At 35.1% G+C, this 72,089-nt stretch overlaps 1 pseudogene; it reads right to left on the bottom strand.

Moving 5' to 3' along the window:
- Positions 1-15,818: 15,818 nt before the first annotated feature.
- LOC149572473 (choline-phosphate cytidylyltransferase 2-like) lies at positions 15,819-68,683 on the bottom strand (annotated as a pseudogene).
- Between the last annotated feature and the right edge of the window lie 3,406 nt (positions 68,684-72,089).

The raw sequence follows: 72,089 nt of genomic DNA, 5'->3' as shown, positions 1-72,089 counted from the left end.
ACACCTCACAATAGTGCTTTCTCTGATCCTTGGCATCGTCCACATGTACAGCTCTATGGATAGTGTAGTGACACCTCAGCCACCATGCGACAACACTATACTCTAGCTCAAACATGTATATCCCAATTAGTGACTAGTGATTTAGCACCACACACCTAAAAAATAATATTTTTCTGTATGTGACCATATGCCCACACAAGATAGACGTACCATGTCTTGATGGCCATGTCAACAAATACCATACAATCTGTACTGTATGACTCTGCCACATCACTAGGAGGGCTATTTTTTCATTGGTGTCATCATTTTTACTAGCCTAAATTTGATAGCTATTTGACCATCATTTCTAGGCCAAATTGAACTACTACGATGATTATTTGACTATCAAATTTAACGCTATATTTTGCTGATCAGACCCCTCTCTAGATTGATTTTTGATTTGGTAGTCAGACTTTGGGAGGCCATAACTCAGTCATCCAAACTCCCAATTAGATGCAATTTTTTTTTGGCTAGAATTTCCTAAATTGTTTAGTGGTGCAATTCTTTTTTAGTTTTGGTGCATGGATTTGTTAGAAATTGAATCTTTTGGTGACTGTACCTATCCAATCCTATATTTTGCAACTTCAATTGCTCTATATGGGCTCATTTGAACTCAAAAATAGGTTCTATTTTTTTTGAAAGTGCATTATTTTTTGTCTACTTTCTAGATCTACAATCAGATTATAGGTTTCTATGGACAAAAATATCACTTTTAGAATTAGGTCTTTTTATGCATTGTAATGCTTTGATATAACTTGGCAAGTGGCCATTGTATATGCACTAAGTATATAGTGCCAAAAACATCTTCTTCTTCTTTTTTGTGGGGGGGGTGGTTTCTTGATTGAGTGAAAGGGGGGTGTTTCTTGGTGTTGTGTTCCTCTTTTCGTGCTCTTATTTTTTATTTCTTGTATCATGAGAAATTTTGAGTTTCCAAAATTAACACCACATAACTGTACTGCATGTTCCATTAAAATGTGGTGTCAATTAATGAATAATGAAGTTTCTCAATATTTAGATGGTACCCTTCCTAAACTAATAGGTGATCAAGTATCTATAAGTGAAATTAATGCTTGGGAATCAGGAGATAGGAAAGCCCTAGGTGATTTTTTTTGGGGGTTGAAGTCAAAATCCTCTATCAGATCAAGAAGTACAAGACATCCAAGGATGCTTGGGAAGCCCTCAAAAGCTTTTATGGTAAGGTGTCTAAGGAGGATGTTTATAAAATTGAAGATGAGCTTGTCTCCTTAGATCCTAAGACATTTGATTCTATACAAGATTTCATCATTAAGGTGAATGAATTAAGAATGAAGCTTGATGATAGTGGTAGTCCTATTAAAGATGATAGGTTAATATATCTCATTCAGAATAAGCTGCCATTTGAGTACTCCACATTTTTTTCTTCTTACAACACCACAAAGACTACATTAGGGGTTGCCTATCAAAAAGTCATTTTGGATCGTTATGCTCAACTATTGGATGATGAAGAAAAGGAGATGCAATTAATGGGGATTCTCCAATCATCCAAGTCTAAGGCATTGGTGGTGAATAATGAGGGTTCTCAAACTTCAAATAAAGGAAAGGGCAAGAATAAGAAGTGGAAACATAACACACAAGAAGATATAGAAAAGACAATACCACCATCAAATCAACAAGGCAAGTCTTCCTCGAATTCAAACAAGAAGGGGGACACTAATAAGGAGAAGAAAAAGTGTGCCTATTGCAAGAATTTGGGTCATGATGAACATGAGTGTTATCATAAAAAGATTGATGAGTTGATGACCATCATGAAGAAACACAATGTTCCACTGCCTAATGCTTATAAGGAGAAAGGATCTTCATCTTTAGATTCAAAGGGAAAAGGGCAAGCACTTATGGCAAACTCAAGTTCTTCAACAAAATTCTTGACTCGGGTGCCTCATATCATATGGGTTCTTCAGAGGAGACTTTTCTTCATTGAAGTAGTCTAAGGTACCACACATCTTTATAGGAGATGATACAAAAATGGAAGATGAAGGGAAAGGACATGTGGAGATGGAAAATGGAGAATTCAAAGATGTTCTCTATGTTCCTAACCTTAGCTCTAATCTCCTCTCAATCTACCAAATCATTGACTATGGAGATGGCGATAAAGTTGAGTTCCTTCTAGATTCAGCAATGGTGCACACTCTCAAAAATGATTCATTGGTTGCGGTGCAAAAAGTTAACCATAACACAAGGTTGTATTCTTTCTCCCACTTTGTGCCCGAGTCTCCTTCACATGCCTTGTTGACTAATCTCATTCAAAAAGGAAATTATGGCATGAGTGGTATGACCATCTTGCCTTCCATCCACTATCTTCATCAACTTTGCTCAAACAATATGATCAAAGGTGTACCTACAATCAACTTTTCACAAGGTGAATGTTCAACATGTTCAGTGGATATGCATCTATAGGAGAAGTTTGATAAAGGGAAGTCTTCAAGAGCACTAGTTTTTCTTCAGTTGATTCACATGTTACTAGTAGGTCCTTATGTAGTGACATCCGCCAACCAGGGTCACTACATACTCTCTTTCATTGATGACTTTTCATGCTACACATGGGTCTACTTTCTTGATCATAAGAATGAACTCTTGGATAAATTTCTAGCCTTCAAGAGTCATGTTGAAAAGCAATCAAGGAAAGCCATCAAAGTTCTTCAGATGGACAATGAAAGTAGATATGTGAACACAAGACTTAAAGACTTTTGTAAACTTGAGGGTATCAATCTTCAGAATCCACCAGCATTTAGTCTGCACAAGATAGATGTTGCAGCACTAAGGATATAAACTCTTAAGTCAATGGCAAGTTGCATGATACAAGCCAAGTCTCTAGATCCTATATTTGAAGTTAAAGCTATAAGCAATGCCAACCACATACTTATAAATAGGTCTCCTCATAATGCCTTAGATGGAAAGACTCCTTTTGAGGCATGGTATGGTAGAAAACTAGTTGTGAAACACTTCAGAGTCTTCGGTTGTCCAAAATGGGCAAACATATCTTCTAGGGGATGCAAGCACTACCATCAAGGCCTTATACTTTCATTGGATATTAAGACAGTGTTAAGGCATACAAACTTATGGATCCTAAGACACATGAGATTTTCATAGAGAGGAATGTTCACTTTGAGAAAAGTTCACCCAACTTATCCTCTAATCCTCTCCACACTTCATACATTGTGGAAATTGATAGTGACACCAATGATAATGATTCAATAGATTTAGATATATGGGATCCTATTGATAGTTACAGTTCACGGTCACATTATTAGCACATTCCACATGCATATATAGCCACAATGATAGGTCCAACACAACAAGGTACACCTAGTCTTCTAGCTCCAATATCGATGGATGAATTCTTGACAGATATTTCAGGTTTGTTTTTGGAGTCACACATAGCAGATTTGGGAGACATCATTGATGATATACATCTTCTCTTTGATGAAGGAGATCCTTCTTCAGTTTTTGCAAGGGCTCACTCTAACCCTCATGTCCATTTTCTACATGATCGATCTTCACAGGTTGATATGATTGTGGATTCTTATGTACAACTATTGCAGGAGGTCTCTTTATCATTTGAGGAGATAGTTGATTCTTTGGGATAGGTTCTACATCCATCCTTGCTAGATCTGACATTGTTCTTTTTAGTAGCATTGGAAAGGGTGACTGTTAGTATTGAAATAGGGACAATTGAGCATGTTTTAGAGGCATCATTGATCATCGAGATTCTTTCTACACATAGGGGAAGCATCTCACCTGTACCTCTACCATTGTTTCTTCCAAAGGGAAGGAACATTATTTAGTAGTCCTAGATAAGTTTCTACATTGGAGCAGTCATCACTGATTGACACTCTACATTTTGGGGGTGGGACTACCTTGTCTCCTTTCTTCTTCTTCTCTCTTGTGGGGGAGACCTTTTCCTCCTTTGGGATTGTGTTCTTCTCATACTTCTCTTCTGTATATACTTGATGTACATTGTAATGGGGGGGTCTTGATAATTTCATCCATCCATGCGTCTTGTTTTTCATCTCTCTTTTTTTTTTGGGGGGGGGGGGATTTTCCCATGAGGTCGTCCCTCTTTCTCCACTTTATGAGAGATTGCATTGTACTTTTGTACATGGGTACCTAACATGGCCTAGCAGCCAAGATTCATTATGCATTTCATCCTAGCTTTCATAAGCTTAAGTGCATTCCCCTAAGTTGCACTTAAGGGGGGGCATTGGTGTAAATAAATATTTACTTATTACACTTTACTTAAGTTTACTTAGGTCAATACATTATTTTATTATTTATTAGGTTTGACGCCTAGGAGTTTGCATACTCTTAGGAGTTGTCATGTTGAGAACACTAGAGTTTGCATAATTAACTAAGTTTTCATGTAGACAACACAATTATTTGCACTCTTAATTAAGCACATGGTGTCTACAAAATTATTTTTCATGCTACAAATTTGTAGGCTTATCCTCTCATCATTGCACTTATTCCTGTGTTCAATGGAGGATAATCCACTTATGGTGGACATGTGCTTGGTTGTAAGACTTATCAGTATGTTGATTCCTAGGCATTCTAGAAGCATTACAGAGGCCTTTATCTAGGTACTCCTAGTGTACTTTCATAATGAATTGAATATCATATTATTATTCTGATCATACTCTTTTGGTCTACTATTGTGCTTGTGCTTGAGTTCCTTGGTCTTGGGTAAATTTTACCCTAAGGAAAATTCTTACAGCAGGAAACGAGCAAGTACATAGTTCAATCTTGAATTGTGATTCATCTTGTATCCTATGTTCTTATTGATTACTCTCACATTTGTCTTCTTAATTAAGTCGATCCTCATATTTTTTCCATCTAATTTGGTCCTTAGATTTGTCTATACATCTTCTTTACATTCTTTTCATTAACAGGGTTTCTTCCCTCATTTCACAAACTAGTTAATTTATGAATCATATTGTTGTCAATCATGATAGTTACCTCTCCTACCTAAAAAAATTCCTTCATAGATGTGACTCAGAATAATTATGTTCCATTCATGGTTGTCAAAATCTATGATGAACATATGGTTCATAATATTCAGTTCTTTTAAATGTGTGAACTCTTATTTCAATGATCTCAATGCTAATGGGGGTACTATAGAGGATGAGGAGATTATAAAAAGGGAAGCCATGGATTTTTTCAGTAATTTATTGCAAGGTGATCCCAATCTAGACAAGGAGAAGCAAAATATGTTTTTGGACTATATTGCAAACTATATATCAGATGAACAAAATAAATTCCTCACTTCTATTCTGTCCAATGAAGAAATTACCAAGGTTTTTTTGTCCTTTGATAGATACAAGGCACTAGGGTTAGATGGATTTCCTTTCCTATTTTCCCATAAGTATTGGTGTATCATTAGTGAAGATGTTTGTAATGGGGTTAAGGAGTTATTTGGTTCTAGGAAAATTCTCAATGAATTGAATGATACCTTCCTTGCTTTGATTTCAAAAAAGTTGGGTGCTAATAGCATGGACCAGTTTTGACCAATCAGTCTTTGTAATTCTTTTTATAAAGTTATATCTAAAGTGTTAACTCTCAAAATTTTATCTCTTCTACCTAATTTAATATCCAAGAAGTAGAAAGGTTTTTTTCCTAATAGATAGATCTTGGATTCTATTATCTCAGTGCATGAAAATATTCACTCTCTCACCTTATCCAAGAAAGAGGGGTTCCTCCTTAAAATTGATCTATCCAAAGCTTATGATAGGGTGGACTGGGATTTTTTGCAAAGAGGGCTAGAACATTTTGGTTTTAATAAGAGATTTAGGGAACTAGTCCTTATGTTGGTTTCTTCTGCTACTTTCTTGGTGCTGGCGAAAGGTTCACCAACTCCTTTTTTCTAGGCTTCTCATGGTTTGAGGTAGGGGGATCTGCTTCCACCTATCCTCTTCATTCTAATGGTTTAATGTTTGGGAAGATGTGTGGAAAAAATGGTGAATGTGGGGGATTTTGTTGGTCTCAAACCCTCATCTAAAGAGCTGATTTGTTCTCATTAGCAACTTGTGGATGATTCTATAGTGATGGGAGAAGCTTCAGTTAGAAATGTTAGAAACATAAAGAATGTCCTGGAGGATTATGGGCAAGCTTTTGGTAAAATTATTAACTAGAACAAAAGTGTGATATATTTCATTAATGTTAATGATATTAGACATAATAAAATTTAAAGAATTATTGGTTATGAGATTGGCACCTTACAAGGTTCTTATTTCAGATTACCCCTTTGTATTAACCCACCTGAGATCTTTTGGAGTTCACTGATTGATAAAATTAATTTGAAGTTAGTAGGGTGGAAAGGTTCCCTCCTTAGTTAGGTTGGTAAGATTATTGTCCTCAAATCCATATTACAGAATGTTTCGCTATATGCCTTGAGTGTTTTTAAGATCCCTAGAAATTTTTTGCTGGCAATTGAAAAAATTTAAAAGCTTTTCTTATGGATGGCTGTGAAAAAAAATTAAAGACTACCCCTGATTGCTTGGGAGAAAGTTTGCATGCCTTTTAATAAAGGTGGCCTTGGCCTAAGAAGAGTTACCACTATGAATGATTCTTTGCTTGCCAAATTGTTATGGAGATGGCATAAAGAGGAAGGTGAATGGCATGATATTTGGAATGATAAATACAATAGGGAGAATCAATATCTTAATCACTTTCTTAACAATCAGACTTTTCAAGGGGGTTCAATGATTTGGAGATATGCTAAAAAAATAAACAAATTATTAAGAAAGGGGTCAGATGGAAGGTGGGAAATGGGAGGATTGTTCTTTTTTGGGATGATATTTGGATTCTTGATCACCCACTCAGTATTGATCAAAGGTGGAATGGTTTTATGAAGCAGTGTAAGAATCTCTTCGAGATTTTTGTAGAATACTATTGGGAGAAGAATAATTGGTTGGACTTCAAGAGAGTGGATAGAAACCTGAATGATCTCAACAAGATTCTGAATGTTGTCTTTTTAAGCCATGAGGAGGATGCTCTAATATGGAAATATAATCCTAATAGATTTTTTTGTGTCCTTGGTGTATGCTAATGCTTTTGAAGAGCATCATGAGCCTTGTTGGGTTAAAGCTTGGTTTAAAGGTATGACTCCCAAAGTTAACATTTTTTTTGGATTCTTCTATAGGAATTTTTTTGACAATGGATAACTTATTGAAGAGAGGGTTCAACATAGTTAATAGATGTTATCCCTATAAGAATGTTACTGAATCGGTTAACCATATGACTATTCATTGTTCTTATACTAGAAGGTTATGGGAAAAGGTCTGTTCTTTGTTGAATATTACTTGTGTTTTTCTTGCTACAATTCAAGATTTTTTCAATGGTTGGAAGTCACCCTCTACTAACACCTTGGTTATGAGATTGTGAGATTTTATTCTCCCATTTCTTTGCTAGGGCATATGGAAGGAATGTATGATATGGTGTTTAGGGGTGTTGAATCTAATCTAGATCAAGTATTCGGTAAGATTAAGAATATGGTGATTGAGAATATCAGATCCTATGGAAAAGGACACTAACCTCAGAATGATTGGAAAGAATTAGTGTTTTAGAATTGGAATTTAAATCGTATAAGTTTAGTGCAAATTGGTCCTAACCTTAGGGATCTAGCTAGATGGGATTGTCCCCTAGTGGACTAGTATAAGATAAATTTTGATGGGGCCTCGAAGGGTAACCTAGGAATTGCTGGCTATGGTATCATCATTAGGAATACAAATGGGGATAGAGTGGGTTGAATGGCCATTCCTATTGGAGTTCAAACTAACTATGTGGCAGAAGCTAGTGCGGCCCTCTATGGTCTTAACTATGCAAAAAGTTTGAATTTGAATAAGATATGGCTTGAGGGAGACTCCCTTAATATAATTAATTGTCTTAATAAAGTTACCAATTCTTCTTGGACTATTAATAATATTATAGGTAAAGCCATAGATCTTATCAAATCCTTTGAAATTTGTGTTGTCACTCACAATTATAGAAAAATGAATCAAGTTGATGACTGGGAAGATAATTTGGCATGCAAGAGTGATAAGAAGTTAATTTGGAACCATAATAATATCATACTGATTGAGGGGTGTTTGTTGATCGAGCATGTCAAAGCTAGAAGTAAGAAAAAGAGTTTCATTAATGATGAATATGCCAAGAAGGAGTAATTATTATATGGGCAAAATTGGGAAGTGGTAGACTATTATGAGAAGGACAATGTGTTAATCAATACCACATGGATTGTGGGTCTTTTTTCTCACAAATTTCTTTGGCTATGATATCAACTAAAAATTTTTGTTGCAGAGGGCGTTTCTGAGAAGAGAGAAACTTCATCTTAGAGACAAGAAGATGGGAGGAAGGAAAAAAAAGGATTGAACTACCAAGTTGCAAAGAGTGGAGGAAGAAGAGAGAAATTTGGGACATACCGGAGCAAGGGAATTTTATTGGTTTTATGGAAAAATTGAAAGGAAGCAACCCTGCCATTACCCAACATTTCATAAAGACTTGGAAAGACGGGAGTGTTTTGGTGGGAAATCAAAGGATGGAGGTTCTAAAAATATCATAGCTGAAGCTATGAGGCTGGATATGGAGGGTATTAATTTCTATCAGGACAGGAAGCTCTCAGATCAGGCAATTGATGAGTTTGCAGATTCAGCTAAGGATCACAATAGACAAGTGAAAGTAGGTAATTCCTACTTTAGCCCCACTTCTATTTTGCATCCTTGGAGATTTGTTATGTTTGTGGTTATTGAGTATCTTACTTTAGATGGGCACTTCACTAAGATATACGGTTACCATTTCATGTTAGTCAACCATTTTAGGCATGGGGTTAGGATAAATTTTCCTTTTTACCTTAGACAATCTCTGGGTAATTCTATTCTCGCCTTTCAAAATGATCATGAGGGAGATCACACCTACCATGAGGGGTTAATGGTTTTAATAATGAACCTACTAAAGTCAAAAAAGTGGATAGGCCTAGGCAGAGTAAGAAATCACTTGATTATGAGACTGAGGACAGTTATTCTGAGGAGGATATTGATAAGGATATTGAGGATGAGGTGGATAAGGTTGATTTAAAGAAGAAAAAGAAAGGTGATCTGGGAAGCTCTTCCAAAAAGAAAAGGAAGGGAAAGGAGAGTGAGTCAGAACAAGATAGTGATTACGAGGAAGAGCAGGAAAGGGTTTTCATAAGAAAGGAACCGTAGGAAAGGTTTCAGGAAATAGGGGAAAGAATGTGGAAAGGGATTATGTCCCCTTTGATGATGAACCCTTAATTAAGAGGATGGAAAGAAAAAGAAAAAAGGCATTTTCTCAACATGCAAGTCATGACAATGACCTCAAGGAGGTGGACCTAGATAGAAACAAATAGGGGGAGCAGGAAGATTACTTGTAATGTAATAGGGAAGATGATGAACAGGGGTTACTAAAGGGAATCATGGGTAACCTAGGGTCAATTATGAAGGATATTGGTACCCTCAAACAATAAATTTAGGATATTTCAAAGGACTTTGATCAGCTCAACAAGACAACAAGGGGGGAGCGAACATTGGGTCAGCACATTGGTAGGCTCTGTGAGGTTATTGGCAATGCATAAGAGGTAAAAAAACTTAATGAAGTGTGTGCCAACAATTGAAACCAAAAATAGGAACCTTGATCAGTTAAGCAAAGATATTCAAAAAAGGATGGATAGTCTAGATGCTAGAGTGAGTAACATGGAAAAAATAGTCAAGAAATTGGCAGATCAAAATTGCATTATTTTGAAGACTGTGGCTGATAATTTATATACCTTGCTGAACAAGATGGAACAGAGTGAAAGCCAAGACTCCCTTGTTGTAAATGAGGACCAGGGCCTGAGCAAGTGCACAAGGGCCAATTCCAAGAAGATGGAAGGAGTGGAAGCAAAAAAGTTGGATGAAATGAAAGCTTTCGCGAAAAATATGAACATTTTGGCAGGCCAAGCTACAGACCTATTGAAGACCCTATAGTTGTCCTTTTGCTTTTATTTTTTTGTCTTTTAGTGCATAGCTATACTTTAGCCTCCTATTTTTATGTTTTTTTGTATATTCTTTGAGGCCTTTTGTTATCTAAACTTTTATTTTTGTATTTCTTTGATACTTTGTAAAGGTAAAGGTCTTTATGTACATCAATGTCTCCAATTCTTTCAAACTTACAATGGATATATGACCTGATATCCTCTACATGAAGAACATTTTCCATAACTTGTGAAAATGATCCTAAGGGATAATCCATTTGGGAAATGAATGGATGCTTCTTGAATACATATCTTGGCCTCTCACTTACATCACAAATAGTAGGATTCACCATTTTAACTGATTCAAATACTTTGCAAACTTCATAAATTACCTAAATTTTGCAAACTGAGGAACTTTTAACTTTGCAATTTGAATGCTTCAAATTCACCTTCAATTTGTTGTCAATTCGCTCACAAATACTCCTTAACTCTTCCCATGATTCAATAATACTCAAAATCTTGTTATCATCCTTTAAATCTTTCAAATCAAACTTTGCATTGATTGTGCACTACAATTCATGAAATTGCTACTCTATTAAGCAATAAACTTATTTGACATTGTTCTCCTTCATTTCATTGCCAAATGACTTGTGCTCTTAACCAGAACTTCCTTATGGCCTTTATTACCTTCTATCAAATTCACAACTCTCAACTTGACTTCTAACTTCTATTCCAACTTTCTAATGCTATGTCTTTGATAAAAGGTACTTAATTTGAATTACACACTATAGTTGATCTCATTCTTCTTTCAGGTGCATCAAAAAATTGTTCTTCCAAAATTGTATATGAATGTTTTGTATCATTTTATTTCACAAATACTTCCTTGAATTATTCATCATACTCTTTGAGTGCTTCCTTCTTACTATTATTTTTGCCATTGTGATTTCTTCTATCATTTCTATTATTGGTCCTTCTATAATTAGGATTCCTATTGAAATTCCTTCCATCCATTCTGAAAATTCTTGTTATGTGTCCAAAGTTGTTGCATAATTGATATACAAGTGAATTGGTTCTATTTTGACTATCAAGTGCTCTGGAATTCCTTACAACATATCCAAGATTGTTACATTTGTAACATACAATCTAGTTCCTTTCTCCATTAGGTCTTTCTCCATCATTGGATCTACTTTGTGATCTCCTTCTTTTATTACTTGTAGGGTTAGTATCCCTAAACATTCTACTATTTTAATTACCACTGTCAAACTTAAGTTTCTCATAATCTATTGCTTTATGTCCCAAACTATGACAATTATAACAATAGAAATTAGTGATAGGTATTAAAGACTTAACTATGCAATCTCTCTTTATATGACCAACTTCATTGTAAAATATCTACCTTTGTATTCATGTCTAGCCTCCTTAGGTAATCTTGTTTTCTTAGGTTCATCATTTTTCTTAGATAGATCAACTTGCTCAACTTCTTTAGACAAGTCTGTAGATATGCTTGATTCAATCGTACTCTGACCAGTTTCTTTAGGCTTAGGGGCTTCAACAACTGGATCTAGTTCCTTTCCAACCTCAATTTTCTTGTCTTATCATAAGAGAATCTCTAGAAAAATAATTGTTGATCAATTTTCTCACTACTAGAATAAAGCTTCTCTAACTATTGTTTAGCTTGTGTTAATTCTCCTTTCACAATGGTATTGTACTTTTCTAATTCTGCATGCTCTGTTCTTATAAAATCTAATTCAGATGTTACTTGAGTCAAATGGGATCTTAGGTTTGCATTCTCATATTTCAAATCTAGTCAATCTTATTGTCATACTTCTTAAGACTCAACTTAAGTTCAACATTTTTCAACTCATGTTTCAAGATCTCATTTTCTTTCTTGAGGGTTCCTATTTCATCATTATTACTAATCTTCTCTTGTGATTCCTTCCTAGATTTTAGACGATCAATTTTGTCTTTCAGTTTACCAATGTAATCTTTTGCATCTTCATACTAATCTTTTAGGCAGTCTGATTCTTCTATAAGAAAATCAATTCACTCAAGGGTTTCTTCAAGATTTATCTTTAACTATTATATATTCATAGGGATCTTACTCAAGCTATTAATCCTCTTTTGAGTAACTAGGCTTTGATACCAATTGTTGGAAATAGATAATAATAAGAGGAGGGGGCGGGGGGTGGACGGTGAATCAGTATTCTACAAACTTTTTCCCACAACTAGATATTATTGATTACTTTGCAATAAGCATATGAAAGTAAACCAATAATAGTGAACCATAGATATTGTTGGTGTTTGAAAATGTTGGAGGGTTTTCAATTATCCCACTGAGAAATTGACATATCTAGGAGCAGCTAACTCCCATTTTCAACATGCCATTTTTGACAACAGGCCAACTATAAGGCATGACCCTTCTTCTACTTCAAGCTCTACTAAACCTAGGCAGGTAGACCTTAGATTCAAATGATACCGTACCAGTGCAAAAACATATCCCTAAATCTATTAAGTAGATTTTACCCTTATTTCTCCTAATGACTCATGAAATGACATAGATCTACAGTAGCTAAATGCAAAGCTATGAATCTCATAAGCTGAGTGAGGGTTAAACATTTGATTAATAATGTTGAATTCAACAAACCCTCAGATATGCAATAGTAAGACTTTAATGATCCTGTAGTTGATCAGTGCCTAATCCTTTGGGCAAATCTATGAGTCAAATACATACATATGGAGATCTGATACTTATGTATATATTCAGATAAATGATTTATCTATTTACCTTGTAAATAAACATGGGTGCTCAATCCAAACCTCATTCTTACATAATATCCTTCTCAATGAACCTGCAACCCTGATGATTCCCTGAAGAATTTACATAACTCCTTGAGTCATAAGCAACAACAAAACAACATACAACCTTAAGGGACTACGATTATGACCTAAGCTCTTTGTTCAAAAATCATAAAACATTGAAAATTCACTGAGATTGGAGATGAGAATCAGAATGAAACTACTAAAATTCTTCTGCTCTTTGTATTAATTTCCTTGAAACAATACAATGAAATGCATGAAATGAAAACATGAAAACACCTAACAGATCTGAACTATCTGTATATTCCTTCCTACTGTTGTTCATACAAGAAGAATTTGCTGAAGAATGTGGTTTCATAGTATGGGAACACATCAAAACTAGATCCAAAACCTTGTATCTTTGTAGTGACTGGTTTTTCTCCAAAGACTAGAACCAATTGGTTTCTCAGTGACAAAAACTAGAACCTATACAATGAGAAAGAAAAGGAATGATATAAAGGAAGGAATTCTCGGATTGAATTTACAAATGACATCTATCCACTCAGAATTCCTTCTCAAGAAGATCAAAAGCCTCTCTCTACCTTCTCTCTGTAACTGAAAATCAAATCTCCATGATTATGGCTCTTAGAAGTATAAAGAATATCACATATTTGGTAGAAAATATAACTGATTCTTGGTGCCGCATTTGAACTCAAAATAAAAAGTGAAAAATCAGTTATATGATCTTTAGAAGCCAAGAAAACATCACAGAATTTATTTTCTTCGCTTTCACATCTCACCAAGCCTTAATAACTGCCCTCTAACCAATTCTGATGCTCCATGATCAAATCTGCTCATTCCACTGAGAAAGCCCTAGGGATCAAAAAATGGCTTATAACTCGAACCAATGAGCACCTATGCACAAACTGACTTCATATTTAGAAAATTTAGATCTTCTCGGTTCTGATAGTATATTGGAGTGGATATCTAGCCTTCCGAAAATGCCTTAAATCACAGTTTGAAAAAATGTCCCCCCTTGCTATTGAACCTTGCTCTACAACTCATTTTTCAAAAATTTAAATTTTTTCTAAAGTATCAACTTTAGAAAATAACTTTTTCAGTTAAAATTTATTGATGTGCACCTTTTTTGAAAATATATTAAAAATTTTACATTTTCAAACATCCTATATTTTTTTGACCTTATATGGCCCCTCGGGTCAAACCAGATTTGACTAGGCTGCCACGTGGTAGTGCTCAATTGGTCCACCTCATTACTCAGTCAACATCTGCACATCTCTGCCATGTGGCAATCTCACATTGGCTACTCGATCTTGCGCCACATGTCACTCACCCACTTTTCTGCATTACTTAATGGGCATGCATCTTTGAAATGCGGGTGTGCGCTGGCTGTTGGATCGTGACACATGTCACGATCTGAGTGCTTCCCACCTAGACTTGCTGGCAAGTGCCACCTCATCATGTGTAGGACCCATCCCACATTCTTACAATCTTCAATTGGCAAGCATTTCTGTTTTGCGAGCATGCGCCAGCCCTTAGATCATGACACGTGGTGACATCTGGATATAGCCCACCACATCAGCTCACTTCAATCTTTGTTTTAAATTTAACTTTGGTTTCCTCCTACTGACATCATCGTGGACCCCCACACATGGCCTTTTCAAAAGGCTGTGTCTTTATGAGACAATGTTGTTTACTTGGAATCATATTTAAAGACACAAAATATCCACCACACGGCGAATATGGGACAAATATGTTGAACAGTTCTACTCTTCTTATTTAGTCGCGTAGGATTTTTTATGGCTATTTCCTTCAATGTTGCTTTGATGTTGCCTCCTCTTTCTATGCACTATGTGCTTTAAAAGTCTATTGCTTTGTTCTTGCGTAGACTTCTGTTTACATGTGCAGGCTTCATTGCTCAGACGTGGGTGTTCATTCCCCCTTTTTTTTACCTGCAAGTTTCTAATTTCACATGCTCCCTCTTATTTTTTGGCTTCCTTTACTTGCGAATTGCCCTTTTAAAATGCGAGTGTAGCTTCTTCCAAGCTCTTTTTCTTAATTGGCATCCCTATTTTTCTACCCGCTACCTTCTCCTTGCTATGGCTTACATTCATGGCGCTAGGTCTTCTTTATAAGTTGCGCACTGGGTCTGGTATTCTCTTTGACATGCGCTAACTTCTTTTTATGCATTGATTATTTTTCTTTTTTTCTTTTGTTGCTCCTGGGTATTACTTCTTCCTCACTTTCTTTTCACAGAAGCTCCCTTCATTGGCGTTGACTGGGCTACTTCATCCTTTATTTGGCATGATTGTGGTCTCGATTGCTAACATCTCTGCTATGCGTGGGCAGTTTGCTCTTTCATGTTCTCAATGTCTTGAACTGGACTGCCTTCTTGATCGGCCCCTGCTCTATGCTGCATCTCTGGCCTGTCATGTGGGCGACTCTCCTATCAAACATTTGATCACCAGATTCTTGACTGGAGTCAGATCTGGTCTTCTTCCTACCTTTCGATGAAAAGTTACATGACTGCAATGCAATTCTCCAGTTCCTAGACAGTAACCATCTCTCAGCAATATAAGGCTTCCATAAAATGTGAGAGGATAGAGCTGAGGTGAGCACTTTTTCAGTGAGCACGTGGCGAATGCATCTCAGAGCTGCTGCCATTATCTTTAAACCCTTCACAAACAAGAGGCATACATTAATGTTCAATCGGCATACTCTGTCCTTCCATGTGGGGTCTTAAGCTCCTTTATCTGATGTGTGGGGATAGGAGCCTCTTCAATCAGCTTCCTCTCTGTTTTGAATGCATAGATCTTTTAAACTAGTGGCTCGTGTGCTTGGACGTGGGTCTTTGCTACTCCCATGGCGTGGATGTCTTCTTCATTTGACTTTGCCTTTGGCTGTGGCTTCACTTTTTATTTTCTTGAAAAGCCTCCCAGATATGAGCTGCTCCCTTTTAACTTTCCTGCTATAATTTTCTTATACTCATGTTAACTTTCAAAGTTTTTTAAAATCAGAACTAACTCCAAGATATTCCCTTGTATAACCATGTGCAAAAATTACGCATCACATATTGGTTGTAGTCTTTCAGTATCCTCATTATGATGTCTGATGTTGAGATGCCTTCAGTTCATTTTGTTTCCTTGAACTTTCTAATCAATTTCACATGTGCATAAACATCGTTGCCAAACCCACTTGTATTTGTATAGCTTAAAATATGGAATCACAAATTATAATGTTGTATAACAACCTTCTCTGGAACTTACACAAGATTGGAAATTGCATCATGAGCTACATAATCAATTTGGTACTTTTCAATGAACTCTTGAGTGATCACCCATGGTGCATCAGGCACTACTTCATCAACTCATCTGCAATGGCGAAGACCTTTGTAGTGCTTAGTCTCTGTCATGATAGTCTTCCCTTTGTACATATGAGTCAATGCACCACTGCAGCAACCCACAAGTAGATATGTATTTGGGAACAATTTCTTGACCTATCCCAATGATTGCACATGACCAAAATGAAAAGGATCCCAGATTCCATAGTGAATTAATGGATTTCAAGTCATTTAAAAATAAATTTAAATCATCAGACATCTTTCTTATATAGAAACTTGATCAAATTAATCCACCTTTATTGATCAATCAAAAGCCCAGATTTCTAAAATCTCAACAACTACACATTGGGTCCAAATCCTCTTTTTGTCAAATAGTAACACTCTTGTGACTTCAAATAAGTCCATCATTTTGAAGCAATTAGTTGGACCCCAAAGTGGGTCCAGCTAAAAAAAATTTCGTTTCTAAATGACTGAACTACAAAACTGACCCATTCATCATCCAACACTGAATTGAAACAAATTCGAATACTGAATAATCAAATAAAACTCATTCTAACTCTCTTTTGCAAACTATCAAATTTGTGTCAGGAGGTCCTTTGACTAGCCTTAAAAATTGATCCAAACACCTGACCAAGCCCTGAAATCTGACCCACTGATTCTCTCTTTTGCATATTCTTACCCTGTCAAATCTCATCTCATGATAGATCCAAAGTCAAAAGATATTTGCTGTCAAAGTGACCCTATCAGAACTGCCTGCAAGAAAACATGTCCGAAAATAATGAACTGGGTTCGGATTCGGCTTTGAAAATAGGGCAAATGAGCAGATGGGGAAATGAAAACTGGAGCATTGGTCCTCTGTCATGAGGAGAGTATAGATCTACGATTTGGGCTCATGAAGAATAACAGGACGCAGATGGTGATCAGTCAAAATGCTGAATAGAAAGAAAGACAAGAAATTGATTTTTGCAAATGGAATTGACTTGGAAAAGTGTGCAAATGGATTCGTCATGACTTGCAAACTGGCACACTTAAAGTATTTTCAAAGGAGAATGTAGGGGTACAATCCATTTGATCTTACCAATCACAGATCTCAAGTTACGATGTCATGAATAGGGGTACTGACAAATCTGCAAATGCTGACACTAGTGGAAAATTAGAAATTGCATTTGAAATTGCATTTGAAAACTGATCAAACAAATTTGTCAAGAGCTGAAACTTGAAACATAACAAGTTTATAATGTCTACAATGCAACACAAAAGGAATTTTAGCATTCAGGTCAACTGGTCAAAAGTTATAACTCATCAAACAGGGCTTCCCAGAATTAGGTGCAAAGTGCAAAAGCATGAAAATAGTAACTGACCAACTTTAAGGGATTCAAAACCTAATCAAATGGACTTGAAACAACTCGAAATCTAGAACATAGGTTCTTAGGTATGGACACTAGATACTCCGAAAGTGGTGGGTCATGATACATTTTTGGATGCTAGATATTCACTTGCAAACAAGGCCTCTTGTTGCTATTTGACACTTAGGTGAAAATGTAGATTTAGACTAGCTCAAAACGAGACTTCACAAAATAGCTCAGAATGTCAGTTTATCATTATGGAACATGTGGACATGCTAGATAGAAGGTGTTAGAAACATTAAACTCCTCATGGATTTCAAAGGTACAACCAGGTACAATCACATCAAAAGCATTTATAGGGCTCAATTTCTCAAAATTTTCAAATTGTGACTGAAAATGGACCATGCAATTTTCAGTCCCAATAGATATAACCATACATAAAGAGAACTCATAATACCATTATTTGTTAACTAGAGAAACATTTGCCAAGGAAAAACCTCAGTGGGGATATAGTACCCACAAAATGATCCACTAAACAAAAAAACTGTGTTAAGGATATTGACCTTGTTAGGAGTCTATGAATTGCATATAGTGTCTCGGTCCTTATTAGAGGACTAAGCCCAATTAAAAGCCCCAACCCTGTTAAGAGTTTCTTCAACCTTGTTAGGATTTGGTATTACAATTACAACTACATGCAAGTAGAGCCCACTTCCCTAACATGCAATTATACAATATAGTGCCTTTATACAAAAGGAGATCATAGCTACAAAAACCTCTTTATCGTTGATTACCTTAATTTACATAGCTTGATTGACATTAGAACTTGTATCACATATCTCTCATATAACTTCCTATTTCATATACATAGTTTGCATATACGTCATGTACTTTGCATTCTTAGATATATCACACATTACACACATACTTTACTTTGGATAAAGTAAATCTTTACTTATACCATTTCCTTTCACAAAAATCTTGTCTAGTTAGCTTGATGTAAACACACACTACATTGATTTAGGCTAAAAATATAGGATGCCATCTCTACAAACATAAGTAATAATTTCGTAACTGAGATAATTCTTTAGCACTTTATACCTCTTTTTTTGTTGTACTTTGTTCTACTATGCATACTACCTTTAATGATATTTAGCTTGTAACTTTGTTTGTACTATTTGTACTGACTTGCGAACTTAGGTACCCCATTGTGACACTTTGATATACATTCCCTTAACTTCACACATGCAAAATATCTTTGTATCCTTCACTATACCAAAAACATTTTTTGTGCTACCAATGAAACTATTTAATACAGACAATTTCCTAACTCTAACTATAGAATCTTCAATAGTGTATTTTGTCATTACATCCTGAAATATATGTTGCCATAAATGACAACCATAGCTCATCTTACCTAGCCATATTTCCAACAAGGTATTTCAAATAAAAAGTTAGATATGAATACTTATTATCAAATCTCTCATGAAATGAATGTACTAAGGCACAAATGACCACATAAAAGGCCAACTAATGAACCCTACAACAACAATGAATCAATCATGTGGATATAGTAATAGGAATTGTGTAGGGCATGTAGATAGTAGATCAATACTCCTAGAAATCCCCTACTTACACAAGTTTCCCTTAATCAATAAAAAACAACTTTTCCCTTTGACCATCCCATCCATTTAGGCTTGCTCATTAGTTTTGAACTTCATTCTAAGCCTCCCTAATGGTTAACTTGATCTTGCAAGTGTTGGAGGCTCCTTCTACGGTGTACTAGACTTCTTCATAACCATTTCTCAAAAGCCATACATTTTGTTTCTATATGATCCCCTCAAACTTATGCAAATCCTCTATTAGGCCTAGTAGCCCTTAATTAACCCTGCTAATGTACTAAATTGGGATTTATGCAAAAAAATTCCTCAAGAAGGCTCCAAACAAACTCTAATGGAATACCCTTTTCCAATGTCTTTGAGATTCTTATGGTCTTGGGTTTTCAAATTCTACTAGATTCCATAACCCTATTTTTAAGGGTTTTCTAGGGTTTAATGTACTTTTAGACTAGTTTGTAACAAAATCTCTCTTACTCTTGCCCCAGGGATCTTCGAAACTTGTCCTTTAACATGAAGTGACTCCATTCAATGCTCTACCATGCCACAACACCCATTCAATCCAAATAGCTCTTCCCTTGCAAGAATACCTCTTTCCTTGGCTCAATTTCTAGTCGAGTATACCATTGTCTTGCCTAGAGCTTCTAAGGGCTTGGCCCATCACTTCTTACTCCATCTTTTTGCTAAGTCTTCCCAGTGCAAGCTAGCAAGAAGACTATTTAGCAATACATTTATTATACACACCAATGGATTAATTAAAACTTCAAACCAAAAAAAAAAACTCGGTGAAAAAAAGAGTAGAAATTGTGTTGCAAAGAAAAACACTAGTTGAAATCACATAGAAACCATAAACTCAAACTTTCATTCCATCTAGCATTAACTTGTTAATCTGTTGTAGGATGTCGTAGGATTGAAAAATTATGAATTGTACAAAAATGACTTCTAGGGCCTTACATAATCATTCCATACCTAACTCAACCAACTTTAATTCATTGGTAACCCCCTATTTTACAACTTTTACAAGGAAACTTGCACTTTTTGCAAAATTGTTAATATGCAATTTTTGTGAAATTGAAAATTTTGCATTTGTGCATCATAGACATGGTAGGTCTTTACCTTATGCCCACAAAACATACATGGAAGGTATTTAGGCCATAATTATACCATTTCCATGTCTTCCTACCCCACTATTCTTATTTGTCCCTCTAAAACCACTTTTGCACTTTTGCTCCTAATTGACAACAAATGTATCATTACAACTAATTTTCTCATCTCATGAATTACATTAGTGTTTGGTGTTTCACATGCATGACTCATGACTCCTTATTCCTATATATTAGTTCTTATGTCTTATCCAAACTCCTAGACTTTATTTCTTTCTTAGTGACCTAACCTAGGTGCTCTCGCACCATACTCCTCCCATGAGATAAAAAGTCCTCCTAGGACTTTAAGAGGGAATGAGAGAAAATTCAATACCTTTATTCTTGAAATCTCCTTCTACACCCCAAGTGGCCTCACTATCTAGTTTTCCCTCCCACTTTATAAGATGCTTCATGTAGGTCTTGTTCCTAGTCAGCTTGTGCACTTTAGAACTCAATAGTTTTTTAGCTTGCCACTTGTTTGTAGATGGCTTGGGTAGGGTTTCTACAATGTATTTTAGGTCTCCATCCTCTATTGGAGCGGAAGATGGAGTGTGGCCCTCGTATGCTACTATATCTACAACATTAAAAGTAGCAAAGATGCCAATATCTACTAGTAGATCAACTTGGTAGGCCCACCTTTATCATTCGTAGTTTGTGCGATTCTCCCTTGGACAACTTATGCTTGTTAAGATGGACCATGACATAGTCCCCAATTTCCAATTGGACATCCCTCATCTTGGCATCTACCCTTTCCTTCATGTTTGTTGTATTCTGCTCCAAGCTTTGTTTGACGATGTCATGAACCTCTTTCATGGAAAGAGAAAAGTCTTCAGCCACTCCACTAACATTTGCACATGCCTTCATATCCCTTAGCTCAAGAATACCTCTAGGATGCACTCCATAATCCACTTCAAAAGGACTCTTCTCAGTGGATCTATTGATAGTATCATTGTAAGAATACTCTTCTTGTCCAATAATGTGGTCCCAACTTTGACCATACTCTTTGGTCAAAAACCTTAAGAGGTTCCGCAAGCTCTTATTAACCACCTCTATCTACCCATCTATTTAAGGATGGTGTGTAGACCCAAATGAAAGGTTGGTACCCAATTTTGCCATGGAGTCTTCCAAAAATTACTCATAAATTTAGTGTCCCTACCAGAAACAATGCTAAGAGTAAAACCATGTATCCTTACCACTTCTCTAAAAAATAGATTAACAATAGCACATGCATGATGTGTGGTCTTACATGGCAAAAAATGAGCCATTTTGCTGAATCTATCCACAATGACATAGACATTCTCATAGCCTCACTTTGTCTTAGGTAGCCCCACCACAAAATCCATGCTCAAACATTCCCAAGGCCTTTGAGGAATGGGCAATGGTTGGTATAACCTTGCATTGGTGGAAACTCCCTTGGCTTTCTGAAAAACAATCCAAGATTCCATATATTTCTTCACATCCATGCTTAATGTAGGACAATAATAAAACCTTTGGACCAGATCTACAATTTTATGGACTCCAAAATTCCCACTCAAAGCACTATTATTCTTCTCTTGTATGAGATTTTCTCTAATAAAGCCCCTTAGAACATATAGTTGATTGCCTTTGAACAAGAGGTCTTCCTATAACGTAAAATCAAAGTATTCCTGATGAAAATGGTTAGAATAATCAATACGCGCCTTATGAGGTTTTTCAAATTCTAGATCATCAAGATACATATCCTTGAAGTTCTCAATCCCCACACTCCTAATCTACACTTCTTGTACAGTTAGCAACCTACAACTGAGTGCATTTGTAATGTTGTTTGCAATTCCTTTTTTATGTTTTATGGTGAAGGTATATGCTTGAATGTACTCCACCGACTTCATGTTCTTGTGACTCAACTTGTCTTGGGAATTGAGGAAACTTATGGACTAATTATCAGAATACACCACAAATTCTTTAGGCGATAGATAATGCCTCCATTTCCTTAAGGCTTCGACAAAGGCTTACAAATCAAGGTCATAGGAAGAATAATTTATCTTGGCTTCATTCAATTTTTCGCTATGAAATGCAACTATCTTACCCTCCTGGCTAAGTACTACTCCAATGGCAAGGTTATTGGCATCACACTCAATAGTGAATAACTTCTCAAAGCTAGGTGGGACTAAAATAGGCTAGGTGGAAATCTGATGTTTCAACTCGTCAAAGTTCCTAGTGGCTTCATCAGTCCATTTAAACTTGGCTCTAATCCCACCTTTTATAGTCTTTAGAAATGGTGCACAAATATGGCTAAAATGCTTGATGAAATTCCTATAGAATTGTGCTAAGTCATGGAAGCTCCTTATCTCTGATGCAGACTTGGGTGTTGGGAAACTAAGTATAGCCTTCACCTTGCTAGGATCCATCTAGAGTTGTCCTTGTGAGATGAAAAAACCTAAGTAGACCAACTCCTCCTTCATAAAATCACACTTTTCCAAGTTGATGGTGAGTTGAGCATCATACAACTCAAAACTAGACTTGAATGCCTTAAATGTTCTTCCTTGGTACCAATGAAAAACAAGATATCATCAAGGTAAATTAGAACAAACTTACCCAAGTAATCATAAAATACTTCATTCATGAGCCTCATGAATGTGGAGGGGCATTTGACAAACCAATGGGCATCACTATCCATTCATATAACCCTTCAATAGTCTTAAAATTTGTCTTCCACTCATCTCCCTCCTTAATCTTGATTTGATGATACCCACTCTTCAAGTCAATTTTGGTGAAGTTCTTTGCATTGCCCAAATAATCAAGTAAGTATTCAATTCTTAGGATTGGGAAGCTATACCTAATTGTTGTCTTCTTGATTTCTCTTGAATCCATACACATCCTCCAAGTACGCCCCTTCTTTGGGACCAAAATAGTTGGTATTGCAAATAGGCTTACACTTTTCCTTATCAAGTCATGGTCTAACAACCCCTGGACTTGCTTGGCTATCTCCTAATGTTGGCTTGGTGTCATCTTATATGATGCCTTATTAGGGAATTCTTCTCTAGGGATGAAGTTTATTTGATGTTTGATAGCTCTCTTAGGTGGTAATGTGTGCTCTCCATCACCTATAATGTCATCAAATTGATTTGACAATTCCTACAGTTCCTTAGGTAATTGTGATCTAATTATTCATTTTTCATTTTGGGGCTTGACAAAAATGGCATACCCTATGCCTTTTTCTTCCTTTATGATGTTAAGGAACTTCTCACCTACCATGAGTCCATTAAGTGTTAGAGTAATTAATTGTTTTCACTTATTAATTAAATCACTTTGATTTAATTAATTAAGTTTCCTATTACTCTAGTTTTCTTAACCTATCTTGTAGGTGAATATAATTAATATTTTATTAATTATAATGTGCAACCCTAGCTTTTTTAGGCTTTAGGTTACCCTTTTTGGGTTTCGATCTCCTTTTATAAGGATTGATCTCTTTGTATTTTTCATTATGAAGAATCAATTGAATAATATTTTTTTTCTTCGTCTGAGTTTTTCAAATCGAACCCTTGCCTCTTCTTGTCTTTTTCTTTTTCATGACAAGTTTTCTACATGCAGGTTTTCTTGGGCTTCATGGATTTGTTGTGCACTTTTTCTAAAATCCTACATGGTATCAGAGCCAAATCTACTATAGCTTGTTCGATGTTTCTAGGAAAAGGGAGAACAAGGGTTTGGTGGATCAGATCTAGTGTTTTTTTAGATTTTTCTAAGCAAATAAGGGGATCACCAATTTTTGGAGTAGATGGAGGCCAAACGGACATCATAGATGGATCCAGAAGGTGTCAAAATCCCCATTTTGATATGAAATTTGTCTGATTTGAACAACGTTGATCTGGGAGGCAAAAATATTTTGTCATACAGGGTCGTATGACCTATGCACACACTCTGAGGCCACTCTGAGGCAAATTTTTTTTAAAAATATCAGCTTTTAGCCATGGCGGTTAGAAAACTGTGTTGGAACCACTAGCGATTACCGCTGGTGGTCACTGCGAGCGATTATCGATGGGGGTCTGCTAGTGGCCCGTAGTGGCTCCACCAGTGGTTGCCACCACGGCCCCACTATAGCTTCACCCAAGGCGGCCCTCCACCAACCCACCACCCCGGCTACCGCTCCGCCGGCGGCGTGGCAGTGGTTGATTTTTTTATTAAAAAAATAATTTTTTCATGCATTCTAGAGGCCTTGGAGGTTTTTTTCCATAACTTGAGCATATAGACGTATTTTTTTTATCCAAAAAATGTATTGGAAAGTTGGTTCCGAGACGAAAATGTTGGTACAGGTGTTTTTGGGTTTTGGTGCAGTTTGGTTGCCTATTTTGGTAGTCAAAGTTGGATGTTCTGTTTTGCACTCCAGGAGGCATATCTTGAGCATCCAATCTTCGATTTTGGACTTCTTTATATCACTGGAAATCTCTTTCTGTGCTCTTTTCAGTGATGCTAGTTGTTGTTCTAGATTCTACTCTAGGCACATTTTATTCAACCTTTTGGGTTTTTGCATGCTGGTGGATATCCTGGCTGTTTCAGGTTTGGGGATCAATTTTGTTGCTTCAGATGCTTTGTTTTGGGCTGTACCTTATGTTGTATCAGCCTTATGCTTTTTTTGACCATTGTTGATATTCATTGTAAGCATCTTTATGCAAACGAACTGAGATAAAGTGCCATTCTCGTGTTTCAGGATTCTTTTCATCATTATGGTTTGTTGTACTTACACTATTTTATAAAGTGCCATGGGGGGGGATAGTTGATTTCCATTTAGGCCCTCTTTCTTTGTCAAGTGAGTGTCCCTTCCATGACATTAGCCTCATGATGTGTCGGTGACACATGCCTTTATAGGTGTCTGTACGTCACTCTCGATGTGTTTAGTTCCTGTATTATAGGAGATTTTTGGCCCACCTTTTCAATTTCTTATCACCTCACCCTGTCTGCATTAAGGGGGTGTTATATTGTTGGTTCTAATGCTTCCTTGGTTCGATGGTTCATTAGTGTGAGCTATGTATCTAGTACCTGATCCTACATACTAGGTGATTGTAGTGGCTAGCTACCTATGCATTTCAGTGAGATGGATCAGCTACCATATAGACACACTCGGTTCGTGCCTTCTATTTCCATGGAGGTTCTTCATATCAGCACCTTTTGATAGAGTTTTATGGCTTTTCATGCTTCAGTGGTTCTCTTCATGATCTCTCCTTGTTCCTATCTTCTAGAACATTCTTTTCTATCTCTTTTTGGAGTAGGGTTTTTCCCCTGTGGTTTTCTCTATTTCTCAATTTATAGAGATTTCCTTGTATTGGGTACTTGATCAGGCCTTGTTGCTAAGACCCATTTTTTTGCTTTCATAGTTGTGCTAGGTTAGCTTACCTCCTGAGCTTCGCTTGAGGGGGGGTGTTCGAGTAATTAGTTGTTTTCACTTATTAATTAAATCACTTTGATTTAATTAATTAAGTTGCCTATTACTCTAGTTTTCTTAAACTATCTTGTAGGTGCATATAATTAATATTTTATTAATTATAATATGTAATCTTAGCTTTTTTAGGCTTTAGGTTACCCTTTTCGGGTTTCAATCTCCTTTTATAAGGATTGATCTCTTTGTATTTTTCATTATGAAGAATCTTTTGAATAATTTATTTTTTCTTAATCTAAGTTTTTCAGATCAAACCCTTGCCTCTTCTTGTCTTTTTCTTCTCCATGATAGGTTTTCTACATGCAAGTTTTCTTGGGCTTCGTGGATTTGTTGTGCACTTTTGCTCAAATCCTACATTAAGTTCCATCATTGTGTTTCTCTCCCCTTCTAACAAAGATTGAATGGTGTAGGACTCTTCACCTTTCTTGAATTTGTATACATTCTTCCTACCATCATATTGTGCCTCTCTATCATATTGCCATGGTCTCCCTAAAAGGAGATGGCATACATCCATGGGTAGTATATCACAAAGCACTCTATTATTATACCTTCCAATATTGAAGTCTACCCATGCTTTTTCTTTCACCTCTACATGTTGACCCTTATTTAGCCATGTGACCCTATAAGAATTATTATGAGGAAGCTTTTAAGTTTCAACTTGTCTACTGCTTCTTCTAACACCAATTTATCATTAGAACAAGAGTCAATGATAGCCTTACATTCCTTGTTTTGTACCTTGCATTTGACCCTATACAGGGCTCTCCATTGATTTAGCTCCTCCTTCATGGGCTTCTTGATGAGTGTCCTCCTAAACATCATATTCTCTCATTCTTTTGAATCAAGTGGGAGATCTATTGGCTTTTTGTTTCTATCATCTTCTTGAGCATAAGCAACCTTCCTTTCACCTGATGAAGAAGCCTTCTCTAGACACCTATAAGACATATGTTCTAGTTGGTTGTAGTTATAACATTTCATGGTGCCAAAGTATGAAGGTCCTCTTCCTTGACTGTTACTTCTACCCCTAAAACTATTATTACCCTTGCCTCTTTGGTTGAATCCTCCTCTTGGATTGTTTGAACCACTTGTCTTATTTGGTTTACTATCCCCTTGGGGTCTATGCTTGGCCTCTTCCACCATCAAAGTTCCCTCTCTACCTTTTCCTCTACTTCTATTGCTGAAGTCTTGCTTCTTCTTCAAATTTTTCTCAACCTTAAGTGATAACTAATAACACTTTTGTACTATGTTAGTAGTCCACAATTGAATCTTCTCTTGAATATTCCACCTTAAGCAATTGAAATACCTTTCTATCTTGATGCTTTTAGCTTCTTGCACCTTGGATCTAAGGCATATCTTTTGGAATTCTTAAGTATAGCTTGCCACATCATTATCTCTTTGCTTGAGACTCTACCTTTTGGTATGCATTTGTACTTCAAAGTCCTCAGGAAGGTAAGTTTTTTGTATTTGGCTCAACATACTCTTCCAATTTGCATGGGGTTTCTTACCCTCTTTCACTCTCTCATCTTGAAAAAACTTCTACCATGTGAGAGTTGTTCCTCTCATCCAAGTTTCCTTTTCCACTTTCACCTTTTGAGCTTCTGTTACATTCTCACTTTCAAAATAATTCTCCATGCCCTCCAACCATTCCAAGACATGGCCTATATACAACTCTCCACAAAAAGTGGTACTCCTTCTAATGTTTTCCGATTCAATTCTTTGATGGCCCTAAGAATAGGTTCCTCTACTATTTTAGGATAAGGTGTGGGTGCCTCCTCTTCATTAGACACATGTTGCTTCTACTTGCTACGTTCCTCCTGCTGATTGACCTTATTGGTCATTGCTTCAATATTGAGAGCTTCTCTCTCAAGGGTTTTCTCCAAGGATGTTATATTAGCCTTCAACTCTACATTCTCCTCATCCTTCTCTTGAACCTTCTTAGCCAACTCTGCATTTGTCACCATGGTGGATCCTATGGAGGTTTCTCCTTCACTGCCAGACATGCACTTATTTTCCCAAAATCAAATTTTTCTCTGATATTAATTTGATAGGACTAGTCTAGGGAATGTAGATAGTAGATCAACACTCCTAGCAATCCCTTACTTACACAATTTCCCCTTAATCAACTAAGAAGAAATTTTCCCTTTGACCATACCATCCATTCATGCTTTCTCATTAGCTTTGAACTTCATTCTAAGCCTCCCTAATGGTTAACTTGAACTTTCAAGGGTTGGAGGCTCTTTCTAGGGTTTACTAGACTTCTTTACAACCATTTCCCACAGTCCATACATTTGGTTTCTATATGATCCCCTCAAACTCATGCAAATCCTCTATTAGGCCTAGTAGCTCTCAATTAGCCCTCCTAATGGACTAAATCGGGATTTATGCAAAATTTTCCTCAACGAGGCCCAGAAAAAACTCCAGAATGGAATAACATTTTCCAAGGTCTTCAAGATTCTTGGGGTCTTGGGTTCCCAACTTCTGCTGGATGTCGTAACCCTATTTTTAAGGGTTTTTAGGGTTTAATGGCCTTTTAAACTAGTGTACAACAATATCTCTTGCTCCTTCCCTAGGGATCTTGGAAACTTGTCCTTTAACATGGAGTGAATCTATTCAATTCTATACCATGCTACAACACCCACTCAATCCAAATAGCTCTATCCTTGCAAGAAGATTCTTGGTTCAATTTCTAGCCAAGTACACCATTATCTTGCCTAGGGCTTCCAAGGAATTGGCTTGGCCTAATAGTTATGACTCCATCCTTTTTTCCAAATAACATACAAGATGTCTACTATCATTCCTCAAGGTTTCATGAGGTTTCAACCTGTTGGGACTCAAAATTGAAGCCTTGATTTTGAGTGCCATCCGAAAAATTAAGCCCTATAAGTGCTTTTTAATGCATGTGTACTTGATTGTCCTTTTGAGGCCTAAGAGGTGTCTAATGTTTCTAACACCTTGCATTTAGTATATCTACTCGTCCCATGAAGATAAATTTCCATTCCAAGTCATTCTGTGAAGTTTCGTTTTGAGCAATGTCCAAATTTGCATTTTTGCCTAAATGTCAAATAGTGGCATGAGGCCTAGTTTGCATCTAAATATCTCAAACCCAGTAATGTTTCATGAATCACATATTTGGGAGTGTTTAGTATCCATAGAGAGAACCTATGTTTCAAATTTTGAATCATTTTGATATGTTTTGACTAGATTTTGAATCCCTCAAAGTTGGGTGTTTATTGTTGTCATGTTGATGCAAATTATTCAAAATTCTAGGAGGCCCTGTTCGACTTGTTATAACTTTGATTTAGTTGATCAAAATGAGAAAATTCCTTTTGTATTGCATTCTAGAGGTTAGAGATTTATTATGTTTCAATTTTGAGCTTATAACGAATCCGTTTGATCAGTTTTGGAACATGGTTCCGTATGCAATTTGCAAAGTTCTACTAGTGTCATAAAGTGCATATTGGTCAGTACCCCTGTTCGTGATGCCATATCTCTGAATCTATGATAGATGTGATCAAGTGGCTTATAGCGTTGTGTTCTACTCTGAAATTTTTTTAAGTGTACCAGTTTGTAAGTCTTAGAAAATCTGTCTGCACACTTTTCCAGGTCCACTCCATTTGCAAAAACCACCTTTCTACCAGTGTTTCCAATCTTACAAATCTGAGTAGCACACTTTGACTGCTCGCCAAATTTGCCCCGTAATTCATCATGAGCCTTAATCATAGATTTATATTGTCCTCATGACAATGAACCAATTCCCCAATTTTCATTCCCCCTAGTGTTAGTTTGCCCTATTTTTGATGTAGAATCTGAACACAATTTATTGTTTTCTGACATGTTTGAGTCTAGGTAGTTTCAAATAAGAAACTTTGATAGTCAATATCTTTTGACTGAGGATTCATAATGAGACAAGATTCGACAAGGTATGAGTGCGCAGAACAGAGAATCAATTCGTCTAATTTTAGAGCCCAGTCAGGTATTTTTGTTAGTTTTTAAAGCAAGTCAAAGGACCAATTGGCCAGACATTGGCAGTCAGCAAAAAGAGGTGAAATGAGTTATAAATGATGGTTCAGTTATCAAGTGTAATTATGACCAATACTAGATATTCTTCAGATTTGTTTGAGATGTCAGTTGTTCAAAAATGAATTTATTTTTAGCTAGACCCACTTTGGAATCTGATCGATTCCATCAGATTGACATGACATCACAGGTGTTGGTTATGCCTATAGAAGTTATGATTTGTGATCATTGAAGTGGTTTTTTCTCTATGCATGCTATCATTCGATATCATAGGCTTATGTGAGACTTATGTGAGATTATATACATACTGAAAAATAAAGGGAAATCCTAAGATCCACATACTTTGAAGTTACTTTATAAATTTTTCTTCCCATAAGAATGAAATCTAAGACTCTTCCGAGTCCAAGTGAAGCTCTAGCAACTTTATCGAAGGAATCTGAATGCATCAAGGGAATCTAGAGTGTCGTATATTAATTTTCCAATCCAGTATCAATCATTAATTAATTTTTCAGTCCTATGGTGTTTACCGATCAAATAATTGGAATGTTGGTTTTGGTCCTTGGAGAGTTAAATGAATAAAAAGGTCTACCTTCTTGAATCATGACTGAGGCAGCAACCTATGGGAGGGAGGCTTTGATAAGACCGCAACAACCTAGGTTTGGAGGGAGGCCCGTAGCTGTTGATCTTGTTGATAAAGGTAGCATGGGAATAGCAGCATACGCACCACCAGTTTTGTTTTCAAAATTTAATATTTGTGCTTCAACATTATGAGGAAGTTGGATTTTTGTCATAGTTTTTAAAGAATCTCAATGAAATTAGAGTGGAGACAGCTAGCCCCAAGGCTCGGTGCTATGAATGGGAGTGATAACGTCCCAAGTAAGACAAATATGGGAGCCGCCAATCATTCTTATCCCTTCTCAGCTTGCATTTTAATAGCACCTAGATTGGTATGTGTGTGAAGTTTGGAGTAGGCCATTGAAAGATGCACAATAGTATGTCTCCTCTGCAGTGTGATCAAAAGATGATTGAGTGAAGACTTGCGGAATAGGGCTCAGCATGGAAAGGAAGAGGATCCCGTAGCACAGTACATAAAGCATCCAAGTTCTTCTTGTTATACATAATTCTTAAAAGAAAAGCCATGAGCCTTCCTTGCTCACAAGAGGGGCACAAGCGACCAATGTTAAAAAAGGTAGCTTAAGGGTCTTGCGCTTAGCCATTAAATTTTTTGAAGTGGCCTCATTTTAGATGCTTTTGCTTATGTCGAATGGGTGAAGGAAGATGCTTGATTTAAGCACATACTTGTCCAGATGTCACCTTCTTTTTCTCATGTTTTTCCAAGATTAAAACTGCGGTGGAAGGTGGTGTATCCCACCCTCCTATTTTCGATTCCTCGATGAGAGCTCTTCCATTGACTCCCAGCAAATGGAAGGCAAAGTTAAGCATCACAAACTGTTCAGAAACAGAGAGTGACAAGATTTCGAGAACAGAGAAAACCAGCTTAAATTAAGGGAGGAAATCACTACTGCTGGATGTAAGAAATGGGCATGAATGGATATCGGCCATTCTTAGAAGCATAAATAGACCTGATGTTGATTGCTTCAGGAGTTTGACTTTTGGAATTTCAGATATAGAGATTTTGCATAAAGACTAAGAGGGACTTCTTTGCTTCTTGTGGAAAAGGACAAACATTTCCCATTGGCGACGATAGATACAGAAAATCTGACATTTTTATGTGTTGCACTTGGGGAGAAAGCGTTTTTTGTTTTCCCTAAGTGGTGAGCCACGTGAGGATTCATATGCGTCGATAAAAGGAAGCATCAATCAAAAAAACAAAAATTTCCTTCCCATCCTAGCTGCAAGAGCAACATTCAACAGGGATCAAAGGATCTATTTCAAGTTTGACTTGCCAAGGGAGGAACGAAGTAATTTCTGCGCTGGTCCGAGAAGGCAAGTTGAGGGAAATGAAGACTGGATATGGTGGCGCATGGGCAACTCATCTGGATTTGATCAAAGCATGAAGATTTTTAGGCATTTGCATATAATTTTTAACATAAAACTGGTGCCATAAATCTGGAATACTGACTGATAGATAGATGAAATCACATGGATGGAGGATCCACGTTTCTGCATATAGTGCCCTCTTTGTTTTGGAGGATTTAGCCTGTGAAATATAGGCCGCCATGGCTCAGTTTTTTTGAAATAGGAATGATATGTTTAATCCCACATTTGTAGTGTGGATGCTCTTTTTAGTCTTCAAATACATCAACACACTGTAATCTATTCTTTAAAGGGCTCATGCCTTTTGAGACACAGGGCAAGTTCATTGTGGACCCTAATCAAACTGATGATGTGGATTTTTTGGCAAATTGTAAGGCGACAAGTGGCAGTGACTTGGCACCAACTAAACTGAGTTGGACGAATCAGATATTGACATGTGGTAGAGGCTTCAAGATGTGGCACACAAATTGAGGCACTAATGTGGTGGATAGTGCCACTTATTGCGACATCACTATGTCACAATGATGTGGCAACCTGTTGACATGTCATGCGACATAGTGACTGCTAACGTGGCAGGCTAATGTGGGGCAGTGACGAGGTGCTGACATGGTGCTGCCAACCAGATGTTGATTGAGGTGCCATGTGTTGCAACATTGCTATGTCACGATGACGTGGCAACCTGTTGATGTGTCATGCAACATAGCAACTGATGACATGGCAGGCTGATGTAGCACAGTGATGAGGTGATGATATGGTGTTGCCAACCAGATGTTGATGTGGATCGAGGTGCCATGTGTCACGATGTTGCTATATCGCGATGACGTGGCATGATGCAGACTAGGATAGTGACATGGAGGATGACGTGGCACAATGATATGGTTGCCACATGGAAAAACAAAGGACCAATGACAGAGTGACACAATACGACGTCGCTATGTCACAATGATGTGGCAACTTGTTGATATGTCATGCGACATAGTGACTGCTGACGTGGCACGCTAATGTGGGGTAGTGATGAGACGATGATGTGGCGTTGCCAACTGGATGCTGATGTGGATCGAGGTGCCACATGTCACGATGATGTGGCAACCTGTTGACGTGTCATGCGACATAGCGACTGATGACGTGGTAGGCTAATGTGGCATAGTGATGAGGTGATGACGTGGTGTTGCCAACCAGATGCTGAAGTGGATTGAGATGCCACGTGTCATGATGTTGCTATATCGCGATGATGTGGCACGATGTTGACTAGGATAGTGACATGGCAACTAGTGACGTGGAGGATGATGTGGTCGCCACATGGAAAAATAGAGGACCAATGAGATAGTGACACGTGGTGGGTGTCAGGTGACTGTACAGAAATCAACCAATCAGAGTGTGACATGTGTCAATGCCGATCAAACCAGTTCAAATGACCTAGATGGAAAATGGTGAAAAAATTCAAAAAATCAATATTTTATTATTTTCCATAAAAAATCATGTGCAGGGTCATTTTAAATAAACAAATGATATATTCTAAAGTTTAGACTTTAGAAAATGGTCAAATATTTGCTCAAATGCAGTTTCAAGGCCATGACATGAGCTGAATTTTCAAACCAGGATTCTGGGTGTTTCTGATAAGCCAATATAGTAGTATTATATATCCCCGGAACCGAGAGAGAACAAACTTTCAGTTTATGGAGTTTTTTTTTTTGTACAGGAGGCCACTGGTTCATGTTATGCAAGGATTTGCCTTAGGTGCCCAATTCTCAGTTTCATTTAGTTGGGGCAGTTCAGATTTGGTTTCCGGTGAAATGGTGAACTAAGTGAATGTAAAAGGCAGTAAAAATGCAGTTATGGGTGAGTTTTGTCACATCCATGTCAGTTGAATCAAGGTATCATGAGCATTTTATGATGCATTTCAGATATTTTGGTAACACAAGGGTTTTCATCATTGAGGAAGAGATATTTTGGGTTTGTTACAAAATAACAATGAAAACCATATCAGATTTCATGGGTAAAAAGATGAGAGATGCTCTACAACATCAAAGAATGAAGATTCAAGTGAACACATGTCACTTCCAAATCAGATCCGGGACTTCATTCATCTCCTATCTCTCTCTTTCTGATTCATTATGGAAGTTCCAATCTTGAGTTTTCTCATATTTGTGAGACCAAGGTTTCCAATTTTAAACATATTTCACTACTATGATACCATTTTCTTTAGCAATTTCCCTTGTAATGAAAATCAAGAAATAAGAATAAAGATAGTTATGATCTGATAGACAGTTTTACATTTCAATTTTATGCATCTTATTGTATTTGTTTCAAAAAAATGAATGAAAATGCAACAAGTTAATCTTCATTTTGGTATCTTGTCTCCCATTCATGTTGTTTGTGATCTTTTGTGTTTTGTAAGCAAAGAGTAGGAAACTCAGTTGCAATTTGTTGGTTGTATATGTTGATTAATTTTACTTAGGAATCAAGGAGTCATGTAAATGCTTGATTTATCATAATAGGATTGTAGATTTCATGAAGGGATAGGTTGAGTATGAGGTTCAGAAAGATGCAGATGTCTAATTCACAAGGTGAATAGATAGATCAAAAAATCCTGATGTATGGGATATGTCAATGAGTTTCAGGGATGTGTGTTAGGGGTTTGTAGGATTTCCCAATAGATAAGGCACTTATCAACTACAGGATCAGTGTTATGTTGTTCATGTCGTGTTTTTCTGAAATCAACATCATTAATCAAATATTTTTCCCTTTTATGTTAAAAGAACTAAAATGTGATACCCTCACTTAGCTTAGCAATTTCTTTGGCCATGTTATTAGCTATTCCATGGCTAAGATTTTTGTATAAGTGTTCGAAGATTAAGGGTTTTATCTACTTTGTTAGATTCAAGTGTATGTTTTAGCAATGGTACTATATAAGTGAACCAGAGGTCCACCTGCCTAGGTTTTGCAGAGCTCGAAGTAGAAGAAGGGTCTAGCCTTATAGTTGGCTCAGTGTCTGAAATGGTATGTTGAAGATGGGAAGTAGCTATCCCTAGACATATCTTGTTCTCATTGGGGTAATTTGAAACCGTGTTGTTTCAAAACACCAACACAGCCATGGGGAATACTAGTAGACATCTTTTTGCCAAATCTGTCTAGTAAAAGCCAGGAAGCAAACTATTTAGCAAAACAATTATTGTGCATACCAATGGATTGATTAAAACTTTTTTTTTTAAACTTAGTAAAAACAAAGTAGAAACTGTGTTACAAATAAAAACACTAGTTCAAATCACATAACAATAAAAAAACTCAAACTTTCATTCCATTTGACATTAACTTGTTGATATGTTGTAGGATGTCATACAATCCCAAAATTATGAACCGTACAAAAATGACTTCCAAGGCCTTACATACTCATTCCATACCTAACTAAACTAACTTTCATTCATTGGTAACCCCCTAGTAACTATTAACCAATTTTGCAACTTTTACAAGAAAAGCTACACTTTTTGCAAAATTGATAATTTTTACATTTGTGCATCTTAGACTTGGTAGGTCTATAGCTTATGCCCCCAAAACATACATGGAAGGTATTTAGGCCATAATTAGACCATTTCCATGTCTACCTACTACACTATGCTTATTTGGCCCTCTAAAACCACTTTTGCACTTTTGCTCCTAACTGGAAACAAATGCATCATTACAACTAACTTGCTCATCTCATGCATTACATTAGTGTTTGGTGTTTCACATGCTTATTTCTATCTATTAGGTCTTAAATCTTATCTAGACTCCTAGAACTTATTTGCTTCTTAGTGACCTAACCTAGGTGCTCCTGTCGAGATAATGGGTGTTGCACACATTGCATAATATTGTTATTTTATTATGTAATGTTGTGCCTAGATGGACGTGCAACATGTAAAGATTCCCATGGAATATTCTTGATGAGTTGTATTGTAACATTGTGATAATATTTCATGTAATTATTTAATATTGGAGAAAAAAATTAAATGCCCAATATTAAATGTGGGGTCAGTGGGTTAGGTAGCACATGGTTTTAGCACATGATTTATGTAATACCACTTAGTGGTTTTGTGGGACTTGCTACTATATAAGCAGCCACAAGGGTAGTTATTGTAGAGAGAGAGTGAATGACAAGGAGAAGACAAAAGGCAAGAGTCGAGTGGGACAAGGCTTGACAGGTTAGCCAAGGGAGCATTTTTGAAAGTTGAAAATATGGCATGGGATGTGTGGATTCATGCTTGTTCACATAGTTTGCTCGGTTGTGGCTATGACCATGAAGGCTTCCATGATTGTATGGCAATGGTATTTTTGTTGAATAATACATGGTGATGGATGCTTTTGGAGGTTGGGTTTTTCCCTCAATGAGGGTTTCCCAGGGTATATCTTGTGTCACATTTTGTGGGTATGTTGTCTTTTCTCTTGCATGTGGATTTTAATTCCGTGTTTATTTAAGATTTATTATGGGTTATGTGGAAACGGTTATATTCTTTGTTGCCAAGTTTCCTTACAAGTGGTATCAGAGCTATGGTTTTATTATTGTAACCCTAGATTGAATCCATGGGAATGCATGAGAGGATAAAAAAAAAGGGCAAGATATATGACTTATTTATTGCAGGTCTAAGGGTTTTGGATTTACTGTTATGATGGGATGTTAAAATATTTGGGCATGTGAAATTGTTGGACAAAAGGATTTTTTCCGATGTTTCATTTAAAATGAAGGTTTTGGGGGGTAGCTTGCAGAAATGACCTCTTGGGTAAAAACAGACCTCACCTTTGGATTCGGGTCAATGTTTTCATAAATTTTGATATATAATATGCCCTAGTTTGCCCATGTTAAGAGGAAATGAAAGAGTTTTTTGGTTTCAGCCCACAATGGCCGTCAAATTTAATCCTGTCGGAATTTTCGTCACTGAAAAAATTAAAAATGAAAAATCGTACTAAAAATGGTAAAAAGACTGTCTTAGTAAAATGACCATAACTTTCTCTCAAAATATCAGATTTCAGAGTTCTTACAAGCGTTGGAAAGCTAATTCAGAGCACTACAACATGGTGTAGGTTTGGTTGTCTGATTTTGATATTTTGTCAAGTTTTGAGAGGCCTAAAGTCAGATGTTATTTATTTTGAGCACGGATTAGGGCATAACTTGGGCATACGGAGTTGGATTTTGGACTTCAAGTAGTCAACGGAAAGCTCTTGGAGAGCTCTACACATTGGTTTAGATTTGGTGCAGGTTTGGCATGATTTATTTGTTGATATATTGATCTGAACAGTTTATAAGTATATTTTGACTATGGTAACATTGTGAGTTTATGGCATTGGAGATTTAAGTTTTGATGTCATTGTATACTCAGTTCATATTTCAGATTGGTCTCATGATGATATGGTTATCAGTGTTTGGTTTGGATATGCATGATGACTTGTTGGGTCTACAAGTTGTGCAGTGTTGTAAGCGGTCTATACTTACAGGTTGCATTTATAGCTTGGTTATGGGTTGTCTTTGCCCATTGATCTTTCATTATTGATGCATATTCAGATTGGTGGCTTGGATTTGGGTTGTCTATGCCCTAAGTCACATGATTTTATCTTCATGTAGAAGGGATGAGATGTTGTTACCAGGTACAGTCATGGCAGAGGATTGTGGTTGACTATGCTGACAAGTTGGACATATTGAGAGCCAGATGCTCGGTTCATGGATGTGATCACGATGTCATGGATTTTGGCATGACATGATTGGTTATACAGGTACATCCTTGATGTTCATTAGCTTGAATTTTCTGATTTGGTTATGGTGGTATATCTTCTTGGTTGAGGATCATGGTTATTTAATTTCTTTTGAGGAGCTCATGATGTGCACTTTGAGTTCTTTGATGGTTTGATGCCTTGGTTGATTCTCATGGTTAGAGGATGGGTTTTCATCATATGTCATGGATAGCTTGGATACATGGTTTAGTGGGAGCTTGTGACAGTGATGGGGTGACAGTGCAGGATTAGTTCCTGGTTTAGTTTGGATCTTCATGTAGGAGATGGATTTTATGATGCCATAGGTGACTTGGTACCATAGTTGAGTGGGAGTTGTTGGCATTGATATATTTATTGAGTGTTTGCAGATGTTGGAGGTTTGTCTTAGATCCTATTGCTGCAGAAGCGTCTTTGACATTTGCATGGTGCACTTGTTATCTTCATGGTGGGTGAAGATGGTTAGATCTTGAGGACTCATGGAGTTCTTGGTTATCTTCATGGTGTATGGAGATGGTTCTTCCTGGTATGTGGAGATGGTTTTCTTCATGGTGTGTGGAGATGGTTGCATCTTGAGGACTCACAAGGTTCTTGGTAAAGGTGTGGCTTATGCTTTTATTTGGCATGTTATCCTTGGTGTGAGGATGGTTTCATTATTATGTCATGGTATACTCTTGATACGTGTTTAGAGTTGTGACATGTTATGGTGTGTTCATGTGGAGCATGTTATCTCTTTGGTTGAGATGGTAAGATCATGTTGTCATGTTTATGTTCCTGAAGCCATGGTTGGAACTTTGACATTGATCTTGGTTTAGTTTCTTGGTATTGAGTACACTGATCATAAGATGGATACTTCATGATATTGCTATGTTGCATTTGGAGTTGGCATGGATTGATCGGTTACAGGTGCTCATGGATACTTAGAGATGGTGGTGATGCTGATTTCTCTTGGATTAGAGAAGTATTTGTTGGGATGGTTGATGGTTTCAGTAGGAAGTCCGAGGGGTAGTCACCTGATATGGACTTGAGAGGAGATTGTTCTTAGATGAGTCTTGGTTGGAGACTTGGGTATCTTGATGAGCATTCTCATTCCCCACTCTTGGTCTACTCGGCAGTTTGCTACTTGAGAGGTATAGCCCATTGTTTCTCTCAGTTGCATTACATTTATGCTTGTCTTTCATGGAAATGGATCTTGAGCTATGGTACATGAGTTAGTTCTGGAGGGTTCATTTGAGAGATGGCTTTAGCATTGGTTATCTCCATGTGCATATGTTGTTATGCTGGTTGAGTTTGGGAGATGGTTTTATGTTGGGCATTTTCTTTGGATTAGGAATGGTTTATGAGTTTGATCTTCTTGTGAGAGGCTTACATCCATGATTAGTTATATGGTATGGTTTGGGTGTTGTTGAGGCTTCTTGTTGGGATTTTATGGAGGAGATCATACTTGCACAGTTTACATCTAGAGGTGTGTGTAGAAGGACATGATACAGGTTATGATTTGCATGGTTTCTCTAGTCTTGGTTATCTTCCTGGATGTTCAATTTTTCTTATATTAGATTTGAGATTGGTTAGAGATTGTGATCACTAGTTTGTGCTCATGTATGTCATGTGAGAGATGACATGGTTATTCCTTTATCTCTTTCCTCTGTTGGTTGTGGAGAACTTGGGAGAGCATTGAAGACTTGTTATGAGAATTGTTCTTGCAGGTTATCAGTTGATGTATTGTGGATGTCCTTGATACTACATGGATTCACTTCTTTGAGATGTTTTGAGTGGATTGGTTATAGATTTGACATTATCTTTTGCAGTGGGAGCTTCTTGGTATATATGTGGCAGGTATTGCTCTTGAGGCTTGTGATTGCAGGTTATAGATTGGATATGTCGGTGATATGAGATTCACTTGTTATACCTTTGAGGTATGGATAGTTGGATGGGTTTGGCACTTGCTGTGGGTGCTATTTCAGCTATGGATATTTTGACAACTACGGATACATGTGATTACCTTTTGGATCAGGTTTTTGTGCTTGGAATTTCAGTTGGTACAGGATTTTATGATCTTCTAATGTGACAGGTTGGGTGGTTTTCTCTTTGGATGGCTTCTATGTATGTCCAGTGGTAGTGGCATAATAGGAGGTGAGATCATTCATGTTTGAGATGCTGGAGACTTTGATTTTGTTGCGGGTACCAGGATGGAGCACTTGGTGTATTTTGATCCATGATGGTGGATGTGCTAGGAGGGACTGTTCCCTTGTTCATTTATGTGGCTACGGATTGACCCTATGCAATGTATACAACAAGTGGGAGATTGTTGAGATAATGGGTGTTGCACACATTGCATAATATTGTTATTTTATTATTTTATTTTATTATGTAATGTTGTGCCTAGATGGACGTGCAACATGTAAAGATTCCCATAGAATATTCTTGATGAGTTGTATTGTAACATTGTGATAATATTTCATGTAATTATTTAATATTGGGAAAAAGAATTAAATGCCCAATATTAAATGTGGGGTCAGTGGGTTAGGTAGCACATGGTTTATGTAATACCACTTAGTGGTTTTGTGGGACTTGCTACTATATAAGCAGCCACAAGGGTAGTTGTTGTAGAGAGAGAGTGAGTGACAAGGAGAAGATAAAAGGCAAAAGTCGAGCGGGACAAGGCTTGACAGGTTAGCCAAGGGAGCATTTTTGAAAGTTGAAAATATGGCATGGGATGTGTGGATTTATGCTTGTTCACATAGTTTTCTCGGTTGTGGCTATGGCCATGAAGGCTTCCATGATTGTATGGCAATGGTATTTTTGCTGAATAATACATGGTGATGGATGCTTTTGGAGGCTGGGTTTTTCCCTCAATGAGGGTTTCCCAGGGTATATCTTGTGTCACATTTTGTGAGTATGTTGTCTTTTCTCTTGCATGTGGATTTTAATTCTGTGTTTATTTAAGATTTATTATGGGTTATGTGGAAACGGTTATATTCTTTGTTGCCAAGTTTCCTTACAGCTCCTGCACCATATAGACAATCCACTAATGAGTCATCTCACTACAAGTTAATGGGTAGCTAATCCATAACCTCAATGGCTCAAGATGTTAAGTAATGAAGTATGCAGACCATTATCACATGAGTATATATTTATTAAAGCAATATAAGAGATACAAAGATAAATTAGAAGAACATGTGATTCAAGTAATATATCAACTCAAGATCATGATTTACCTAGTATGTTGATTGTTATGTACCAAAGGTAAGGGTTATGAGGAGTAATGACATATTGCCTTCAAATAGGAACAAGTTAACTTCAAGATGGATCAAAATATCTAAAAATGGAGGGAAATTCCAAGAACAACATCCTCTTCATGAAGAATAAATAGATCAAATTGGATGAAAACTTCATATAAATATCATCTTTCAACGTGGATTAAATAGAACCAAATGGAGGGAAACTCCATATAAATACCATCCTTTAAATGTAGAATAAATAGATCAAAATGGATGGAAACTCCATATAAACATAATCCTTTCAAAGGAGAACAAATATCATCTTTCAAGGTGGAACAAATTGAACCAAATGGAGGGAAACTCCAGATAAAGTAAGTGCACGCCATTATAGGATGGAGGAATGCTCCATGGGTCGGGTAAGGCAACCATGTATCAGCTATATTGAGGGGTCCCTCTTAATATGAGTGAGATATAATTGAGGGGACCTTGATAGTTAACCTTGAAAAAATTGGCTCCCTATGCAACTTACAAAAAGATACAATAAACTTCATATAAATCAATGGTATAAACCATAAAGTGCCAACATGGGCATAAAAAGATGCTTATAAAGCATTAAACTACACCTATGTGCAAATCAATAGAGCATAGTAAAATTGAAGGCAATTGTGTATGATAATTGATAATCCCAAAAAGAATTGATGTAAATGAAGTGATACTTGGAAGAGCAATGAGAAATATAAATGTATGGATATCAAGTAGAATGTTATTGAGGGTGAACATAGGGATGGAAGGAGTTTAAGTATTAAACATAATTACTTTATAGAAGAATGTACCCACAACTTACTAATCATCACAAACACTAAAATTTGTATATTCATCGAGACATATATGTGTGCACCCATATATACTTGAATATATATACCTTTGAAAGAATATATGCTCAAATGATAACTCAAACAATAACTCAAATGCTTGAAATAATTATGATTTAACATCAATTATTCTATAAGCCACATACCTTGTTGTTTGATAAGGATTAATCTAAAATAAAAATAAATTTATCAATCAAGGAGCTAGAAAATGAGTAAAAGCAAAGATCTATCTCACCGTTTGTGATATCAAAACCTATTTTGGTCAAATTTCATTTCTCTATCAAAACTCAATTTTATTCAAAAACTAAAAATACCCTTTTATAGATCTTAGATTCAATATCATCATTATATAAATTTTTGAGTGTTTTGATTAGTTATAATATGTTAGAATTTCAAAATATTATAAGTTGATATTTCAACATTTTAGAAGATGCTCACTTAAAAAAGGGAAAACAAATAGTAAATCATACAAAAAAAAAAATTTTTAAAAATGTTTATCTCTAGAGGAGAGAGTCCTCTTCATGAATATGTATTTTTTTCTCAAGACAGTGTAGATTTGATTGGGAAGTTTTGACGAGAGGAAAAAATTGTTGGCTTCTGAGAAGGTCGATCTTGAGTACTTATAACAAAGAAAATATATATCAAAAATAATTATTTCTTTTTTTGTGCAATAGATATACATGTCATCTATAAGATATTTTCAAATCAAAACAAAAAAAGACGATTTGCATATTTTTTTGATAGGAACTACACCCTATATTTTTTATAGTTAAAAAAGGGACTTCAAAATAAAATAAATGAATAAATTCTTACTCAATTTTTTTTGAAAAAATGATAGGCATAAAGTTCATCCAATTCTACACATTTCATCAGTTTACATCATTTTCAAATTCTAAACACAAATACCTTTTTTTTTGTCATTAATGGTGAACTGTTGCATTTTGTATCATGTTTCTTCATAAAAGGTGACACATATTTGTGCTTTTACCCATGTTAACCCTCTTTTTTCACATACCTTTTCTTCTTTAAGAGTTTCAAGAATTTTTATATATAAATAGAACATGAACTTTAACTGACTTGAAATTAATCCCCTCTTTAGGTAGAAATGATGTCAAAAGGGTGAGATGAAATCCTTTTATAAGAGATAAGGGAAAACTTAGCGTAGCTAAAGAAATATCATCTCGACTAAATATTTGATGGCTTTACTTTGGAGATTTAAAAAGCATAAGTGATTGAACTAAATGAGAAGTACAAGGTATAAATATAATGTACCTTCAAAAGGTTGATTAAATAACAATAAATGTACTCCAACTCATGGATATGTAATTTTAATTGAACGAATAAAGACAAAATACTTCTCATAAATATTAAAGGTATGATGAACATTAGTGTAACCAAATATTAAAGTAAGCAATATGGGAATCATTCCAAAACCAATGTAATTACCTCTTTGACTTGGATAGGACAAGTTCAAACAAATTTTATGTGAGAAAAACAAATTAAGCTGGACCTAGAAGTAAAATAATCAACATAACCAAATCGTAATTCAAACAAGTAAGTGAAACTAAAGATATCATGATAAGATAAAGAAATTATATCTCCTCTCTATTAAAAGGAAATTTAATAATACTAAGTGTAAAAAGTACAATTTAACAAAGGGACTTTTAGCCTAAGAAGTAAATTTCAGAATTTCCAAAGCTACATGAGAAAAGTACAATTTTACAAGAAAACTTAGTACTATAAAATCTTCTTTAAAATATAATTATCTCTTTAAAATAAAGAATATTTTAAATAATAAGAATATTAAAAAATGAAATCCATTTAAACATTTTTTTAAATCTTAGACTAGTAAAGTTAAATAATAAAAAACTAAAAGATAATTTTGAAAGAAAAAACTCCTATTAAACTATTAAAATAGAAAATATTACATAATTTTTTTTAAAAAGAAATGTTATTAAAAAAACATTTACTTCTATAGATTTGATTTGGGAAAAGTGTTTATTTAAAAAAAATAGAATGATAGAAAAGAAATAAATATTTTAACATATTTCTTATTAAAAAAAGTAACACATTTTTTTATTACAAAATTATTAAAATAAACTTGCCTAAATGAAAAAAGATTAAACAAAATTGAAAAAGTAATTATTTAAAATTATTTTTAATAAAAACTATTTCTTTAAAAATAAATAAAAAATTAAAGATATGTTAATAAAAAACAATAATAATAATAAAGAGTTGTTAAGTTGAGATATAATAATTTAAAGGTCTTTAGAATAATGTATCTGAATGAGGTGACGATTATTAGTTGTGCCTATGATAGGAATACTAATGCATTCATGAGAGTGCTTTTAGTTTTTCAATCTAAACAAATGAAATCAAAATATTTTACCACTTGTATAATCTATTTTAATGTTTCTTTTCTAAAAACTATTTTTATCTTGGTATGATATATTAAATTAAAAACATCATGCTCTTCTTCTGCGTTTGCCATTGATCTCGAGCAGGTAATGACAAGAGGAACTATTAACCATTTACTTGTATGCTATTTCATTCTCTCAGCGTTTTGGTGCATTCATATTAAGTCGGTTGATTGTCCCGGGCATTGTTATCAGCAAAAGCTTCTTCATCCAGGTAAAATATTGAAGAAAAAGCTATTTTACGCATTGTCTTCTCTGGTTGGGTGTTTTCCCTAAATTATTTTCTGTTTGTCTGTCGCACTACCATCATATGTCTTGCCTTTGGTGGAATGTTTTCTACAGATTAAGTGGGTAAATTATCATTTGACACATACATATATATAGCTGAATCCTTGCTACTGCAGAAGAGATCAATAACTTCGGCTGGAAAACGGAAAACTAGGTATTTGTCATGCAGGAAGGAAGTGCCATGCTCATTCCTTGCTAATTCTGGTTTTCCTGTTCCCATATAATATCTCGACCCTTTTGATTGTAAGAAGAGAAAATTATGTATGTTCATGAAAGATGAAGTCATCAATTGTAGCAAACAATTACAAAAGGTTTGCTTATTAAGACTATCACCAGATAACAAAATTGGAGTTCTGGACTGATAGTCATATATAAATTCATGTGCTGCTTATTGTAATTGGATTTCAAGTATGTTTTCGTTACTGTTATATAAAGTTAATTCAGCTTTGGCTATGATTCTTATATTTCACAGTTCCTCAGTGCTGTAAAAGAAAATTATCACATATAATATAAAATCAAAGGGGTCTTTTCTCACTTTGGAGACTTAGAAAATTTATTACTATTGTTCCATATAAATGCGATATTTTACTAGTCAAGCACTATTTGGACTTATATGAACATCCTTTGTGTTTGAAGATCTCTACATTCCATTACATGGAATTAATGTTTTGGAGTGTGATAAAATAATTACTAGTTTTGTAGGACTATTGGTCGGTATACATTTTGTTATTATGAACTGATGAACAATATAATTTTTAGATCTGTCAATTGTTTTATAATATTTTGTTAAAATTATAATCCTATAGGCACTAGATACACCTGTTAAAAGTATCTGAATTAAAACCCTAATAAGCATAAGGGTTAGTAACTTTTCATGGTAGCTCAAAAATATTCTTCAATGGTATGTACTTTGTACATTTATTTGATATCCTGATTTCGACTTTGATTTGCTGGACTTTGCGAACAAAACTGCTAAAAGGTGCATTAAGCATTTAATTTATCATATATTGCCTTAAGATACTTTATAAAAAATTCAATTTTACAATAACTTCAAGGATAGTGTAGCCATTCAACACTTGGTGTTCTTTTGTAATTGTGGCTTGATGTTACTCTTTACCTTGTACCAAACAGGGGTCTTCACTTAGTGCATGTACAAAATATTAACATTATTTTATTTAATGTGTTCTGATTAAATGTAAAGATAGCTTTTGAAATTTTAGTATGACATTTTGGTTTCTTCAATAAAGAAATGGACCAATTGATGCCTATGCACATATCTATTATTTTCCATGCTTCACTGGAGCAAAATTTAAGGAGTTTATTGTGTTGCAGTGTTTTCTTGAGGAGAGTCGCTCTTTGATGTGTTTGCTAGCTCATTGAGGAAGTACTGAGACATATCTTAAAGTTCCTTTCCAATAGGTAATCATGATTTCATGATTTTGACCCTTCATTTTGGAGCTTTGTTCTTTTTTGGAAAAAAATCAATCACTTGAAACCCAATCAAAAAATGTTTCAAACTTTAATACCTACCATCCTTTGCTTCCAATTTAAAATAGTAAAAAATCAACAATTATAAAGTCTAAAAAATAATTAAATTTACTATTTATTAAAGAGAGTGTTTTATCTTAAACTAATCTTTTCTATGTATTGTTTATGTTCTTCTACAACTTTCTTTCCCATCTTTCTCATATTAATACTTTAAAAAAAAACCATACATATTCAATGACTTTAGTATAAAGCACAAAGAATCTACAATAAATAAGCATAATTGATTATGCAATATTGTTGTCCTTTTCTTTAAGTAAATCAACTTTAGTTGACTACTATTTGATTCAATGGTCCATTACTATTTTGTTTTGTTTTTTTCTTTTACTAATATAAATGTTTCAAGTTGTTCATTAAATATTTAATAGTGTACAAAGATGACAATTGATTGTAGTTTCTTTTTAAATAAAGAATTATTTGATGTTAAATATTTGTAAAAAAAAAAAAATTGTTTCCTAGTTTTCAATTTCTCTAGTTTTTTAATCATATAATTCTTTTTTTTAGGATAGACAATTGGTTTTTGATTTTTCACACTGCAAATATACTAAAAACAAAACAAAATATACTTTACTTCAAACTTCAAGACACAAAGAATAGATAATTTAAATTGTCGATATCTTTTCTATATGCAGAGTTTAGTTATAATGTGCTTATGCTTTTGTTAGGGTTTCAGTTGGTATTGTTTAACCTTGCATAAGATCTCAAATGATCCAAAGTAGTTGATTGCAAATACGAAAACACCAGGTAAACTATCAATTTCTTCATCACATGTGTAAAGTCATAATTGAAATGCTTGATTGCTTCATATTTTAAATCATTTATTTTGAGATTGGTTTAAAACATATATAATTAGATCTTCTCTGTAGTCTTGTATATATACAAACACATACACATATATATACATGTGCAAAAAAAAATACCTTTTACAATGTATTACTAACTGAATTTTCTAATCTTTGTCACTTACTGAATATTTTTTCCTCCCAAAAATAGATATCAATTGTCAGTTCCAATTTCAACACATTGCATAAGGAATCAAGACACAAGTAAGTTATTTGTTACTTCTCCATTTCAAAAACATTTGTCATGTTTATTGAATCTAATAGTCATATCTATATTTTTTGATATAGGCAGCATAGTGTTCTATTTTCCTTAAAATAATAGTCATAGTTAGATTCTATGAACATAGCCAAAATAACTACATAAGATGGTGGCACAGAAAAAAAGGAAAATAGAAAGCATTGAAACTATAGATGTGGAGAACCTTTTAGAATAGTAGGGCAAACACGCTGAAGAATCGACCGAGGGGTAATTGCATTTGCACAAATTTGAGAATTGGGGCACAAAAGATCTCAACTTGGCTTAACTAGTTCAATAATCAATGTCCTTGTAGACACTAATGTTACACAAAGAGCTATGCCTTTATCAACTACCAATACAACAACAATTGTTGTCTCCTTGAAAAGAAGACTAGAATACAAATATGCATTTCAAAAGGGAATGGTATGACTAAACATTATTATACAAGCTCTTCAACAACTAATAACAAGAACACTGTACAAAATGAAGCATGTCAAACTCAATAGAAATTGGAAACAAGTTCTAAAAACAAATAATGAGGTTATTGAAAAGAATGACCTGAATAACATTGAAACTGAGTGTGAAAGTGACATCGAGAATGAACCTTGTGAAACTTTGGTACATGGATTCATAGAATCTATCGACATACATAAAATGCAAGACAAATTGGTTGTTTACCAAGTTGAAAACTACTCTAAATGACCAATCGATGTGAATCTCAAATCAATCTTTTTGACTAATCATATTTATTGTGATATTTCAAATCCCAGATCTTTATATTTCTTAATGGATCTTTTAATGATATGTGAGATCTGTATATTGATTTCAACAGATCTTTTAAAGATATGTGAGATCTATATATTGATTTCATGTTTTTGACCGCTTGCCTTATATATACAACCTTCATGAATGACATAAACACTATTAGTGAACAATGTAAACAGTATCCATTTTCAATATCAACTGGAATCTTGAATAGCAAATTTTTTTTGGGAGTTGTCCTTTTAAAGTAGGCAAGTTTGTGAATCTTGACTAGGCAGTATGGGTTACATTGATCAGAGAAATTGAATACTTTGGGATGCCATTGAAACCGTTATCATCAAGTTGTAGATGGGCGAGATTGGTGAGTTTGGCAAGGGAAAGGGGAACTGCTCCATGCAGGTGATAGGAATGCAATCGAAGATAGGTGAAAGAATACATAGTGGAGTGGGCGCTATCCAACTCATGATTGCTATCGACACCTGACATATTCACTTTGTCAAGGATAAACTCCTTCAAATCTCCCATGTTTCCCATTCACGTCCGCATGTCTGCCATTCTTAGATAGCTCGAGGAAAGATCTAGGTACTGCAAAGTAGACATTTTCCTCAGCTCCATGGGAATATCTCCACTCAACCTAGCAAATGAAAAGACCATGTAGCACAAACTCTTGAGTCTACCCAATCCACGAGGGATGGAAACCCCTTCAAAGTAATTGAGGCTAAGATCGAGGTGCTCCAGGTGTTGGAGATTGAACAATGTGGAAAGAACATCCCGAGTTACATTGCTCAGAGACATACCATTGATGCCTCCATTTATGTAGGGTTTCATGGTTTTACAGTAACTGTTTGTTTAAGTTAATAGTTTGACATTCTTTGGAATTGGGTTGTATTGATTATTTTATATATTCTAATGCATGCATTAGATGCATATAGCCACCATTCAAAACCATGTATTGACCCAATATTCTTATGTTCCACTTCATCAAACTTCTTAGTATTTACAAGTAACCAATCTCAGCTCTATCTACAAACCCAACTAGGCCAGCTCAACCATTTTATGTACATAAGCTCCTTTCTCATTAACATTTCTAAGAGCGTTTTAATAGGATGGATAGGATGATCATCTCGTGGTAGATTACTGCAAGTGCAGCAAATGTGTGGGCAACCTTTTCAATACTCGGCAATTGTGTAGCTATTTGTTTAAGTTAATAAAGATTGTTTTTAGTATTTTCCTTGTAGAAAGACTATTGGGTATGAATTTGTTCATCCTTAGAAATTTAGGGTAGTTTGTATTTGAGTCATTTTTAGCCGACAGGCTATTATGGGTGAGAATTTCATCATAAACCTATCCAACATTTGAAACAACTAACAGTTTCTGGGAAGTGGTTTGACCAAACTGGGTTGCAAATATTTTACAGAATAACTAAATCTTTCAGTCAACATAGTATCAAATAAAATCATCTATCTGATTGGATTGAAATTGTTTGTAATAAAGTGAGATATCATTTGGTTTCATCTTCGTCACCACTGTGCACCACCTAAGATTGATATTAAATAGGAGTTCCCTTTGCGGAGCTGTTGTTGCTAGGAGAAATCATGAGTATACGCAGAATATACTACAGCTGGAAGAGACATGACATTCTCTCATACTCTTGCCTTGCCATTCTCATATCATACTTCAGCTGCTTCAAGAGAATGATCTCTGCTCCACTTCCTTCTTTGACTCCCTCAAGGGGAAGCAAATTATAGCGTTTGGAGTGTGGGACAAAGCAGAGTCCACATTAGCTCTAGAAAAGAACCAACACAACAATCCAGTGAATGGCATATTGGAAAGATGTGGTAGCGAAGGAGGTGAAGTACCATGTATGTCAAATTGTGTACGTCACCTCCTCAAGGCTTGCCCCAAATGCAAGAATTAGCTTTTAAATATATATAGCCTTGACAGACTAGTCTGTGCAATTGTTTTTCTTAAGAACTCTCACATATTTCATAGCAGTGTTGTAAGATACAAACAACTTTGGATTATTTCTGATTTGAATGGGAAATTGAATGAAACTTCTACATTCTTTATTGAACTTTGTGCTCTACTATCATTTTCTAGATCGACACATATTGTCTGTCGAGCATGTCAAACGTACCTTCTTTTGGCTAAAGAAATACAGTGAGATACGAAACCTACACCAGATGCCATGGCCTATCTACCTGATGCCATCCATCATATTGTCAGCCTACCTACTTGGCATTCCAACATGCAGTTCACTCACTATCACATAGTTATTTTTAACATGTCTTTAATATATTTTTTAACAGTGAATATCTTAATATCTTATTTATATTACACTAATTAATTTATTTTAGAATTATATCAAATTCAAATTGATTTAGTATTTGAATCAAATTGTTTTAATGATTTGAGATATAATAATGAAATCTTTTAATTTAGAATTACAAATACTTATTTTGTTTTTAAAATTGTGATAATTATGTATATTTAGTATGATAATTTGTGTTTTGTTTTGTAATTTGAATGATATTACAAAAATAATTTATGTTTTAAAGAATCATTGTTTTTCTTTTTTTAATTGATTAATATTATATGAGATTATATTACAATTTTTTTTTTTTTCATTCTATCTTATAGAAGTCAAAATTGTAGAAATCATAAAATAAAAATAAATTTTAAATTTTTTATTATATAAATATAAAAGATAAGGTAAAATAATTTATATGATTGTACAATTTATTTATTTTTACAAATTCTATAATTATTGAAGTCAAATTAAAATTAAAATTATTTTTATAACTTGAGAATTCTAAAATTTAGTTTAATTATGGTTGGTTTCTATAAGTTTGATTTTTTACAATATTTTTATAATATCAATTTCCTAATTTTTAAACATTAAAAAAAAATGAAAACTAAAGTAAACAAAAATGTACTAATGATTAGAAAAAAATTCTATATACTTGAAGTAAAATTAAAATAGTAAAAAATGATTGTTGCTTGGTAAATTATTTAAGAATTATTTAGAAAGATAATAAAGAAAAAAATAAAAGTGATAAAATAATAAAAGTTACATAGACATCAAATAAATTCACTAAAATAAAAGTATTGACAACATAATCCAAATAGTTTTGAAGAAGCAATGTATTCAAATTTAATGTAATTTGAAACAAAATTAATGATCATTAATAAATTATGTGTGTCAATTTTTATTTTTATTTTTTATAGTTTTTAAATAGCAAAATAAATCAACTTTATAAATAAAAGTTTAGTTTATATAATTAAATTGAAATCAAATCATTTTAATGAAGATTAAAGTGTGTTAACTTAAATTTAATTTTATATATAACATGGTTTTAATCTTATAAGAAATTATTAGTTTCATTTAATCTAAATTAAAAAATACAATTGTCAAGCAAGACCCTACAACACAATGGTAAATTGTGAGCCTCTTATCAAAGAGGTCTTGGGTTCAAATCTACTCGTGATCATGCTTGTTTCAATTTAATTGATGGCACACAATTGTTTTTGAAATTATTTAGATAATTAAGATTAAAAATCTTTGAGTAAATTAATTTTTTTTTTTTTTTAAAGTTTATATTACAATTTAACTATCTAATAATATTGTCTCTTTTGATAAATATATATTTAAATATTTAATTTATTTAAATGTTGAGTGGAACAAATCTATTTGTTCAATAATTATTGATGTGACTCTGTAATATTAATCAATTAAATATTAGTTAATAGTTACTAGCCTGGAATAAAGGCACTAAAATTGTACATATGGATGGGATGACCATGCAATTGAAAGTGGCATGTGAATGACAAGGCTTCCGGTTGACTTAAAAGACCCTAAGTATGTTGATCAATTGTAAAAAAACGATTTAATCATGAATACTTAAATTAAAAACTATTTTTTTATTTTTTTTATTGCTATATTTCTATATCTCCACATAATTGTGTTAATATTTTCATACTTAAATATTATGCTCATCAAATTTACAGATGTATAATGGTTGTGGAAGACCATCTATTGGTGAATGAATGCAATTTGGAGGATGTGGATACAACTAAAGAAGTTGCAAAAATGATAATTAAAGAATTGAATGAAAAAAAGAGTATAGAAGATAAAGTGGTAATTTTGAATTGGACCAAAATGTTCTAAAGAGCTACAAATATGGATTCATTTGGATTTGTGGTGCACTTGACATAGACAAATTCAATTGGAAAATTTATGAGAAAGTAGAATGAGTGAAGTTATTCTTTGAAAAATATGTGAATGCATGGAATCCCCATACTCCATGTAGTAGAAACAATACATGACATCAATCTAAGTTGCAAGAATATCCTTGCTAATCGGAAACAACTTCTATCTTCTCTAGAGATATGTGTATTGACTATGAAAAATTGATCAATCATGTCCAACGACACACACTATATAATGAAGAAATGTGGTTATGCAAATGAGGTACTATTTTTTATTTTTATTACAAAGCCCCTTGGTCTAAAGCATTAGCTCATCCTTGGCTTGTGATAAGTGTGGAAAAAATCTATGTTCCAACAAGGAATGATGTTAGGTTGATAATCCGCTCCTTACTATTGTTCCTACAAGAATCTTAGCAACCAAACCCTACAGAATCTTCTTATTTCTACTTTCCAAGCATGCCACATCTAGGTCGCTACTTTCATTTTCTACATGCATTTCAATATCTTCCTTGCAACAACATAACAACTTGAAAAGCCTTTGACGTACAATTTAAGAGTAGATCACTATGGGAGGTGGTAGATATTGTGTATACACTGAGTTGTAAACCCTCAGAACTACCAATATATGTGGTTGTCTAGTTTGATAATTACAGTGGCTCACTTTGGGACCAAGAAGATCCAAAAAGTTTACCTATAACACATATAACCTTGGGTAATCATAGGATAATGTAATTATCCATCTTATAGGCACTAACCATACATAATTCGAAGGTCTGACACTTCATAAAAGAAAAATTGATATTTGTAAACTAGAATGACATGGTTTGACTTTCACACTTGTATCAAGAGTTAAATCACTAGACAACCTTTCTATAGAGCCAACATCCTCCTTTGATCAATATTCAAGAATGAAAATCAATCCATGTAAAATTATTTAAAAAAAAAGGAAGAATCTTGATTGCAACAACTCTCACTATTGTAAGGAGAGGTATGTGTGCTTACTTTGTTAGTTTTTTAATTGGACATTTCTATGCATTTCAATATCATCTATCATTAATGTATAAAGTTGTTTTGTTATATAGGTATGGAGAAAGTAAACCTATTGTGGCAATGCGTTGTAGTTTACTAATTTATGCATATTTACATATGTCCAATGTCAACTATTAATGCCAGTGTTTACCATAGTTGTATTGTATTTGATGTGTATTATGATGTGGGCATCTATTATGTTTATGTTGAATGAAACTGATTATTAAATAAGTGTTTTATGGAGAAAATGTTCGTAGCATGCTTTGTCTACATAGCTTGAATTTGAAAAATGTTAACTCTAAACTGAGCAAAAACTTCCTAAAGATTCTCATTGTTGAAACTAAAAAGAATACCAAACTAAAAGGTGCAAACTTTGTGTAATGTCTATGCAGGGACCACCATTCATCTAAATTATTAATTAATAAAAAATAATGGAAAACAATTGTATTATGATTTATTTTGATTTTTAAATTATTGAAAAAAAATCTCGTGAACATGCAAAGTTTGACCAAGCAATAAAAATAATTCCATGATAATAAGTAAAGGTTTCTTTGTTGTGATAATAGATGGGTACCCTCATCCAAACAAGCAGTCACTCTAAACAGGACTCTTTAGACTTAATATTAATTATAAAGTAACTCATGGACATTGTGATTTCTATCTTAGATCTCTTGTTTTCCTCTTCTACATTTGTTAGATGAATTTAAGTATCTTGGATTTAATAATTAACTATGTCAAATTGACAATGTTTAATTTTTTTTCGCTATTTATATTCCTTTTATATTGTATTAAATTTGTAACAAAAATATACATGAGCATCATCTTATATAGACTTCCACCTTTTACCACTATCGACGTACCCCTTGCTCCTTTGAGTGCAAGTGCTAGTTTATAATAGGAGAAGATTATTTGTATTGACCAAAAGATAATTAAATGAATTAAAGTATATATAATATAACAGAGAAAAACTAAAAGACTTACCAAATTTGCCAACATTTAAGAAATTATTAGAGATTAAAAAAAGTGCTAACCGCAAATAGTGAAGTGATGCTAGAAAAAATGCTAAATCATAGGTGAATGCACAGAGAGTGAAACATCATGAGAAATGCTCATTGCAAAGAAGAGAATGTGGTTATTGACTACTGGATAAAAGTGGAGCCTATGATCAAATTGGTTGAGAAAAAAATGCTCAAGTGAAGGACATGCATTGAAGACTCCAACAAATTGTCGACCACACCAGTATTTGGCAAAGAAACAGATAAAGAATAATGTTGCTATAGTATAATGGTTAGTCAACAGAAAATATTTTTAAAAAGTGTTCCACTATAGAGAACAAGAATGATGGAAAAAAAAGGTTCAGAAATAAAAAATAAACAACAAAGGCAGATAATAAATAATGCAGTATAAAGAAAGCAAGTGTATTAGCGAATGATTTAAAGTAAATAAATATAGTCTGAAGAAAGAAAATATTCTATTCACGATAAGAGTCAAAATATTGCATATAATTATTACTTGTACAAAAATAAATTTTAAAATTGCAGCACTTATACCAAGAAATCGTAGGGTGCAGAAATCGCCAGAAGGTTGGTTGATTGCAGAATGAGTGAGTGCACATGTACATAATTTCAGAGGGATGAACAGAAGTAATCAAAAACAAATTCATGTTGCAAAGTAAGGAACAAGCTATCTGAGGGTGTCCAAGGCATTGGACTAAACAAGATGGGCAACTAAATAAACTTGAAAGGAAGGTGAAAGGAAGGTTTGAAATGTGAATCGTGCACGAATAGAGTGTGAGAAATATAAGTTAAAATATTTAAATCTCACAACCCTAACTCAAAAAACTTTGCTCGGCACTTAAATATTTGCTCAGCACATGAAGGTGCCAAGTGCCAGTAAGAAAATAGGTGTCGAGTGACAGACAGAAAATAGGTGAGGAGTTAGCTCGGCACATGAAAGGCAATGCTCGGCCACAATGAAATGCTCAGCACCAGTGGATGCCGAGTGAACTCGGCTCCAACTAAGATTTAAAACTTAGAAAATATTAACAACAAAGAGGATGCCGAGTGTTTTGTTTCAAACTGAAAATATTATAACTTAGAGAAATTCAACATGAATGCTTTCACCATTAAAACCAGAAACCCAAAGCTTTAACCTTTCAAACAAACTTGTCAAATGTAATGAATAGAAGAGGAAGATAGATTCAAGTATGCCTGCTTGCTTTCTATTCAATCTTTCATTAAACTATTACAAAATCTGGGAGCATTCAGCTTCAACCAGAAAATCCTAAAATAACCCTAAACTGATAATACTTCAAACTTCAATAAACTTATAAACCTGCAACTCTAATGGCTGCATACAATGGTGCTTGGAGCAATCACTGCTTCAACAGGACAAATCTAAACAACAACAAACTTATAGAGTGAACAGGGGAAACACGTGCAACTGCAGGCACAAACTTCTTTCCTTCTTCCTTCTCTGCTCAGCTCTGCAACTTCTCTCTAATCTACTTGATCTGTCTAAATGAATGAATAATCATTCCTTTTGTCACATTTCATTTTCCCCCTCTTCTGATTTGAAAAATCTCACCTACTCGTATTAATGTTTCTATCTGTTCTGGACGTCAGGGGGGTAGGTGAGCGTTTGGCTATAGGGAGAAACATACGCTGCCGTAATAAATATTCCAACACTCCCCCTTTGTCCTGAGCCAAATAAAACAAGGATCACAACTGATCCACATTAACTGCACCAAGACACTCTCTTAGGTGTACAAAGATTCCAATGCCTAAAGGCTTAGTAAATATGTCTGCTAGCTATTGCCCAGACCTGCAAAAATCCATCTTGATATCCCCATTCTCCACCAACTCTCTGATGAAGTGATATTTGATCTCTATATGTTTGCTTCTCCCATGGAAGACTGGATTCTTGGACAATGTGATTGATGAGATGTTGTCACAATAAATTGTGGTTCCATCCTCTTGCCTTTCATTCAAATCTGTCAAGATCCTCCTTAGCCAAATTGTTTGACATGCTGCTGCAATGTATTCAGCCTCTGCTATAGATTGAGCAACAATAGGTTGCTTCTTGGATGCCCATGAAATTGCACTTGATCCCATATGAAACATGTATCCAAAAGTGCTCTTCCTATCATCTAAACTTCCAGCCCAATCACTATCAGTGTAACCAACCAACTTGAAATCATCATTTGCAGTATATAAAATCTCAAATCCCTTGGTACCTTTCACATACCTTGGGATCCTCTTTCCCTCTTGCCAATGGGAATCCTTTGGTGTTTCCATAAATCTGGAAATTAGACTTACTGCATGCATTAGGTCTGGCCGAGTTGCAGTCAAATACATTAAACTTCCAACCATACTCTTGTATAGTGTTGGATCCACTCTCTTGCTAGAGTCTTCCTTGCTCAATTTCAGATCTACTGCTGTTGGTGTGGGGGTTGCCTTACTATTCTACATTTTAAATCTCTCCAAGATCTGCCCTGCATATTTTTCTTGAGAGATGAAAATGCCATTATGCATTTGTTTTACATCTATGCCTAGAAAGTATTTCAAGAGACCTAGGTTTGTCATTTCAAATTCACTTTTTATGGCCTCTTTAAACTCACTGATTAGAGCCTTATCATTTCCAGTAAAAATTAAGTCATCTACATACAAGACAACAATCAATACATTACCATCTGTTGCCTTGATGTAAAGATTGGGCTCACCATTGCTTTTGCTAAAGCCATTGCTCATCAAATATGAGTCAATCCTGTTGTACCATGCCCGTGTAGCTTGCTTGAGCCCATAAAGAGCTCTCTTCAACCTATATACTTTGTTCTCTTCACTTGCAACTTCATAACCAGGTGGCTACTCCACATACACTTCTTCGTTCAATACACCATTTAGGAAGGCAAGCTTCACATCCATTTGATATACCTTCCACTTGTGCTGAGCTACAATTGCTATGACAACACGCACGATTTCCATTCTTGCAACCGGGGCATATGTCTCATCATAGTCTCTTCCATATTGTTGTTTGTAGCCCTTGACTACCAGCCTTGCCTTATGCCTATCAATCTTGCCTTCAACATTGCATTTGGTCTTGTAGACCCATTTCACTCCAATCACATGCTTCTTTGGAGGCAATTTAGTTAGCTCTCGTGTCTCATTTCTTTCTGTAGCATCTATTTCCTCATCCATGGCATTACACCATTTCTTCTCCTTAATAGCTTCCTCAAAATATATTGGATCACAATGAGAAAATAATGCAAAATTAACACTTTCATAATAATCTTCATACCTTTCATCTTGGTATATCTCCCTAAGACTCTTGGTCTTTCTTGGTAACAGGAAGGAGAGTGTAGGATCAGAATCTTCATTGCTGCTGCATTGCCGACTAGCTCGGTCTTCACTGGTACTCGGCACTGACACTAGGTCATGCCTAGAGGAGCTCGGCAATGATTGAAGTTGCTTGCCTTTTCTTCTATTTGCTCCTTCTTGCTATTCATCAGCATCTTCTTCACTCATAATTGGCACTTTACTTGAAGTGCTCGATGACTCATCAATTGAACCATACCAAGATTGATTTTCAAGAAATTCCACATCTCTTGAAAGAGTCATCTTGTTGTTCAATGGGTCATACAATCTGTATGCCTTAGATTCTGGGCTATACCCTGTGAAAATACATTTCACACCTTTTTCATCCAATTTCTACCTTTGCTCTTTCGGCACATGTGCATATGCAACACATCCAAACACCCTTAGGTGTTCAACTGTCCATCTTCCTCGTGACCATGCTTCCATTGGAATTTTGTCACATACTGCCTTTGTGGGACACCTATTGATTAGGTAAACTGTTGTTGCCACAGCATCTTCCCAAAATTCAGTTGGGAGACTTTTCTCTTTCATCATGCTCCTTGCCATTTCAACAATGGTCCTATTCTTTCTTTCAGCCACTCCATTCTGATGTGGTGTATAGCTGGTTGTATAGAAGAAAACTACAAACAAAATTAAATGTTTTTATTTGAATATGCAAAAGAATTATATGTTTTTATTTAAATATGAAAAAGAATTATAAAGATATATAGATTAATCTGTAGGAAGCTGGAATGAGTGATATGCAATAAAATGGATTAGACTAAAAAAGTTGCAAGAAAATGAAAGAGAAAATATATAGATAATAACTTGTTAGAACCAAGCTATAAATCTCTGGCAGCAAGTCATCCCAAGAGGATTATTGCAATAGAAATAAAAATTTATAGATTTGAATTTAAAAAAAAAATGCAACAAAAAAGGGTTAGTAATGAAGCTTAAAATTCTCTTCTCCTCTCAACAAGAAACCTCCAATATGGTAACCTTCACACAAACTCAAACAAGGATTAGATAGCTCTCATACCATGTAAGAAGATTAAGAATAAAATGAAATGAAATAAATCCAAGAGTGTTTGATGTGAAAATAGTTACTAGAAACTCAAATCCAAAGAGAGAATGGAAGAAACAACAACCACCAATGTATCAACAAGGGGAGACAAAGATTTCAAAAGGGGAAAGCAAAGAAAACACCTTGTGAATATATGAATGAGGCAAAACCTAAAGAATGAAAGAGAGAAGAAGAAGAGATATGGAGTCATTGGCTCTTTAAAAAGGTACATGGTGAATGTGTGTTTTTAAGGATGAGAGAGGAGCATTTCTTTTATAGAGATGAGAAGAGGAGTCATTTAGCAACTACCATGTGAACACTTGCCACATTCATAAGTGTCTGCATAACAAGTGCCATCATCCTCTTAAGGAGGAATAACTATTTTCTAATGTCAGACAAGGTAGGTAGCATGCTTAGTCCTTAGCTTAGGCTTTCTCTTAGCCTATTAGGGTTTCCTTTGATACCCTAATCCCTAGAGGATCTCTTCCCTATCCTCTAACTACTCCCTACCTAGATACACCAATGGGTTTTCTTCCTGAACTCATCAATGCCTCTTCAAGCCACTTTGCCGATTACAATTTTTTATCCCTCTTCACCATTCATGCCACTTTGAGGAGTAAGGGGTTCCCTTATGAAGTGTTGGACATCATCTAACCTTTTTGGACACAAAAAAAAAGGGTTTTCTATTGATTTTTGCAAAACTGCCCAAGTTGCACCAATTAGGCCTAATTGAATTAGCTCTCCTACTTGGGTTTTTGGGTTTTATCCCTAATTTTCTCTAAACAATATGGGAAAAAAAAAACTTAATATTTGAGTACCCTTTTGGAAAAACTCAAGGATTTTGTGGGTCTCGGATCTCCAAGCCATCTTTACACCTGAAAGTAAATTTTATGCCTATAATTAAGGGTTTCACAATAAAGATGATACAGTTGACTAAGGTCTAATTATTCCCTCAACAAAACTTATTATGAGACCTTATCCTTTGGCATATAATGACATCACTCACCCTTACTCCTTTAACTCTTGGTTTGAAGTATCCTTCACATTCAAACCCCAACACCTTCCTACCAATATTGTGCCTAAACAAGTATCAATTACTTGCGTAGGGAAACAAATTTGAATTACTTAACCAATTCTCTAGGGCCCCAAAAGCTATGTACAATATGTACACTAGCTCTACTCCAATTTCCCCTGAGTCCATTAAGAACTCATGGTAGGAACTCACGGGGGAGCCATTCTTGCATAAATGGTCAAAACTAGACTAGCACACAGTGTATTTACAAATGAATTTCAAAACCTACTTAAATGAACACCTACAAACTTAAAACTTGAATGGAAATGTTTTGCATCTTTGAGAAACTTTGCTTTCCTTCACTTGGAAGCTTCCAAACCTATCTATTATGGTCTCTTAATGATCTCTAGGAATTATTTAGCCTTTAGGACATCAATTTTCAAAAAAAATTTCACTCTTGTCTATTTGACAACTTTTGCACAATTGACATCTTTTCTCTTTCTTGCTCCAAATATCATGTAGGATTTCTAGTCCATGAAATAGGATGTAAAAACATCATGGAGGACAAGATAGGTTAAAACCTACATCTTCCTTAAGCTTTATGGTCCTAGACCCATGACCCCTAACACAAGCGACACTTAACAACCAAACCAAAACTACTAAAATGAAAACTTCACCTAGGAACAACTCAAACAAGGAGATGACCTTGAAAGGTCCAAACTCACACTCCTAACTTTGATAGAGTCAATACATGTCAAAAATCCAACTAGAAACCAAAACAAAGAACTAGTCCTAGGGAGTTTGATTAAGGTGCTCATGCATCATACTCCCCCAAACAAAAAGAAGTTCATTCATCCTTGGATTAGGTACGGGTGGAATCAATTCCCAACCTCTTGAAGTATGTCTCTCTAATCCAAGTAGCATCAACATCATCCTTGCCAAGCCATTTGATAAGATGTTCTAAGTAGTCTTTCTTCCTAGTATGCTTGTAGATCCTTGAATCCAGTATCCTATCTACTTGCAAAGGTGGAGTTGGGGTTAGGTATAGGTTTGATACATCTTATGTGACCTCTTGAAGACTCTAATCAACATCATGGAGAGGTCCTTTTTAGGAAAAAAAATCTGCAACATTAAAAATGGGGGACAATCCAATGTCTTTAGGAAGTGCCACCTTGTAAGTATCGTTGCCATACTTGGCAAGTATTTTGCAAGGGCCTAACCTTCTCATCTGGAGCTTGTGTGGTATCCCTTTTGGCAATCTCTGTTTGTTTAGGTGCACCATCACGAGATCCCCTATCTAAAACTATAACTCCCTCTTTGAGGCATCCACCTTTTGCTTCAATTTGTCAGCATTTTCAATTAGTGTCTTCCTTAAACTTTCATGGACTTCCCTCATGGATTGGGAAAAGTCCTCAGTATAGCCACTTCCTTGTACTCCATTCTTCAACTCTCTCAACTCAAAAACTCCTCTAGGATGAAAACTATAAACTATTTCAAAAGGACTCTTACCTATTGATTTATTCATTGTGTTCTTGGTGCATCCTTACCAAATGAAGCAACATACAAGTTCACTCTAGACCAAAATGTAGAAGTGGCAAGCCAAGTGCAAGAGCTGATAGACCAAGGCCTAATCAAGAAGAGCATAAGCCCATGTGGAGTCCCTATTGTACTAGCATCCAAGAAGGGGGGGAAATGGAGACTATGTATGGACTCAAGGGCAACAAATAGGATCACAATCAGGTATAGGTTTCCCATACCTAGGATTGAGGATCTCATGGATTGTATTGGAGGGGCAATGTACTTCACAAAGTTGAACTTGGAAAGTTGATACCACCAAATTAGGATTAAGGAGGGACATGTGATGAGAACCAATTATAACCTATTTAATGCTTTATTTTAATCTATCTTATGCACTTTCCTACATACTTCTCTATTCCATTTGTATCCCATTTCATTCCATTTTACCATTATAATGTTGCATATAGTTCGGTATAATTAAGTAGTATTTAATATTGTTATGGGATTAAAATATGGAAAATTCATTATTGATTATGTTTTACTAATCTTTACTACTGCAGCATGTTGATTCGTCGTTGTAGATCTTCCTATTATTTAACAACCTCCTATTGTCTATCTATCAGGACTGCAACTTCCTATCACCTGTTAGTCGGGACTGCAACTTCCTATCACCTTCTTCACCAGAATCTGCTATCTAAACAATTGTTCCTGTCATCTTCCATGTAGATTTATTTGATTATCCACTTCAACATTTTGTATATTGTCATGCATGTTGTTTGATTACCCAATTATTTCAACAGCTTTATTGAGGATTACAAAAAAGAATGCATTTATTGGCTTTGAGGAGGATCTCCAAATATTATAGTATCCTATTATTATTTGTTTTAATAGGTGGCTGGTATCCAAGATTTTGTACAGATTATTATGACATCATTTCTTATTTCTAGCCATAGTTATAAAAAATTTGTTTTATTATGTGGCCAACAAATAATATTATGTAAACCAATTATTTTCAACTTGTTGGCCACATTCAAAAACAAATTACTTATTTTAAAATTATTTGTTACAAGCTGCACTAATATAAGCAGCATATGTAAACATTGAATGTAATTCATTGGTATCAAATTGTTAAGAAATAAAATTATTGTGTTGATTCTTTCCATCATAGTTTTGTAAGCTTTATCTTTGTCATCTGTTGGAAGGAAGGGCACCCACTCTCCAGCAGCTGATAGACTGTAAATAATTTATTCTAGTGTGTTTTGACATTTGTTTATTGTGTTTTATATTGTTATGTTTGATAGTTTAATAATTTATGTTAGTTAATATTATATTTCTATATTCAATGAGTGTTAATAATCTATGTTTATTTCAATGTTGCAGATCTAGTTGATATGGCTTTCAAATTTGATTTCTATTATAATCTATCTTAATTTCTATACTGTAGTTCTTGTCACATTTTTGTATTGTATTTCATGTAGAATTTTAATCACAGAATTAGAAGAGAAAGAATTGTGCATTAAGGAATTATTTTTTCAGATTAACCATCCATATCTTGTGCACGTTTATGGTCTGTAGATGAGTTTGATTTGTATTTGAGAGTTTTGTTTTTAGATTAGTAGATCTATTGAAATTGTTATTGCCAAAAAATTATAGTTCATGTCACTTGGAAGTGATAGTTCCTGTCGCCATAATTATTTTAGTTTGCTGTAGATTTATTCTTGTGTATTCTAGATGCATTCATAATCCCTCATCTCATAACCAACATCCCTTGATGGCATATTGCTCGGACACCTTTCACAAACTTATGCTCTCGGATTGACACGAATAGACCAAGCTGAATTTCATTATAAATTGTTAATTATTTCTTAATTATTTGCCCTAGTGTTGGCCTATCAAGATGAATGGAAGACAACATTCAAGACAATATATGAGTTTTATGAATGGATTGTGATTCCATTTGGTCTCTCTAATGCTCCTAGCACATTCATGAGGCTCGTGAATGAAGTGCTTAAAGACTTCACTAGAAGGTTTGTGGTTGTATATCTAGATAATATACTTATCTTCAGCAAGACAAAGGAGGAGCACATCAAGCATGTGGAAGAAGTATTGCAAAGACTTCATGAGGAGAAGCTTGCTAAAAATCTTAAGAAGTGTGACTTCTTCAAGCAAGAGCTTATGTAATTGGGCTTTGTGGTGTCTAAGGGATCCTTGAAGATGGATCAAGAGAAGCTTTTTATTATCCTCAACTGACCACCACCTACTACATCTACTGAGTTAAGAAGCTTTCATGGTCTAGCTCAATTATATAGGAAGTTCATTAGGAACTTTAGTGGCATATGTGCACCTTTTCTAGATACCATAAAGGGTAGGGTCAAGACTAATTATAGATGGACATTAGAAGATGAGAAATCATTTAAGATGCTAAAGATATAAGTAGGTACCCAACCTATTTTGCAACTTTCTAGTTTTGAGAAACTTTTCACTATAGAGTGTGATGCAAGTGGCCTAGTAGTAGGGGGAGTGTTAAGTCAAGAAGGTAGGCCATTAGCCTTCTTTAGTGAAAAGCTTAATGAGGCCAAAAATAAGTATTATTCGTATGATCTATAATTCTATGCCCCAGTTCAGTCTCTTAGGAAGTGGAGACACTGCCTATTGCCCAAGGAACTTGTTGCATTTACTGACAATCAAGCTCTCAGTTATATCAACACTCAAGAAAAGTTAAGCAATAGAAACTTGAAGTGGATGGAGTACTTGCAAGCTTTCACCTTCATAATCATGCATACAAAAGGGTGGATGAACAAGGTGGCAGATGCATTGAGCAGGAGATTATTAATAGTCCAAGAAGTTTAGTTGTATAGCATTGGGATAGAGAGCTTAAAGAGTCTCTATAAGGAGGATGAAGATTTTGCAGAGGCTTTTAAGGTATGTTCTAATTTTGAGAACCATTTTTATAGTAAGTTCCCTAAATTTACCTTATAGGATGGGGTGCTATTTAAGGGGAACTAGTTGTGTGTACCAAGGGGTTCAATAAGGGATAACCTAATATAGGAGAAGCACAATAGAAGCCTAAGTTGACACTTTGGTGTGAGCAAAATCCTAGAACTAGTTCAAAGGTTCTATTATTGGCCTAAACTAATTAGAGATGTAACTAGGTATGTAGATCAGTGCATGGTATGTATGAAAGCTAAAGGTGGAATGAATAATGCAGGTCTTTATCAGCCCTTATCAGTCCCAAATAGGCCATGGGAGTGTATGAGCATGGACTTCATAGTAGGTCTACCCAAGTCAGAATAGGGTTATGATTGTATCTATGTAGTTGTTGACAAATTCACTAAGATGGGGCACTTCATTCCATGTAAGACTACCAATGATGCTAGCCACATTGCATACTTATGCTTTAAGGAGGTCGTACATATTCATGGACTTCTATTAAGAATAGTTTCAGATAGGGATGTCAAGTTCATCAATCACTTTTGGAAGACTTTGTGGAGCAAACTTGGTACAAACTTGTCATTTGGTTCAGCGTGCCATCCTCAAACTAATGGCTAAACTGAGGTGGTTAATAGGGTGTTAGGTAATCTCTTAAGATGCCTAAGGAGTATGGGAAAACATGGGATGTTATCATTCCCCAAGTCGAGTATGCTTGCAATGACAATAGGAATAGGACCACGAGCATAAGCCCTTTTGAAATTGTGTATGGAATGCATCCAAGGGGTGTATGTGAATTGAGGGATCTTGGAGGAATGGAGCATAAAAATGGACATGCTGAAGATTTTTCCCAAACCATGAAAGAAATCCAAGAACAAGTCAAGAAGACTTTCCAAGATAATACAAAAAAAATTGAAAGCCAGGGTGGATGAAAGAAGGAAAGACATTAGTTTACTATTGGTGACTATGTTATGGTGCATTTGAACAAGTCCGGATTGCAAAAAGGTATGCCAACCAAGCTACAAATGAAAAAAGTGGGACCTTGCAAAGTCATAGCCAAATATGGAGCCAATGCCTATAAAATTGATTTTCCATTAGATTTGGGCATCTCTCCTATTTTCAATGTGAAAGATTTTGTTGAATTCAAGGGTAAATTGCCTCAAAGCATTCATGGGGTTAGTAGTGATCTGGAGCCTACAGTAGTACGTGCATCAAACAAGTTGGAAGTTGAGCAAGTGTTGGATTCCAAAGTTAAGAAGGCCACCAGGCACCAAGTGTGCATGGAGCACCTCATCAAGAGGAAGGGAAAGCCTAATTCTAAAGAAATGTGGGTCATTGAGGAAGATTTCAACAAGACAAGCATCCCCTAAGACTTATTGTCCATAGAAGTGACATAGTTTTCTTTTGTTGGGGAGTATGGTGCAAGGGCGCCTAGGTAGGCTTGTTGAAGACCTAGGGATCCTAGGATATTTTTTCTTGTAGTCGTCATATCCATAGCACTAGGTAAATAATAGGACTAACCTAATCCTAGGTTGCGGTGAGTTATGGTGTGAAAGCTTAATGAGGCCTAAGTTGCTCATAGTTGCTCAATGAGGTCAAATTAAGAATCTTTGTGTTTAGTAGGGTAGAATGGTCAAATAAGTGGTTTTAGGACCTTCTTACATGTTTTTCATCCATTTAATGCTTTTGGCAAGTTTTTGTAAATTTGGAACAAGTTTGAAGATCAAACGCTCAAAGATGTAAAAATTGCTCAAAAATTATCAATGTTGTCATTGACAATATTGACAACTTTTTGTTGTGTTTGAGAAACTTTGTAGTTAGGAGTAAATAACTGTTTGAAATAGTTAGGATAGGAGTTGGGATGGGTTTATAAGGTCATCCTTGACCTTTTGACAGGGTTGGAAGTTTGAGAAATTCTGGTGTGTACAAATAGTTAGCAAGTTAATTAGTTACAATTTTATGCTTTTGAGGATCTTGGCATTTGAATGATTTGAATTTGGATATATAGTGTTGGAAAGTGTTAAAGGAGTATGATTTGTGATTATTTATAGTTTTAGTTTGTGTTTTTGTGAGGTTTTAGTTGCTTGAATAAATTGTTTTGTCTTCTATTACCCTGTTGTTCTAAAACAAGTGCTTGAGCAAAATGAAGTTATAACTCCCTCTCCAGTCGTAGCATTTGTACAACCTCTTGAGATTTGGGAGATGACTCCTTGTACATATTGTATAGAGAAGGAGGGGCCTTGGGAAGCAAGACAAGCATTTTCATGGTGATGCCCTAGGCGAGCCAATGATGCATGACTAGGGATTACAGTCAAATGCAAAGTTGATAAGTGGGATTGAAGGCATAGTTTGCTTCAATAAAATTTTGTGGAAGACAAAAGCACATGTGGAGAAGCCCCAAACTCTATAGGAGGCATCAGTGAAGGCTACATGACGGTTAGTACTTCATTCTTTTTCAAACTAGTTTAAGGTCTTGAGAATCCTTCTTTTTTGGCTAAAATTATGGTCGCACTGTATAGACTAGTTGGAGAATCAAGAACACCATAATCCTTAAGATCTCTGAAAAGGTTATTAAGAGTAGGGGTTAGTTCACCCCCTTGTTAAGGAGTTTTTCAAACTATTTGGGATTTTCCTCATTTGGAGGGCTAATTGCTTGTAGCCCTATTACAAGCATTTTTCTATAATCTTGCATGAGTTTTGGAACTTGATTAGGGTTTCAAATTTGGTTGTGGTTGTGGACCTTGAAGGAGATCCAAATGCCTTCTTAGATGATCATTCCTCCATTTGGAGTGTCATTTGACTTGTTGGGGTTGGTTGTAGTCTTATGTGAAGAAGTGGAAATGTTGAATCAAGCTCAAGGAATGGTAATGGAGAGTTGATCTTACTAAATGGTGTGCACTAGTTGAATAGCTTAGGTCCTCATTGTTAGGATCCTAAAGTGTTGGTCTTTTCAAACTACCAAGTTGATCTAAAACCCAATACCAGGATGCAGAAGATAAGACTCAATCTAAGGGTTAGCTACTTCCTATATTCTACTAAATTCTCTTCAGATTTGGACCAACATTAACAGAATCATACGGATTCTCTACACTTTAGGCTATGCAAGGCCTAGGCAGGTGCACCTTAGGGATGGGAATGTGACTGGTCTTATGATTCTTTCTTCAAACATGTGCTCACTGATATTCTTTTCTTCATATCTATCCCCTATAGCAAAAATGGTCAACACGTCTTCTTAGATTTGCAAAGACTCCTTGATTACAATAGCTAACTGATAATTCAGAGGGAATTATTACAAATAAGCAATGACTAGTAGTTTGTTTGGTCATACGAAAAAGTAAAACTAATTTGATTTATAATTTATGCTTTGTGCAACCATATGAATTCTTCAATTTGCATCTGAATTGATGATCAGTGCCTTATCCATTATTACACAGAGTCTACCCAGTAAAACTTTGACCTAATAAATTGCCTTACAATTAATTTTATTAGCAATTACCCCTAAATTTCATTCTTATGAATATCCCTCCCATACATCTAGAAACCCTATTAATTCAATGAAACCATTTACTTAACTCCTTGAATTAAAAGAAATCAATGAAAAGAAATACAACCCATCCAAGTTGCATTCAAATGAAATAACCGTATTCATTTCAATCTCAAAATAATAGACACATAGAAATGGAGACAAAAATTTAGAGACACAGTTATTGTAAAACCTTACCTTGTATTAATCTTCCTTGAAAATCCATATAATATTGGTATAATACTCAAATATAACTCAAGATATGACAAAAATATCATTCAACATTCACTTATATTCTCAAATTTTGCAAAATGAATACAACACAAAGTTGACACAAAAATTAATTGGACTGGCTGTAAGAGTAGCATAAACACTAAAAATTGTATAGACTTTGGACCTCAACTCCACATCTTGGAAATCCTTTGATAGGAAGGATTGTAACAAGCTTTAGACGGAAGGACAGATGTCAAAAAACTACTAGAGGTAGGATACAAAGATATTTTACATTGTTACACTACAAACATTCTTTGTACTTGGATCAAAATTCTAGATACAGTTGCAAAAGTGGCAATTTGCGCTTTCAGCAGGTGTCTTGAGAATCTTTATGTTGGTCTTCAAGCTCCTCTCACTTACTGTGCCTTATCTTTATCAATTTTTCCTCTAAATGCATCTAACTGCATGCTTGCATTGCCTAGTCACTCTCCCTGGATGGTAGGGCCTTTATATCTGCAATGACTTCCCAAATGGCTATGTTTGTGTTATATCAAGCTAGGTGGCGTCTCTAACTGCATCTAATTTTTTGAGGCATTTGTTCCACTTGGCATTTGTTTTTGCCTTAACCTCTACAGATATCTTTGACATAAATCTGATTCTAACTTGTAGAGCATGTCAATCAAGTCATAAACCACTACTACACCTACCTCATCATTATAGCATGTTAGGAATCTAAGATGGTTTAAAATAATATCAAAAGATGTTGACCGTTCCACCCAGTCCTTAACTTTTCCATCACTTTCAAAAATTGTAGGCATAAAATTGGGTGTTCTTGTGGCAATTTCTTTCATTTTATTCTAGATCAATTGCAATTTTCCACAAAAGAAACCATTCAAATCTCTTACTTTATTTATCATTTTTTTGGTATTTAAAATAGTTACCTTCGGTAGATCTTTCTTGTGTGCCAACAAAGGTACCAAACAATCAAAGAATGGAGTATAAGGACCTCGTGTGGTAAAGAGAGGAGATAACAGGGCAATTGCCTCTGAATATATGTACTCTGCTCCCTGCAACACAAGATAGTTTCTATGCACATTTCGTGAGACCAGTTTCAATGCTTTTATCTTATGAATCATCAAATTCTCGATTGTTTTGATTTCAATCTTCTTGTTTGATTCCAGATCTTCTTCATCTACTTCCATGGCTTGACCTAATGTACCTTCTATCTCAGTTGCTGGGCCCTTTGTCTAGATGTCTTGGTCTTTCACGTCTATAGCTAATCTAATAGTATTCCTTAATGTTGGTACCTCATTTTCCAACTTGAGGGTTTTCTACTCCAAGACATAAGTCTTCTTCATTTCTTCCTCATAGTGCCTCCTAGTCTTGATGTACCACTCATAGGCTCCCTCCAACTATGCTTGAAGGACATCAATCGATGCCATAGATGTTTGCATCCCATATATCCAGCTGTTGGAGGTGGAGTGCACATTCCAAACTATCACACTCCCCCTTGGGGTAGGCTTTTGATCCTCTGGAGATAAACTCCATATTGCCATTGTTTGAGCATCAATATTATAGGTTGACCCTCTCAATTCTCCAAGTTGATTTTCATGTTCAAATGAAATAGACTTGTCTTGTCTTCTCATCTGGTCTAGTAGAAAAGAGGAATTGATATCCCATCCTAGGAAGATAATCATGTCATTCTTCTCACTAGATCTCTCACCTCTTCCATAGTGAGGGTTTCACTAGCAGGGTTATACTCATGTAGCTTCTTAACTAACTCAACAACCACCTCATCAGAGTCACCTAGCTTCATTTGCAAAACCATTTCATTTTTTTAAAACTTGAGCAAGAATCTTTTAAATTCTTTAGTCTTGATGAAATTGTCATCACTCATAAACTCATTTGCTTCTATGATTCGATCATCACTCATCTGAGCTTGTAGTTGTAGCTTCTTAGCTCTTTGATCATCCTCAAAGCCCTGAGGTATCAGATATCTCCTTCTAACATCATCAAAATATTGGCTACCACTGGGCAAGATTTGCAAGGCTTTTTGTTGAGCCTTTTGTGGAATTTCCACCATCTTTTGTTTCTTATTCCCTTATTCTGCCCATTCTAAACTCTCAGGTTGATCCACTTCATCATCATTGACTACAACAACCATGTCCTCATTAGACTAGTCATGATCTACTTTCTTTCATATATATTCAGGCACTTACGCTGATATTTCATCAAATTTGTCTATACACTTATCCAATCTTGTAGTAATCTTCTTTAGGATAGAATCCCTTAAAAGACGGATCTACTTTTTTCATCTCCTTCTGAAAGCTGAGGAAATCTCTATATTTAATCATCCTTTCTCCATAGATGTTCTCATTCAGTCTATCACTAATGACATCCTCTTCCCACATAGGTTTTCTATGAGGTAAATCGTATGCCCTCATGTTTGTAGGTCATGCCTAACTACATTGCAGGAGTCATATCTTTTGGCTGGTCCAGTTGGCATTTTGTAGCCTCTCAAATAGGCATCAGTTTCTCCTATAACATTCTTGCCTATCTCAAAATCTCCTATCTTAGTGCATCTACACAAAAATGTTCCTTTCTTGACAAGTTTTCCTAAATACTCTATGTTTAATGAGATCAACTACCAAAAAACTTCTATAAACCCTAGTCTCTCTGGGACATATTTAGGTAGAATGTGAGGAGGCTAAGGGCGTTCACATGTTTTGATAACAATTTATTCCTCAAATAGAAAAACACTTCCCTAATCATGTGTTAATTGTTTACCAGCATCAAAACACATTTTAGGTTTAACAATCTTTCTAACACTCCTAAGTATTCTTTCATTAGGCAATCCTATCATTTTAAAAATAGGATGCACAAAATCATTATAAAAAGAAATGACATTTGAATATGCGTAGAATCTTTTCGATAGCCTTGTCCATCCTTTCACTAGCAGCCTTTCTCCCAATTCCTCTATGCATTCGAAAAAGCTTTAATCAAAAGGATCAACATTCTTGAACAAGATCAAATGCATAATCAAAGAGTAGTGATGGAACTTGGAGTTCTACAATTGCACCTGTTGTGCAACAATGATCTCCTCATGAATCTGCCATCTGCCATTTTATTATTAGATGGTGTATGGTTCTATGGATAAGGCCTCATAAAGTTATTTTTTATTATGAGCTAGTTAAGCATTGTAAACTTAAGGCTTGTCTTAAGTATGTATTTAATTTAGTCTATTAGGCCAACTTGTGGATTTAGTGTGTATTTAATGTGAGTGTTTATTTAATGTAACTTGCTAGGCTGACCTATGGCTTGGTTTAGTATAAGTGGGGGGTCTTGTTTTTTCTTTAAACATCAGTTGATGATAAATGAAGCATGGAGTGAATGAGAGGAGTGAATTTTAGTAGAGCTAACTTAGCTAAGTGTGGGCTTAGGAAACAAGAATGTTTCTTGGTGGCTTGCGAGAACAAGTCTAGATTCTTCTTGAGGTTTCTACCAAATTGTAGAGTTGGGCTAGCTAAGGTTTGGATTATGTGAGGTCTTGTCGAATTATTGTTGTATTTACTTATGTTTTTGGTTGTAAATCAGAATGCCTTATAGCTGGGCATGTTGGGTGTAAGTCTTAATGTATTTGATTGCAAATCAGAATGCCTTACAACCGGGCATGTTGGATGTAAATCTTATGATTCTATTGTTAGAATATATGTTGCAATTGATCTAAATATATTTATTATTGTTTATCTTCCTCTGTGAGTTTACTTGATGGGGGCTAGATCATCTCCTTTAGACCCTCACTTGACCTTATACTACATTAGTTTCTCAAGTTTTGAAGCTAGTGTTTGCATCAAGATTTATCATTGTGTTCTCACCTCATGGTGTTCATGATTTAGAGTAAAACAAGTTATCTTGATATAATAGAGTGTAGTATTTTAGTGGTCTTGTTGATTACTACATAAATTGTTTTGGATTTCAAGTTGGAGATTATAGAGAGTTTCGAGATAGTGTTTGTGGTTTTCTTAGTGTTCTTGGACTATGTGATGCTCATTAAGTTGGTCCACATTGATTAAGAAGGTCAATTTATTTGTTTCGGTAGCATGTTGGAATTTCTTCATTTAGGTCTAAGCCAACTAGACAAAGTAACATGTTGCAATTCTTGGTGATTCTTTGGCGATGTAATTATGTGTTTGTGGTTGATGGTCTTCCTCCTATCTAAGTTTTGATCAACTTTATTTTTGTCCAATTGGAGATTGAGCATAATGTTTATATCTTTCATTGTACTAGGTCGACTTCTACACCTAGTTGATGTATAATCTTTGTAATGTATGTGAATGAAAGATCAATTTTAATTATGAATGGGTAAGAGAGCAAGAGAGTATACAAAAGATGTTAGTATTTGTATTTTTGTCACATTGGAGATTGAGCATAATGTTTATATCTTTCATTGTACTAGGTTGACTTCTACACCTAGTTGATATATAATCTTTGTAATGTATGTGAATGAAAGATCAATTTTAATTATGAATGGGTAAGAGAGGAAGAGAGTATGCAAAAGATGTTAGTATTTGCATTTTGAATTTGAAGTAGAGGTTGTAATTCTTTCGA

This window comes from Cupressus sempervirens, chromosome 2, assembly GCF_028749045.1.
Source record: "Cupressus sempervirens isolate cs-2001-9-10 chromosome 2, ASM2874904v1, whole genome shotgun sequence".
Lineage (NCBI taxonomy): Eukaryota > Viridiplantae > Streptophyta > Pinopsida > Cupressales > Cupressaceae > Cupressus > Cupressus sempervirens.
The sequence above is the reverse complement of the archived record's forward strand: the minus strand, read 5'-3'. Positions and strand labels throughout refer to the sequence as shown.